We start from the raw sequence: 72,089 nt of genomic DNA, 5'->3' as shown, positions 1-72,089 counted from the left end.
ATAGTTTAAGAGGCCTTCAGGATTTTATTTTCAAAAACAGTTGTAACAACGGAAGTGGAGTGGCCAGTTCTCAGAGATCAGACTTTCTAGTTTTTGCAGCTGTAGCAGTCAGCAGCTGTTTGGGTCCCAAAAGATTCGGAGTTTCAGTGAATGACTCCGAACTGACCTTTATTGGTCAAAGTATTGAGTACAGGAGTTGGGAGGTCATGTTGCAGCTGTACGAGATATTGGTTAGGCCACTTTTGGGATATTGCGTGCAATTCTGGTCTCCTTCTTATCGGAAGGATGTTGTGAAACTTGAAAAGATTCAGAAAAGAATTACAAGGATGTTGCCGGGGTTGGAGGATTTGAGCTATAGGGAGAGGTTGAAAAGGCTGGGGCTGTTTTCCCTGGAGCATCGGAAGCTGAGGGGTTACCTTATAGAGGTTTATAAAATCATGAGGGGCATGGATAGGATAAATAGACAAGGTCTTCTCCATGGAGTGAGGGAGTCCAGAACTAGAGGGCATAGGTTTAGGGTGAGGGGGAAAGATATAAAAAGGGACCTAAGGGGCAACTTTTTCACACAGAGGGTGGTACGTGTATGGAATGAGCTGCCAGAGGAAGTGGGGGAGGTTGGTACAATTGCAACATTTAAAATGCAGCTGGATGGTATATGAATAGGAAGGTTTGGAGGGATAATGGCCGGGTGCTGGCAGGTGGGACTAGATTGGGTTGGGATATCTGGTCGGCATGGACGTGTTGGACGGAAGGGTCTGTTTCCATGCTGTACAAAACTATGACTGCTACTTTTGCTGCAATCTCTCGATGTGATTTACTCTTGAATTTGAGAACTGCATATAAAAATCTAAATTTATCTTTTTGCCAAGGGGTGTGTTTTTGGGCTGTAACTATATTGGTGCTGGAAAAGCACAGCAAGTCAGACAGCATCCAAGGAGCAGGAGAATTGACGTTTCAGGCATAAGCCCCTCATCAGGAATCTTCCTGATTAAGGGCTTATGCCTGAAATGTCGATTCTCCTGCTCCTTGGATGCTGCTAGACCTGCTGTGCTTTTCCAGCACCACACTCTTGACTCTGATCTTCAGCATTTGCAGTTCTTACATTCCAGCTGTCACTATTTTGGAACAGTTACTTAGTAACAGGTAGTATATCTATTATTCAGTTAAATTTACCAATAGTTGTTATTCTAAATTTCTCGCTCTTTTATTTGTATTTTAACTGAAGTGTTTAAATAAATTGTGTTTTGCTCAATAAGGATAGTTTAGGGTCTAGGCTACCTTCTTAAAATATTTTGAGGGGGTCTGGTCTGGTCCATAACAAGAACTTTTTCCTCTAGTGACAGTTATTGAATTTATTTCATCTCCTCCATTTGCCCCTTGAATATTTGGTAACTTAAGAATACCTTTTAGAGCTTGAAATGTTTTTAGAAAATTTGATAAAACATTATACAAAAGCAAGCAATTTTTATTAGCGACCAGCAGTTTTCAATGTAACTTTGAGAACTGGTCCATCACAGCATTGATAAAAGACATCTGAAATAACAGGTGGGTCTCTGCCCCACACCCACCATTATCCAGTAAATAGACAAAGTCTTTTCCCTGGCATGGGGGAGTCCAGAACTAGAGGGCATAGGTTTAGGGTGAGAGGGAAAGATATATAAGGGACCTAAGGGGCAACTTTTTCACACAGAGGGTGGTACGTGTATGGAATGAACTGCCAGAGGACGTGGAGGAGGCTGGTACAATTGCAACATTTAAAAGGCATTTGGATGGGTATATGAATAGGAAGGGTTTGGAGGGATATGGGCCGGGTGCTGGCAGGTGGGACTAGATTGGATTGGGATATCTGGTTGGACTGAAGGGTCTGTTTCTGTGCTGTACATCTCTATGACCTCTACCATCCTCTCTCCTCCCCTTTCCCCTTACACCCCACGGCAACCCTGTCTCTCACCACTCTGGCTCACTCTCTATCCCCACCCCCCACCATCCCTCTCTCCTTCAGTCCCCCTCGTCCCCCACCATCCCTCTCTCCTTCAGTCCCCCCCCCCCCACCATCCCTCTCTCCTTCAGTCCCTCCCCCACCATCCCTCTCTCCTTCAGTCCCCCCCCCCACCATCCCTATCTCATTCAGTCCCCCCCCCCACCATCCCTATCTCATTCAGTCCCCCCCCCCCCACCATCCCTATCTCATTCAGTCCCCCCCCCCCCACCATCCCTATCTCATTCAGTCCCCCCCCCCCCACCATCCCTATCTCATTCAGTCCCCCCCCCCACCATCCCTCTCTCCTTCAGTCCCCCCCCCCACCATCCCTCTCTCCTTCAGTCCCCCCCCCCACCATCCCTCTCTCCTTCAGTCCCCCCCCCCCACCATCCCTCTCTCCTTCAGTGCCCCCCCCACCATCCCTCTCTCCTTCAGTGCCCCCCCCACCATCCCTCTCTCCTTCAGTCCCCCCCCCCACCCCACCATCCCTCTCTCCTTCAGTCCCCCACCCCACCATCCCTCTCTCCTTCAGTCCCCCACCCCACCATCCCTCTCTCCTTCAGTCCCCCCCCCCACCATCCCTCTCTCCTTCAGTCCCCCCCCCCCCCACCCCACCATCCCTCTCTCCTTCAGTCCCCCACCCCACCATCCCTCTCTCCTTCAGTCCCCCACCCCACCATCCCTCTCTCCTTCAGTCCCCCCCCCCACCATCCCTCTCTCCTTCAGTCCCCCCCCCACCATCCCTCTCTCCTTCAGTCCCCCCCCCCACCATCCCTCTCTCCTTCAGTGCCCCCCCCACCATCCCTCTCTCCTTCAGTCCCCCCCCCCACCCCACCATCCCTCTCTCCTTCAGTCCCCCACCCCACCATCCCTCTCTCCTTCAGTCCCCCACCCCACCATCCCTCTCTCCTTCAGTCCCCCCCCCACCATCCCTCTCTCCTTCAGTCCCCCCCCCCCCACCCCACCATCCCTCTCTCCTTCAGTCCCCCACCCCACCATCCCTCTCTCCTTCAGTCCCCCACCCCACCATCCCTCTCTCCTTCAGTCCCCCCCCCACCATCCCTCTCTCCTTCAGTCCCCCCCCCACCATCCCTCTCTCCTTCAGTCACCCCCCCCCCCCCCACCCCACCATCCCTCTCTCCTTCAGTCCCCCACCCCACCATCCCTCTCTCCTTCAGTCCCCCCCCCCACCCCACCCCACCATCCCTCTCTCCTTCAGTCCCCCCCCCACCATCCCTCTCTCCTTCAGTCCCCCCCCCCACCATCCCTCTCTCCTTCAGTCCCCCACCCCACCATCCCTCTCTCCTTCAGTCCCCCCCCCACCATCCCTCTCTCCTTCAGTCCCCCCCCCCCCCCACCCCACCATCCCTCTCTCCTTCAGTCCCCCACCCCACCATCCCTCTCTCCTTCAGTCCCCCCCCCCACCATCCCTCTCTCCTTCAGTCCCCCACCCCACCATCCCTCTCTCCTTCAGTCCCCCACCCCACCATCCCTCTCTCCTTCAGTCCCCCCCCCACCATCCCTCTCTCCTTCAGTCCCCCCCCCCACCATCCCTCTCTCCTTCAGTCCCCCCCCCCACCATCCCTCTCTCCTTCAGTCCCCCCCCCCACCATCCCTCTCTCCTTCAGTCCCCCCCCCCACCATCCCTCTCTCCTTCAGTCCCCCCCCCCACCATCCCTCTCTCCTTCAGTCCCCCCCCCCACCATCCCTCTCTCCTTCAGTCCCCCCCCCCACCATCCCTCTCTCCTTCAGTCCCCCCCCCCACCATCCCTCTCTCCTTCAGTCCCCCCCCCCACCATCCCTCTCTCCTTCAGTCCCCCCCCCCACCATCCCTCTCTCCTTCAGTCCCCCCCCCCACCATCCCTCTCTCCTTCAGTCCCCCCCCCCACCATCCCTCTCTCCTTCAGTCCCCCCCCCCACCATCCCTCTCTCCTTCAGTCCCCCCCCCCACCATCCCTCTCTCCTTCAGTCCCCCCCCCCACCATCCCTCTCTCCTTCAGTCCCCCCCCCCACCATCCCTCTCTCCTTCAGTCCCCCCCCCCACCATCCCTCTCTCCTTCAGTCCCCCCCCCCACCATCCCTCTCTCCTTCAGTCCCCCCCCCCACCATCCCTCTCTCCTTCAGTCCCCCCCCCCACCATCCCTCTCTCCTTCAGTCCCCCCCCCCACCATCCCTCTCTCCTTCAGTCCCCCCCCCCACCATCCCTCTCTCCTTCAGTCCCCCCCCCCACCATCCCTCTCTCCTTCAGTCCCCCCCCCCACCATCCCTCTCTCCTTCAGTCCCCCCCCCCACCATCCCTCTCTCCTTCAGTCCCCCCCCCCACCATCCCTCTCTCCTTCAGTCCCCCCCCCCACCATCCCTCTCTCCTTCAGTCCCCCCCCCCCACCATCCCTCTCTCCTTCAGTCCCCCCCCCCACCATCCCTCTCTCCTTCAGTCCCCCCCCCCACCATCCCTCTCTCCTTCAGTCCCCCCCCCCACCATCCCTCTCTCCTTCAGTCCCCCCCCCCACCATCCCTCTCTCCTTCAGTCCCCCCCCCCACCATCCCTCTCTCCTTCAGTCCCCCCCCCCACCATCCCTCTCTCCTTCAGTCCCCCCCCCCACCATCCCTCTCTCCTTCAGTCCCCCCCCCCACCATCCCTCTCTCCTTCAGTCCCCCCCCCCCACCATCCCTCTCTCCTTCAGTCCCCCCCCCCACCATCCCTCTCTCCTTCAGTCCCCCCCCCCACCATCCCTCTCTCCTTCAGTCCCCCCCCCCACCATCCCTCTCTCCTTCAGTCCCCCCCCCCACCATCCCTCTCTCCTTCAGTCCCCCCCCCCACCATCCCTCTCTCCTTCAGTCCCCCCCCCCACCATCCCTCTCTCCTTCAGTCCCCCCCCCCACCATCCCTCTCTCCTTCAGTCCCCCCCCCCACCATCCCTCTCTCCTTCAGTCCCCCCCCCCACCATCCCTCTCTCCTTCAGTCCCCCCCCCCACCATCCCTCTCTCCTTCAGTCCCCCCCCCCACCATCCCTCTCTCCTTCAGTCCCCCCCCCCACCATCCCTCTCTCCTTCAGTCCCCCCCCCCACCATCCCTCTCTCCTTCAGTCCCCCCCCCCACCATCCCTCTCTCCTTCAGTCCCCCCCCCCACCATCCCTCTCTCCTTCAGTCCCCCCCCCCACCATCCCTCTCTCCTTCAGTCCCCCCCCCCACCATCCCTCTCTCCTTCAGTCCCCCCCCCACCATCCCTCTCTCCTTCAGTCCCCCCCCCCACCATCCCTCTCTCCTTCAGTCCCCCCCCCCACCATCCCTCTCTCCTTCAGTCCCCCCCCCCCACCATCCCTCTCTCCTTCAGTCCCCCCCCCCACCATCCCTCTCTCCTTCACCTCTCTCCTTCAGTCCCCCCCCCCACCATCCCTCTCTCCTTCAGTCCCCACCATCCCTCTCTCCTTCAGTCCCCCCCATCCCTCTCTCCTTCAGTCCCCCCCATCCCTCTCTCCTTCAGTCCCCTCCATCCCTCTCTCCTTCAGTCCCCCCCCATCCCTCTCTCCTTCAGACCCCCCCCCATCCCTCTCTCCTTCAGTCCCCCCCCATCCCTCTCTCCTTCAGTCCCCCCCCATCCCTCTCTCCTTCAGTCCCCCCCCCCATCCCTCTCTCCTTCAGTCCCCCCCCCACCATCCCTCTCTCCTTCAGTCCCATCCCCCCACCATCCCTCTCTCCTTCAGTCACCCCCCCATCCCTCTCTCCTTCAGTCCCCCCCCCCCACCATCCCTCTCTCCTTCAGTCCCCCCCATCCCTCTCTCCTTCAGTCCCCCCCCCCCCACCATCCCTCTCTCCTTCAGTTCCCCCCCCCCCACCATCCCTCTCTCCTTCAGTCCCCCCCATCCCTCTCTCCTTCAGTCCCCCCCATCCCTCTCTCCTTCAGTCCCCCCCCATCCCTCTCTCCTTCAGTCCCCCCCATCCCTCTCTCCTTCAGTCCCCCCCCATCCCTCTCTCCTTCAGACCCCCCCCCATCCCTCTCTCCTTCAGTCCCCCCCCATCCCTCTCTCCTTCAGTCCCCCCCCCCATCCCTCTCTCCTTCAGTCCCCCCCCCACCATCCCTCTCTCCTTCAGTCCCATCCCCCCACCATCCCTCTCTCCTTCAGTCACCCCCCCATCCCTCTCTCCTTCAGTCCCCCCCCCCACCATCCCTCTCTCCTTCAGTCCCCCCCATCCCTCTCTCCTTCAGTCCCCCCCCCCCCCACCATCCCTCTCTCCTTCAGTTCCCCCCCCCCCACCATCCCTCTCTCCTTCAGTCCCCCCCATCCCTCTCTCCTTCAGTCCCCCCCATCCCTCTCTCCTTCAGTCCCCCCCATCCCTCTCTCCTTCAGTCCCCCCCCCCACCACCCCTCTCTCCTTCAGTCCCCCCCATCCCTCTCTCCTTCAGTCCCCCCCCCCCCACCATCCCTCTCTCCTTCAGTTCCCCCCCCCCCCACCATCCCTCTCTCCTTCAGTCCCCCCCATCCCTCTCTCCTTCAGTCCCCCCCATCCCTCTCTCCTTCAGTCCCCCCCATCCCTCTCTCCTTCAGTCCCCCCCATCCCTCTCTCCTTCAGTCCCCCCCCATCCCTCTCTCCTTCAGACCCCCCCCCATCCCTCTCTCCTTCAGTCCCCCCCCATCCCTCTCTCCTTCAGTCCCCCCCCCCATCCCTCTCTCCTTCAGTCCCCCCCCCACCATCCCTCTCTCCTTCAGTCCCATCCCCCCACCATCCCTCTCTCCTTCAGTCACCCCCCCATCCCTCTCTCCTTCAGTCCCCCCCCCCACCATCCCTCTCTCCTTCAGTCCCCCCCATCCCTCTCTCCTTCAGTCCCCCCCATCCCTCTCTCCTTCAGTCCCCCCCCCCCCCACCATCCCTCTCTCCTTCAGTTCCCCCCCCCCCCACCATCCCTCTCTCCTTCAGTCCCCCCCATCCCTCTCTCCTTCAGTCCCCCCCATCCCTCTCTCCTTCAGTCCCCCCCCCCATCCCTCTCTCCTTCAGTCCCCCCCCCCACCATCCCTCTCTCCTTCAGTCCCCCCCCCATCCCTCTCTCCTTCAGTCCCCCCCCCCATCCCTCTCTCCTTCAGTCCCCCCCCCCATCCCTCTCTCCTTCAGTCCCCCCCCCCATCCCTCTCTCCTTCAGTCCCCCCCCCCATCCCTCTCTCCTTCAGTCCCCCCCCCCATCCCTCTCTCCTTCAGTCCCCCCCCCCATCCCTCTCTCCTTCAGTCCCCCCCCCCATCCCTCTCTCCTTCAGTCCCCCCCCCATCCCTCTCTCCTTCAGTCCCCCCCCCATCCCTCTCTCCTTCAGTCCCCCCCCATCCCTCTCTCCTTCAGTCCCCCCCCCCCACCATCCCTCTCTCCTTCAGTCCCCCCCCCCACCATCCCTCTCTCCTTCAGTCCCCCCCATCCCTCTCTCCTTCAGTTCCCCCCCCCCACCATCCCTCTCTCCTTCAGTTCCCCCCCCCCCCACCATCCCTCTCTCCTTCAGTCCCCCCCATCCCTCTCTCCTTCAGTCCCCCCCATCCCTCTCTCCTTCAGTCCCCCCCCCATCCCTCTCTCCTTCAGTCCCCCCCCCCACCATCCCTCTCTCCTTCAGTCCCCCCCCATCCCTCTCTCCTTCAGTCCCCCCCCCCCCCATCCCTCTCTCCTTCAGTCCCCCCCCCATCCCTCTCTCCTTCAGTCCCCCCCCCCATCCCTCTCTCCTTCAGTCCCCCCCCCCCATCCCTCTCTCCTTCAGTCCCCCCCCCCCATCCCTCTCTCCTTCAGTCCCCCCCCCCCATCCCTCTCTCCTTCAGTCCCCCCCCCCATCCCTCTCTCCTTCAGTCCCCCCCATCCCTCTCTCCTTCAGTCCCCCCCCCATCCCTCTCTCCTTCAGTCCCCCCCCCATCCCTCTCTCCTTCAGTCCCCCCCCCATCCCTCTCTCCTTCAGTCCCCCCCCCATCCCTCTCTCCTTCAGTCCCCCCCCATCCCTCTCTCCTTCAGTCCCCCCCCCCACCATCCCTCTCTCCTTCAGTCCCCCCCCCCACCATCCCTCTCTCCTTCAGTCCCCCCCCCCACCATCCCTCTCTCCTTCAGTCCCCCCCCACCATCCCTCTCTCCTTCAGTCCCCCCCCATCCCTCTCTCCTTCAGTCCCCCCCCATCCCTCTCTCCTTCAGTTCCCCCCCCATCCCTCTCTCCTTCAGTTCCCCCCCCCCCCACCATCCCTCTCTCCTTCAGTCCCCCCCATCCCTCTCTCCTTCAGTCCCCCCCCCCATCCCTCTCTCCTTCAGTCCCCCCCCCCCCCCATCCCTCTCTCCTTCAGTCCCCCCCCCCCCCCACATCCCTCTCTCCTTCAGTCCCCCCCCCCCCCCCATCCCTCTCTCCTTCAGTCCCCCCCCCCCCCCCATCCCTCTCTCCTTCAGTCCCCCCCCCCCCCCCATCCCTCTCTCCTTCAGTCCCCCCCCCCCCCCCATCCCTCTCTCCTTCAGTCCCCCCCCCCCCCCATCCCTCTCTCCTTCAGTCCCCCCCATCCCTCTCTCCTTCAGTCCCCCCCCATCCCTCTCTCCTTCAGTCCCCCCCCATCCCTCTCTCCTTCAGTTCCCCCCCCCCCCCACCATCCCTCTCTCCTTCAGTCCCCCCCATCCCTCTCTCCTTCAGTCCCCCCCCCCATCCCTCTCTCCTTCAGTCCCCCCCCCATCCCTCTCTCCTTCAGTCCCCCCCCCCATCCCTCTCTCCTTCAGTCCCCCCCCCCCCATCCCTCTCTCCTTCAGTCCCCCCCCCCCCATCCCTCTCTCCTTCAGTCCCCCCCCCATCCCTCTCTCCTTCAGTCCCCCACCCCATATTTCCTCTCCACATTCCCTTCCTCTCTCCCCCCTCCTCCCCCCATATCCCCTCTCCCCTTCCCCACCCCCACCGTGTGTGTCTCCCCAGGCTGGGGGGGGGGGGGGGGGGGGGAGGGGGGTCTCTCTGACCTGACGCTCCTGATGATCCCGGACGCCATGAGCAGACTCTGCGGATCCTGTGACCTTTCACCCTCCCGCCCCCCCGTACGTCACTCCAACCGCCGCCGGGTCCGGCTTTAAGTTCATTCCCCGCCCCCACCCTCCGTGTCTCTCTCCCACTCTCCCTCTCTCCCTCTCTCCCTCTCTCCCTCTTCCCGGTCCCACCGCTGCCCCCAGGGTCGGGGAGGCGCCTTTGACCTTCAGCAGTCCCTGGGCGCCGCCATCTTTGATACTGGCGGCCCCTCGGTGCCAGTCTCTGCCTGGCCGAGAGGGAGGCGCTACAACAATGCAGGCCTCCCTTCCATTCTCAACCTTCACCTAAGTTATTTATTAATCTGCAGCACACTTCAACCCAAACCCTCTTACACCCCCGGGACCCCAGATACAGAATTTTGCGAATGTTGCACATTTTTTGTCCACTGTCTTCAAAAGGCAAGGGGTATTAGTGCCCCAGACACCAGGCAAATTCCATCCAGAGAAATGTCAAGTGCTTTAATTTGTGGAGAGGACCATGAGGGGAGGTGTAAAGTTACGTTGTACGGTACAATTAGGGGTACGAAAACAGAAAGGGGTGAAAAAATGCACCAAATAATGTCAGAGAGTGTGGTGAAGGGATTTGCAAACTTTTTCTCCACTTTAGTCCCAACTTTATAGAACATAGAACATTACAGCACGGTACAGGCCCTTTGGCCCTCGATGTTGCGCCGGCCTGTCATACCAATCTGAAACCCATCTCACCTACACTATTCCATGTACGTCCAATGCTTGTTCCATGCTTGTCCAATGATGACTTAAATGTACTTAAAGTTGGCAAATCTACTACTGTTGTAGGCAAAGCATTCCATACCCTTACTACTCTCTGAATAAAGAAACTACCTCTAACATCTATCCTATATCTATCACCTCTCAATTTAAAGCTACGCCCCCTCATGCTTGCTGTCACCATTCTTGGAAAAAGGCTTTCCCTGTCCACCCTATCTAACCCTCTGATTATACGTCTCTATTAAAGTCACCTCTCAACCTTCTTCTCTCCAACAAAAACAGCCTCAAGTCCCTCAGCCTTTCCTCTTAAGACCTTCCCTCCATACCAGGCAACATTCTAGTAAATCTCCTTTGCACCCTTTCCAAAGCTTCCACATCCTTCTTATAATGCGGTGACCAGAACTGTACACAATACTCCAAGTGTGGCCGCACTAGCGTTTTGTACAGCTGTAGAATAACCTCATGGTTCCGGAACTCGATCCCTCTATTAATAAAAGCTAAAACACTGTATGCCTTCTTAACAACCCTGTCAACCTGGGTGGCAACTTTCAAGGATCTGTGTACCTGGACACCGAGATCTCTCTGCTCATCTACACTACCAAGAATCTTACCATTAGCCCAGTACTTTGCATTCCAGTTACTCCGACCAAAGTGAATCACCTCACACTTGTCCGCATTAAACTCCTTTGCCACCTCTCAGTCCAGCTCTGCAGCTTATCTATGTCTCTGTAACCTCCAACATCCTTCGTTACTATCCACAACTCCACTGACCTTAGTGTCATCTGTAAATTTATTAACCCACCCTTCTACGCCCTCATCCAGGTCGTTTATAAAAATGATGAACAGCAGTGGACCCAACACTGACTCTTGCGGTACACCACTGGTAACTGGACTCCAGGATGAACATTTCCCATCAACCACCACCCTCTGTCTTCTTTCAGCAAGCCAATTACTGATCCAAACTGCTATATCTCCCACAATCCCATTCCTCCGCATTTTTTACAATAGCCTACGGTGGGGAACCTTACCGAACGCCTTGCTGAAATCCATATACACCACATCAACCGGTTTACTCTCGTCAACCTGTTTGGTCACCTTCTCAAAGAATCAATAAGGTTTGTGAGGCAAGACTTACCCTTCACAAAACCGTGCTGACTATCCCTAATCAAGTTATTATTTTCTAGATGATTATAAATCCTATCTCTTATAACCTTTTTTTTCAGCTTAAAAATACGGGGTATACCATTTAGGACAGAGATAAGGAGAAACTTCTTCACCCAGAGAGTGGTGGCTGTGTGGAATGCTCTGCCCCACAGGGCAGTGGAGGCCCAGTCTCTGGATTCATTTAAGAAAGAATTGGATAGAGCTCTCAAAGATAGTGGAATCAAGGGTTATGGAGATAAGGCAGGAACAGGATACTGATGAGGAATGATCAGCCATGATCATATTGAATGGCAGTGCAGGCTCGAAGGGCTGAATGGCCTACTCCTGCACCTATTGTCTATTGTCTAACCTTTTCTAACACTTTACTAACAACTAAAGTACTTGAAAATGGTCGTGACTCCCAAAGTAACATGAGAAATGGGTGGGGGTGATTGGTGGGGGGATGGGAGTAGTTGGACAGTGCAAAACGAGAGGGCATTGGGTTTATGGGGAGAGGGGGAAGATTTATAAAGGACTTAAGGGGCAACTTTTTCATGAACAGAGTGGTGTGCGTGATGCCAGAGGAAGTTGTGGAGGCTGGCACAATTACAGCATTTAAAAGACATCATGGATGGTTATATGTACTGGAAGAGTTATGGGCATATGGGCCAAATGCTGAAAATTGGGATGAGATTAATTTAGGATATTTGGTTGGCATGGACAAGTTCGACTAAAGGGTCTGCATGCTGTACAACTCTATGATTTTATGAGGTGGGACAGGTTTTAAATCTTGGAGCATAGCCACACTGCTCGGAGAGTCATGACAATCACCGTATAGACATATCGACCTCTGGTTGTGGAAGTCAATGCCACCCATGGTCCTCAAAGGTCCTGCCACACAGCATGAGGAAAAATTAAAGGAAATGTGGCCTGAGGGGGAAGAGGCAGAGGTATACACTGGCCACTGCTGCCTGTGATCTTGCAACCCTAAACTTTGAGAAGACCTCTTGCAATGACCTTCGCTGTGGTGGGCATCAGGCATACCCTTCTGCAGTTATTGCAATTAGTCTTCTCTCCTTTCTTTTTAGAATTATATCATCTCGGAGATCTGCTGGCATGCTCTCATCCTATCAGGTGAGGCAGATCAGGGCATGTAATGTGTCATGAGGGAGATGAGGTCATGAATCATGAGAATATAGGAAGTAATGTTAGGAAGTTAGTGAAAGACGCCGAAATTGGTGACATAGTAGACTGTGAAGAAGATTATCTAAGAATACCTTGTGATTCTTGATCAGATGGGCCAATAACCCAAGAAGTATCAGCCGGAGTTTAATTGAGATAAATAAGGTATTGCATTTTAGTAAGGCAAAGCAGGACAGGACTTACACAGTTAATGGTAGGATCCTGAAGGGTGTTGTTGAACAGAGTGATCTTGGGGTGCAAGTTCATAGTTCCTTGAAAATGGTGTAACAGGTAGAAAGTAGTCTCATCAATGATGGCTGGTGGTATTATTGAATTTGAATTCAATAAACTTTGGAATTAGAAACTAGAAGTTAAGGGCTGGGATATTAAATAATACGTGGCTATACACCTTGATTCCAGTTTCCCTTTATCAACATTGGATGATGTTTTTCATCTTGCAATGCTGCAATTCTTCCTAAAGTGGGCAGTAAAACTTTATGCACTTCTAAGGGATGTCCAATAAATACTGGTCTTGCCAACAACACCCACAATAACTAATGTTGATAAAACCTCTCATTCACCAGGCTTTTCCAGTGCAATTTCGATACTCGGGAATGGCAAGCTGTAAAAGTTTTTCTGTTCTTATTTTAACTGTTTCTGCTGGATTTTTGGCAATATTGTGGAGAGACACTTTTGATCTTGGTAAGGACTTTTATGACTTTTGATGCAATTCATTCTGCAATCTAGAGGGTCACTTTGAGCTTTCCCAACTTTAATTGAGAATCAAAAAGCGTGGCACTGGAAAAGCACAGCCAGTCGACGTTTCAAGCATAAGCTCTTCATCAGAAACCACACCTGGTGAAGGAGCCGCACTCCGAAAGCCAGTGCTTTCAAATAAACCTGTTGGACTATAACCTGGTGTCATGTGATTTTTAACTTTCCCCCTAAGGACATTCCTTAAAATGTAGCTTCTTGACTGAGCTTCAGATCATCTGACTTAACATATTCTTATATTCTCAGTATCAAACCTTGTTTTATTACACTCCGGTGAAGATGTTTATTACCGTAAAAGTGTTGTGTACAAGTTGTTGTTGCCTCACTAGATATTTCTGTGTTCTGTATTTGAGTGTGAGTCTGGCTCAGTTGGTACGGTGTATTGAATTCAACTTTTTACTATATTCCTTGAAGAACACAAAAAAGCCACATCCAGCGGGTGCTTGTAAAATCCAGAATCCCTGATTGAGAGAGTGTGTGAGAGTGAGATTCTGAGAATGAGAGGGACACAAAGTCTGTGAGTTGGTGAGAGAGTGACACACACACAGAGTCTGTGAGTGAGGTAAGAGAAAGATACCATCTCGGATTGAGAAGTGAAAGCCTGAATGTAAGAATATGAGAAGGAGAGGCACAGTCTATTGGTGAGACTGAGGCAGTGTGTGTGAGAGGGAGAGAGGGAGGCATTGTTGTATAAAGGTAGGTGTCTGAAAGGGTTAATACTGAGCTGTGCCTTAAGCATAACCCTCAAGTGAGAGAGTAGATGTGCCTGAGAGAGTGAGGCAGAGAGGGGAGTGTTTGTAAGTAAGAGAAGAGTTGGAAGAGTGTGAGAGTATGATAGAGAAGGGATTATGTGCAAACATAAGAGACAGGATGTGTGTGCAGGAGGGACTGAGAAAATGGTGAGTGTGTGAGAGAGAGGAAGGGACTAAATAAGATTCTGGGACTGGGTGTGAGCAGTGAACTCAACCTCTCCTCCAAAATCTAACATGGCACTAGGCTGGACAAGGAGGAAAACCCAGTCTGTAAGGCAACCCCTTCTCTCTGTCACTCTTGCATGAGTTTTGCGGAGGTCAGTTTGAAGGATATATCGCCAGATGTAAATGCACAGTGATGTTTTCTAAACATAAAACCCAAACATAGCTTCTCTCGTCTTCTTTTCCCTGATGATGAGGGCTTGCAGCCAAGTCTATCTCTGTCTATGATTTGGACTGGGTGTGCAAAGTTAAAAATCACACAACACCAGATTATAGTCCAACAGGTTTATTTGAAAGTATTAGCTTTCGGAGCACTGCCCCTTCATCAGGTAGCTGGGGAGCAGGATCATAAGACAGAATTTATAGCAAAAGATCACAGTGTCATGCAACTGATACAATATATTGAACAAACCTAGATTGCGTTAAGCCTTTCATCTTTTAGAATGGATTGCAGCTTTCAGTTTATTAATGAATTGAATTGAATTTATTGTCATGTGTACTGAGGCACAGTGAAAAGCTTTGTCTTGTGAGCAATACAGTCAGATCACAGAGTTAAGCAGCATAGATAACTTAATAATAGGTAAACAGCGGCAAAAACAAAAACACAGGTACAGGCAAATATTAAGAGCTTGTGAGTTCATTCAGTATTCTAACAACAGTAGGGTAGAAACTGTTACGAAACCGACTGGTGCGTGTGTTCAGGCTTCTGTACCTTCTCCCCAATGGTAGAGGTTGGAGAAAAGCATTACCAGGGTGGGATGGATCTTTGAAGATGCTGGCGGCCTTTCCTTGACAGCGGGCCTGGTAGAGGGATTCTATAGATGGGAGGTTGGCCTTTGAGTTTGTCCAGGCAGAATTCACCACTCTTTGTAACCATCTCTGATCTTGAATGGTGAAGTTGGCATACAGGTAGTGATACATCCAGACAGAATGTTCTCGATGGTGCACCTGTAAAAGTTAACTAGGCAGAAGTGAGGACTGCAGATGCTGGAGATTAGAGTAAAGATTAGAGTGGTGCTGGAAAAACACAGCAGGTCAGGCAGCATCCGAGGAGCAGGAAAATCAACGTTTCGGGCAGAAGCCCTTCATCAGGAATGAGGCTAGAAGCCTTGGGGGTGGAGAGATAAATGGGAGGGGATGGGGCTGGGGAGAAGGTAGTTGAGAGTGCAACAGGTGGATGGAGGAAGGGGTAAAGGTGATAGGTCGGAGAGGAGGGTGGAGCGGATAGGTGGGAAGGAAGATTGACAGGTGGGACAGGTCATGAGGGTGGTGCTGAGCTGCAAGTTTGGAACTGGGGTAAGGTGGGGGGAGGGGAAATAAAGACTTAACCTACACCACGCGTTTCATCACTTCCGCCCCCTACATCATCACTGACGTCACGCGTTCCGTGACTTCTGTCCCCCTAACTGCTGTCATCACCACTCACCTGCACACTGCCAGCACTCCCCTCACAGATCCCACTGTCACCATCCCCGTTCCCCAGGACCCCGAAGGGAACATCACCTCTGCAAATGATTCCACCCCCATTCCTCCTACCACCATGCCCACTCCATTTACAGCATCCGCCCCCAATCCCAGCTCCACACCTAAACGAGGTCCTAGCTCCCAGTCTTGCCGAGTTTTCACCATCCCTCCAGACCTCCCACATGTTGCAACTCTACAAGACATTGGTTAGGTCACTTTTGGAATACTGCGTTCAGTTCTGGTCTCCCTACTACAGGAAGGATATTGTGAAACTTGAAACGGTTCAGAAAGATATACAAGATGTTGCTGGGGTTGGAGGGTTTGAGATTTAGGGAAAAGCTGAATAGTCTGGGGCTATTTTCCCTGGGACATCAGAGATTGAGGGGAGACCTTATAGAGGTTTATAAAATTGTGCAAGGTATGGATAGGATAAATACACATGGTTTTTTCCCCTGAGGTTGGTGAGTTCAAAACCAAAGATCATAGGTTTAAGGTGAGAGGAGAAATACTTAAAAGGGACCTAAGGGCCAACATCTTCATGCAGAGGGTGGTGCACGTATGGAATGAACTGCCAGAGGAAGTAGTGGAGGCTGGTACACTTACAACTTTTTAAAGGCATCTGGATAGATATATGAATAGGAAGTGTTTAGAGTGATATGGGCCAAATGCTGACAAATGGGATTCGAAGCATTTAGGATATCTGGTTGGCATGGACAAGTTTGACATATGGGTCTGTTTCCATGCTGTACAGCTGTATGACTCTATGGCAGTACGGTGTCTCACTGGTTAGCACTGCTGCCTCAGAGTGTCAGGGATAAAGATTCAACTCCAGCCTTGGGTGACTGTCTATGTGGAGTTTGCACATCCTCTCTGTGTCTTTGTGTGTTTCTGCTGTGTGCTTCAATCTCCTCCCACAGTCCAAAGATCTGTAGATAAGGTGGACTGGCCATGCTAAATTGCCCTGTTGTGTTCAAGGATGCACAGGCACTATAAATATGCGAGGTAAAATTTCATTTTAATTAGAGTGATAATAAAGGAATAAATGCTGTTAATGAATTCTTGTTAATAAATTCCTGATAAAAATATGACTTGACATCCAGAACTTTGTTGTAAAATATGACTGTTTCTCCCAACACCAAGAAAGGACTCCTTTGACTTCTCACATAAATCCTCTGAATTTTTTCAGATAAATGCTATCATTCATGTAAAATTTCACATATATCAGCCACAGGGCCATCATTATCGAATATGTGCTCCATAACTAAATAAACTACCCACCAAAGTCACAGTGAAGTGCTTGTTTGTCTCCAGTTTAATTGAGATTTCCAAGTGGTCATGCAATCTTTGATGTGGGGCTCTGAATAGAGATGCTTGATTTTTAGTAAAGATAAAGTCCTTGGATGGATGTTTATTTTTATAAAGGATCAGTAGTTGAAATAATTTAAATAATTGAATGGGTTTTTAATCAATTAATCTTTATGAGATTTGTTAAGTAATCAATGGACACTTGGAATTTTACGTTATTTCACCTCAGCATGACTCCTGAGGTGTGTCCCTGTTGGAGGTAATGACAGTTAGCACGGAGTGTGAAAGGACAAAAGGTAACGGTTTGGACTGTGGGTTGACAAGAGTTGACATTAAGTTGGTATGGGGTTTATAAGAGCTGAAAATGTGTTGCTGGAAAAGCGCAGCAGGTCAGGCAGCATCCAGGGAACAGGAGAATCGACGTTTTGGGCATAAGCCCTTCTTCAGGAATGAGGAAAGTTTGTCCAGCAGGCTAAGATAAAAGGTAGGGAGGAGGGACTTGGGGGAGGGGCGTCGGAAATGTGATAGGTGGAAAGAGGTCAAGGTGAGGGTGATAGGTCAGACTGGGGTGGGGGAGGAGAGGTCAGGAAGAAGATTGCAGGTTAGGAAGGTGGTGCTGAATTCGATGGATTTGACTGAGACAAGGTGGGGGGAGGGGAAATGAGGAAACTGGTGAAATCCGAGTTCATCCCTTGTGGTTGGAGGGTTCCTAGGCGGAAGATGAGGCGTCCCTTTGCCGATCTCCGACTGCATGCCTAACCCCGCCCCCACGCCTATTTCCGTCACCACGTCTAACCCCGCCCCTTCGCCTATCGCCATCACCACGCCCAACCCCGCCCCCACGCCGATCTCCGTCCCCGCCCCCAGGCCTAACCCCGCCCCCACACCCAGCTCCAGCCCCACACCAGGTCCTAGCTCCCAGCCCTGCCGAGTTTTCACCATCCCTCCAGACCTACCCCTCTCTGAGGACGAAAGATCAGTCCTCAGCAGAGGCCTCACCTTCATTCCCCTACGCTCTCAGATTAATGAGTTCAACACGCGGCATGACATCGAACAATTCTTCCGCCGCCTTCGCCTCCGTGCCTACTTCTTTAACCAAGACTCTCGCCCACCCTCTGACGACCCCTTCTCCCGCCTCCAACACACCCTATCCATCTGGACACCCCGTGCTGGCCTCCTACCTGCCCTTGACCTCTTCATAGCCAACTGCCGCCGCGATATTAACCACCACCTGAACTCCCCCACCCCTCTCACCCACTCCAACCTCTCACCCTCGGAACGCGCAGCCCTCCACTCCCTCCGTTGCAACTCCAACCTCACTATCAAACCAGCAGACAAGGGAGGTGCGGTAGTAGTTTGGCGCACCGACCTCTACACCGCTGAGGCCAAACGCCAGCTCGCGGACACCTCCTCCTACTGCCCCCTTGACCATGACCCCACCTCCCACCACCAAACCATCATCTCCCAGACCGCCCATAACCTCATCACCTCAGGGGATCTCCCATCCACCGCCTCCAACCTCATAGTCCCACAACCCCACACCGCCCGCTTCTACCTTCTGCCCAAAATCCACAAACCTGACTGCCCCGGCCGACCCATTGTCTCCACCTGCTCCTGCCCCACCGAACTCATCTCCGCATACCTTGACACCGTCCTGTCCCCCTTAGTCCAAGAACTCCCCACCTACGTTCGGGACACCACCCACGCCCTCCACCTGCTCCATGATTTTCGCTTCCCCGGTCCCCAACGCCTTATTTTCACTATGGACATCCAGTCCCTGTACACCTCCATCCCCCATCACGAAGGACTCAAAGCCCTCCGCTTCTTCCTTTCCCGCCGTACCGACCAGTACCCTTCCACTGACACCCTCCTTCGACTGACTGAACTGGTCCTCACCCTGAACAACTTCTCTTTCCAATCCTCCCACTTCCTCCAAGCGAAAGGAGTAGCCATGGGCACCCGCATGGGCCCCAGCTATGCCTGCCTCTCCGTAGGATATGTGGAACAGTCCATCTTCCGCAACTACACTGGCCCCACCCCACACCTTTTCCTCCGCTACATCGATGACTGTATCGGCGCCGCCTCGTGCTCCCACGAGGAGGTTGAACAGTTCATCGACTTCACCAACACCTTCCACCCCGACCTCAAATTCACCTGGACAGTCTCAGATTCCTCCCTCCCCTTCCACGACCTTTCTATTTCTATCTCAGGCAACCGAATCAACACGGACATCTACTACAAACCGACCGACTCCCACAGCTACCTGGACTACACCTCCTCCCACTCTGCCCCCTGTAAAAACGCCATCCCATTCTCCCAATTCCTTCAACTCCGCCGCATCAGCTCCCAGGAGGACCAGTTCCAAAAACGTACAACCCAGATGGCCTCCTTCTTCAAGGACCGCAATTTCCCCCCCGACGTGGTCGACGATGCCCTCCACTGCATCTCTTCCACTTCCCACTCCTCCGCCCGTGAGCCCCGCCCCTCCAACCACCACCAGGACAGAACCCCACTGGTCCTCACCTATCACCCCACCAATCTCCATGTACAGCGCATCATCCGCCGTCATTTCCGCCACCTCCAAACGGACCCCACCACCAAGGATATATTTCCCTCCCCTCCCCTATCAGCATTCCGTAAAGACCACTCCCTCCGTGACTCCCTCGTCAGATCCACACCCCCCACCAACCCAACCTCCACTCTTGGCACCTTCCCCTGCAACCGCAGGAGGTGCAAGACTTGCGCCCACACCTCCCCCCTCACCTCCCTCCAAGGCCCCAAAGGAAACTTCCATATCCGCCACAAATTTACCTGCACCTCCACACACATCATCTATTGCATCCTCTGCACCCAATGTGGCCTTCTCTATATTGGGGAGACAGGCCAGCTACTTGCGGAGCGTTTCAGAGAACACCTCTGGGACACCCGGACCAACCAACCCAACCACCCTGTGGCTCAATACTTCAACTCCCCCTCCCACTCCACCAAGGATATGCAGGTCTTTGGACTCCTCCATCGCCAGACCACAACAAAACAACGGTTGGAGGAAGAGCGCCTCATCTTCCGCCTAGGAACCCTCCAACCACAAGGGATGAATTCGGATTTCACCAGTTTCCTCATTTCCCCTCCCCCCACCTTGTCTCAGTCAAATCCATCTAATTCAGCACCGCCTTCCTAACCTGCAATCTTCTTCCTGACCTCTCCGCCCCCACCCCAGTCTGACCTATCACCCTCACCTTGACCTCTTTCCACCTATCACATTTCCGACACCCCTCCCCCAAGTCCCTCCTCCCTACCTTTTATCTTAGCCTGCTGGACAAACTTTCCTCATTCCTGAAGAAGGGCTTATGCCCGAAACGTCGATTCTCCTGTTCCCTGGATGCTGCCTGACCTGCTGCACTTTTCCAGCAACACATTTTCAGCTCTGATCTGTAGTATCTGCAGACCTTACTTTCTCCTGGGGTTTATAAGAGACCAGGAGGGTATGTTGGTAGCCATAAGTTGACCTGGGAGGTATGAGGGAACATGGGAGGGTTTAAGGTGGCATGCAATGACATGGATGGAGAATCGGGAGTGATTAGTGAGGAGTGAGAGTTGGAGAGCAGTTCTTTGCTTTCTTGGTTTCTCTTGGGATGAAGCTCTGGAGCCAACCTTTGAGACAATGTGCCTCGGCATCTGGTAGCCTTTCTATCTATCTCCAAACTCTCCGGGAATGTCAAGCCCAGCTCCCATTAGTGACTCCCACCCCACACCCTGAACTAAAGCCTCACCATCCAGGGCTCTCCCTCCCACTCTGGGTTTACAGAGCTGAGGGTTATCCTGACTCTCCATACGTAACTTATGGAGCGAGAAGTGTAAACGTCAAGTCGGAGGGTCAGATGTGCGTGGCCTTGGGGGTGGGGTGGGGTGGGGTGGGATGGAGGGGTGAAGGGGTTTTTGGAAGTAGTGGCAGGATGATGTTAGTCCATTTCAGCCATGCAGAACAGCTCAGTAATGAATTGGAAACTGACTTGTCACTGTACATTTGGTTCTCCATAACGTATGTCACTTCAAGGCGAATTGGCTATAATACAATTGAAGAATTTAGACCATTATTTGTAGAATGCAAACTTTCCTTCCCTGTATTGGCTATAATGCGATTCTAGTCCCCTTGGTTTAAATGGCGCAGATGTTATGCAATTTTCTTATAACGCGGGATCGCAAGGGAACAGAACTATCACGTTATATCAGAACCAACTGTAATGGTTTTTAATTTCTATTCATTTGGAAATATTGCCTAGATTTTTGATTTCGCAACCAGTGGATCAGGTCTGGTGAAAAATTGGCTGCGATTTGCTACAAGACTGTTTCGTATTGGTGATGCGAACTCATTTCAGCTCTCTGTCTGTTTATTCAATTGGAAACAGAAAAAAAGGCCCTGTGTCAACTCCCTTTTTTACTCACCTCAATCCTGTAATCCTTAATACTCTGGGCCAACAAAAATTATTTAACTTTGTTTTAAATGTTTTCAATTAATGTTCACCCTCAGTAATATGTTGAATGAGGTTTTATTTCCACCAGTGTTTCTGTTGAAAAGGTTCCCCCATGAAACGACTCACTCTAATTTTCAAGTTCTCTCCCTGATTCTAGCTTCCCCGCTGACTAAGAGGAAACAGTTCCTTTCCATCTCTCCTATCAAGTACTTTGAGTTCTAAATGTAGGTTTGCTCGCTGAACTGGAAGGCTTGATTTCAGACGTTTTGTCACCATACTAGATAACATCATCAGTGAGCCTCTGGATGAAGCACTGGTAGCATGGCCTGCTTTCTATTTATGTGTTTAGGTTTCTTTTCTCTTCAAGGTGATGAAATGTCTGAAAATGAGCCTTCCAACTCATTGAGCAAACCTTAATCCAGAACCTCAACCTGAGCTACAAATCTATGCAAAACTCACTAGTCCTTTGAGTGTCTTTAGCATCTTTAATATTCTAATGTCAAATGAATATGAATTGTATCCAGACATTCTGTCCTCAATTTATCAAAAAAGCTGGACTTTATATTACATTGCTGGAAAAGCGCAGCAGGTCAGGCAGCATCCAAGGAGCAGGAGAATCGACGGGCTTATGCCCGAAACGTCGATTCTCCTGCTCCTTGGATGCTGCTTGACCTGCTGCGCTTTTCCACCAACACATTTTTAAGCTCTGATCTCCAGCATCTGCAGTCCTCACTTTCTCCTAGTCTATATTACATTGTACTAATAAATTGAAAACAACTTTGTAAAAACAGCTAATGATATTGTCTGTTTATTAACTCTATTCCAAAGCTTTACAAAGAGCTGCTTTTTCATTCAGTCCATGCAATGAATGTATTTCTTTATTTTCACAATGACCTTTCCTTTCTGTCCGGTACGATTTGCATTCCATCTTGTGAATCCAACAACCACAAGCTTTATTTTGAATCTGGTTTCTTCAAATGGCAACCTCATGATTGACCCATATAAAACAGATAATCTCCTCTGCTGAATTCAGCATTGCACTTCAATATTTCTACTATTTATCAAAATTAAGGGCAAGGACAGAAATCACAGACCCTGGAGCTGCTTCAGGCCACATAAATCTCCCAAACCCCCCCAACCCTAGTACAGTGTGACCCTGTGAAACCCGGGCCCAGTTATTGGGCCCTGATGTTTCCTCCACAATGTTCTGCCCACGCGTTCTGCTCCAAATAACTAATTCAGGAAAGACTTCCATTTATATAATGCCATACATACTACAGGACTCAAAGCCCTGTATAGTCAGTGAAGCAAGTCCTATTTTCCTGGTCAAGCTTTTGGTCATGTGCCCTATTAGCTCAGTGTCAGATTTTCATTCATTACGTTCTTGTGCAGTGATTGAGGATGTTTGCTCTACAAATGCAACTTATTTGGTGCAATTGAGGAAACATGGCAGTCAATTGGTGCACAGCATGATCCCACAACCAGCAACTAATTGGACTGGTAAGAATGTGAAATTGCTAGCACATGGAGTGGTAGATCTTTTTTAAACATCCTGTTCAAATGTGTTATGATACATGCATGGCTCAGGTGGGAAATGAACCTCAACCTTCTGATCAAGAAGTAGGGACACTACCACTACACCATAAGAGACCTTTCACAGGGAGTGGTAAGTTGAGATAAATTGTATAGATGGATTTAGCAGAGAAGAACACAAGAGAGAAGGGAGTATGCTCATAGAGTTGCAGGAGGAGAAATCAGAGAGGTTTGAGTGAAACTCAAATCGAAGCATGAACCTATTGGGGTATTTGGGCAGCACAGTTGTTCAGTGGTTAACACTGCTACCTCACAGCACCTGGGTTCGATTCCACCCTCAGGCAGCTGTCAGTGTGGAGTATGCACATTCTTCCCATGTCTGCATGGGTTTCCTCTGGGTGCTCCTGCTTCCTCCCATAGTCCAAAGATGTGTAGGTCAGGTGCATTGGCCATAGTAAATTGCCCCATACTGTCCAGGAATGTGCAGGCTGGATATGGATTAGCCATGGGAATACAGGGCTACAGGGAGAGGGTAAAGGTTGGATCTCGGTGGGATGCTATTCAGAGGGCCAGTATGGACTCGATGGACTGAATGGCCTCCTTCCACACTGTATTTTAAGTGAGTCTATGTAAATCAGTGGAGTGAGGGAGCAGTTTGCAAGATGGCAGGAAACAGTCCCTTATCAGTGGACTTATCATTTACAGAACATCCAAAGTACATTTGGAACTACTTACACTGACCCTTGAAACCCTCACTTTGTAATTACTGCAATTGTAATACAGATACCTATATCACTGACTTTATACTCTAATCCAAAGTTATGACAGCAAAACATGCAACCTTGTCATTTCCTCAAATAAAATCCTTAGCGAAAATAATCATACGTGTTTTGTGACATTTCAATAATTGTGTTTCTTTTTAACAGAGTTATTGCTTGGTTCCCGTGTCCTACTGACTGGTGCAAGTAAAGGAATAGGGGAACAGATGGCATATCATTATGCCAGATTTGGTGCTGAACTTGTAATAACTGCACGAAATGAAACTCGACTAAGACAAGTAAGGAACAGTGCAGGGTTGAAGTCAAAGAAAATAGAATTGTAGAGATGTCATGCTAGCTTCCATTTAATTGTAGGAGCAGGCTGTTGAGTCCATCTTAGATCATGGCTAATCATCTATTTCAAAACCACTTTTCTATATCTGTACCTCTTGATGTCATTAGTATAAAAAAAATGTTGATTTGGACTTGAATGTGCTTATTAAGTGAATTTCCCTAGCTCTCTGAGATACTGAGATTAAAATATGTGTGATTGTCCCTCTTCTGTATTGAAGCTTGCTCATTAGTTCCAGTATAGGATTTGATTTGATTTGAATTGATTTAATGTAATCACATGTACCAAAGTATAGTGAAAAGCTTTGTTTTCTCAGCAATACAGGCGGATCATAGCTAACAAGGACATACAGATCATAGGATGCTTAGACCCAGCCAGGCATTCAAGGTTACAGCTCGCAGCAGATGCACAAAGCAAGGTCAACATTATTTGAAGTTAGAGAGGTCCATTCAGCAGCCGGGATGGTGCTGTTCTTAAACCTGTTGGTGTGTGTGTGTGTGTTCAAGCTTCTGTATCTTCTGTCTGATGGAATAAATCTCACATCTTTTACTGTCAATGCCATGTTGTCAGTGGCATTTCAGCAACATATCTATTAACTTTTGCTGATAAACAACCTCTTGCTATTTAAGAAATACTGTCTTTCTATTTTCTCTTCTGGATAACTTCTCATTTATTTATATTACATTTCATCTGCCATGATCTTGCTGATTACTTAGCCTGTCAAAGTTCCCTTGAAGCCCCAGTGCACCCCCCTCAATTTACATTCCCACCAGATTTTGTAACATTAGCAAATTTGGAAACGTTCCATTTGGTCTCCACATCCAGATAAAGTTTGTACATAGGGATTACAGTTGTGGTCTCAGCACTGACCCTTGTTGTATCTCACCAGTAATAACTTGCCACTCTGAGAATGACCATTTATTCCCGCTCTATAATCTATTAACCCAATCTCAATCCATAACAGTGTATTACCCCAACCCTACATGCTTGAATTTTGTTTACAAGCCTCTTATATGGAACCTTCACAAAATACTTCCGAAAATCCACTGGTTTTCCCTTATTTGTGCTATAAGAAACACCCTCAAAAAGCCCAAACATATGTTTTAAACATGATTTCCCTTTTTTTAAAATCTGTATTGACTCTCCCTAACCACCTCACTACTTTCCAAGAATTTAGTTTTTGGATCCTTCATAATAGATTATAATATTTTCTCTGCTGTTAACATCAAGCTAACAGATGTTTAATGCTCCATTTTCAGTCTCCTTTCCCTTCTCTGATAGTGGGGTTATGTTTTCTATTTTCTTGCATACAATACTTTCCAGAATCTGTAGTGTTTTCAAAGATTGCCACCAACGCATTCACTACCTCTATAGCCACTTCCTTCAACTCTCTGGATGTAACTCATCTGTTTCAGTTAACCTTTTCATTTATGCTGTTCCTTTTAATAATCAGTGTCTCGATCATACTTTATTGAATTCTAAATTGCTCCTGTTCCTTAGGCTTTTTGACAACCTTAAGCTACTTCCTTTGATCTAATACTATTTTAACTAAGTTTGTTAACCAAGGAAGATTCACCTTTTCTTTTGGGTTTTTATTGTCTTAGGGGAACATATATTTGTTGTCGACCATGTAGTACTTCTGTAATTACTAGCCATTGTCTGTCTACTGTCAATCTTTTAGTGTATTTGCCCAATCCAGCACAACCAACTTGCCCTTCACACCTTCCTAGTTTTATTTATTCAGATCCAAGACTCTAGTTTCAGAATGAAATATGATTTTGAAACTTACTGTAAAATTCTGCCATGTTATGATCACTATTTCTCAAAGGCTCATTTACAATAAGGTCGTTAGCCCTTTCTCATTACACAATACTAAATGTAAAAAGTCTGATTCTGTGTTGATTCTTCAAACACACTGCAACAGTAAACCCACCTCATGAACATTCCAACAATTTATTCTCCTCAGCATTAGTGCTTATTAAGTTTATCCAATCTCTATGTAAATTAAAATCACCCACAATATGATGTTATAAATGTAACATGCACCTGATAATTCTTACTTTTTTGGATGATAAACAACACCCACTAATATTTGCTATCCTGAGTACAATGCTATCAAAGTGACCTCCCCCTTTTTATTTCTCAGTTCTACCCATATAGACTCAGTGGACGAACCCTCAATAATGTCTTCTCTCAGTACTGCTGTGATATTCTCCCTAATCAAAAATACAAATCCCCTCCCTCCCTTGCCTCCCCTTCTGTCCTTTCTATATCATCTATACCTGGAACATTGAGCTATTACTCCTGTTCCTCCCTCAGTCATGTTTCTGTAATACCTAAAATATCGCAGTCCCATGTATCCATCCATGCCTCGAGTTCATTTGCCTTATCTGTTGGGCCTCTTGCATTGAAATAAATGCAGTTTAACCCAGACTTCCCTTGCTTTCTGTCGTGCTCTTGCCTGCCCTGTCTAATACTAGGATTTCTTACCAGTTATCAGTTCAGTACATAACGAAGAGTACATGGGCTGAAGTTGTTGACTCAGTGGTAAGCTCTGAATGCCATGAAGCGGCTGAGCAGGAAACAGGAGAGCTGTTCTTCCAGCTTGCCGTGGACTTAGCTGGAGCATTGCATTAGGCCCAGGATGGAAATGTTAGTAATGGACCTGAGACTTTCCAAAACTTGTTTATGGCTCACTTTCCAGTACATGTTGAGGTTATACAGGATGTTTTTAGATTAGATTAGATTAGATTAGATTACTTACAGTGTGGAAACAGGCCCTTCGGCCCAACAAGTCCACACCGACCCGCCGAAGCGTAACCCACCCAGACCCATTCCCCTATATTTACCCCTTCATCTAACACTACGGGCAATTTAGCATGGCCAATTTGCCTAACCTGCACATTTTTTGGATTGTGGGAGGAAACCGGAGCACCCGGAGGAAACCCACGCAGACACAGGGAGAACGTGCAAACTCCACACAGTCAGTCGCCTGAGGCGGGAATTGAACCCGGGTCTCTGGCGCTGTGAGGCAACAGTGCTAACCACTGTGCCACCGTGCCGCCCACCGTGCCGCCCATGTTGGTGAGGCCTCTTCTGGAATACTGTGTGCAGTTCCGGTCATCCTGTTAAGGGAAGGATATTATTAAAGTGGAGGGGATAGAAGATTTACCAGGATGCTGCTAGGAATGGAGTGTTTGAGACATAAAAATAGACTGGAAAGGCTGGGATGTTTTTCACTGCATCATAGGAGGTTGAGGGGTGACCTTATTGAGGTTTATAAAATCACATGAAGCATAGATAAGGTGAAAGACAAGGGTCTTTTCCCTAGAATGGGGAAGTTCAAAACTAGGGGGCATATTTTTCAGGTGTGGGGAGAAAGATTTAAAAAGGACATGAGGGGCAACTCTTTTACACACTGAGTGGTTTGTGTGTGGAATGAACTACCAGAAAAAGTGGTGGATGCAGGTACAGTTACAAAGTTTGGATATGTTCATGAGTAGGAAAGGTTTGGAGGGATATGGAGGAGAAAGTGAGGACTGCAGATGCTGGAGAACAGAGTCGAGAGTGTGGTGCTGGAAAGGAGCATGAGAATCAATGTTTTGGGCATAAGCCCTTCATCAGGAAGCCCTGATGAAGGGCTTATGCCTGAAACATTGATTCTCCCGCTCCTTGGATGCTGCCTGACCAGCTGTGCTTTTCTAGCGCCACACTCTCGACTTGGAGGGATATAGGCCAAGCGCAGGCAGATGGGACTTGTTTAGTTTGGGAACATGGTCGGCATGGATTAGTGAGACTGAACATTTTGTTCCTGTGTTGTTTGACTATATGGATCTGTGATTTGGCTATTAACTAATCAATTCTTACTTTTTTTTAAATGTCAAACCATGTTATGCTCTTATTTTGAAAGGTTGAGGAGAAATGTTTGGAACTGGGTGCAAAGAAAGTCTATTCCTATCCTGCGGATATGTCATTTCCAACGAGTCCACAGCGGGTGGTGCAATTTGCTTTGGAGAAGCTGGGTAAATATTTTGCTTTTCAAATCAGAGGGAGGCTGTGGGATTGGGGAAGTTATAGGTGAGGGGAGACAACAGTGGGGGTCAGAGGGGCAGACGAGGAGACTTTCTTTTAATTGGGAAGTTGCTGCAGTTTGGAATCTACTGCCAATGGAAGCAGATTCAATGCTGACTTTCCAAAGGGAAATATTTGGGGAGGAGGGTATGGTGGGTGGAAAACATTGCAAAATGGTGGGGAAAGAACAGTTGGAGTGGAAGCATGGGTACTAATTGTATATCTCTTCCAGAAAACCAGGATGATGGGCTAATGGCATCTTCCTGTGCTATATCAACAACTCTGTGTCTCACCTCTTTACACTGGCAATGAAACACTCAATTAATAGCAATCAATATTTTAAAACAAATGCCTATGTATTGTCACTAAGATTTCAAGTAAAGTTTAGTTGGTGTGCATTTGCACTGGGATCTATCATTAATGTTTGAGGGTAGAATTTATAATCAGTTTGATTTATGGTGGAAGACGTTATTATGACCTTTGAATTCATCAAGGGATAAGGAAACATGTGGACATGTGCTTGGAACTTTAGAAGTCAGTTCAATGGGACAACAGCAGAAGGTTATTTTCTTTGCTCCATATTTCTCCCAGGTTCTTTGGATTACTTAGTCTTGAATCACATTGGAAATGATCGCTTCCAAATGTGGGATGGAAATGCTGAGGACGTCAGTTGGCTGATGCAAGTGAGCTTTTGGTTCAGTTGGAAATAACTGTTCTTTAAAATTTCTGTGAATGCGCTTTGGCTGAAATGTGAAAAACAACTCGGTGCTGGTTTGGGTCTCTGTTTTAAATTGGCGTTGCTTGGTTTTTTTCAAGCAGTGATCCCTAGTTCTGGATTCTTCCTTAAGAGGAAATATCCTCTCCACATCTACCCTGTTTCAATCAAGTCACATCTTCGTCTTCTAAACGTTAGCCTAGACTGACCAACCATTCCTCATTAATCAACCCACCCATTCCAGTAAACCTTCTCTGAACTGCTTCCAACACATTTGCATCCATCTTTAAAGAAGGGTGCCCTGCACTGTGCACAGTACTTCAGATGCAGTTTCACCAGTGCTCTGTATAAATGAATAACCTCCCTAATTTTGTATTCAATCCCACGTGTGATAAATGATAACATTCTATTAGCTTTTTGAATTGTTTGCTCTCGCTGCACACTGACCTTTTGCAATTAATGAGGAAGGATACCCAGATACCTCTGCAGCTCAGAGTTCTGTAATTTTGCACTTTTTTCAATAATATTCTTTTTTATTCCTCCTGCCACAATGGACCATCTCACATTTTCTCACATTATACTCCATTTGCCACATCTTTGGCCATTCACTTATCAATATCCTTTTGTACTCTCCTTATGTCCTTTTCACAACTTACTATCCTGTCTTTGTGTCATATGCAAATTTGGCAACGACACCTTCTTACCTTCATCTAAGTCATTTAAATAAGTCATAAATGTTAAGGTTCCAGCACCGATCCATATGACGCACCATTTGTTATATCTTGTCAGTCTGAAAAAGACCCATTTACACCTACTCTCTGCTTCCTGTCAGCTAGCCAATCTTCAATGTCAATATTCTACAGCTCACACCATGAGCTTTTATTTTCTGTAATAACCTTTGATGTGGCACCTTATCAAATACCTTCTGGAATCCAGGTACAGAAAATCCCACCATAGAGTCATAGAGACATACTACACGGACAGACCCTTCAGTCCAATGCATCAATGCTGACCAAATATCCTAAACTAATCTAGTCCCATTTGCCAGCACTTAGGCCAAGTCCCTTTCAACCCTTCCATTTGACGTATCCATCCAGACGCCTTTTAAATATTGTAATTGTACCAGTCTCCACCACCTCTTCTGGCAGTTCATTCCATACATGCACCACCACCCTTTGCATGACAAGGTTGCCTCTTAAGTCCCTTTAATATCATTCCCTTCTGACCCTAAACCTATGTCATCTAGTTTTGGACTCCCCCCCCCCCCCCCCCCACACACACACCAAGGAAAATACCTTTTCTATTTACCCTATCCATGCCCCTCATGATTTTACAAACCTCAGTAAGGTCACCCCTCAGTTTTACATTTTATCACAACACATATTACCTCCTCAAAGAACTAATTCAAATAACTGACTTCCTTTTCACAAAGCCATGGTGACACTGCCTGATTACCTTGAACTTATCCATGTGCCTCATTATAAATTTTTTAGTAATTACTTTGAACATTTTCCCTGGGACAAATTTCAAGCTAATTGACCTGTAGTTTCCTGCTTTCTGTTTGAATAAAGGAGTGGTATTTGTTTTCTTTCTCGCCTATGAGACTGTCCTTAAATCAAGGAAGTTTTGAAAATTGTAACCAATTATTGTGTATTGTTTGGCATGTTCTTTTTGTGTACCAGAATAAGACACTTTCACATGTCTTCAGATTTTTATACACATCAAGTTTTGCATTGAATACCTTAGGAGAAAGTGAGGACTGCAGATGCTGGAGATCAGAGTCGAAAAGTGTGGTGCTGGAAAAGCACAGCAGGTCAGGCAGCATCAGAGGAGCAGGAGAATCAACGTTTCAAACATAAGCTCTTCATCAGGAATACCTTGTCCAGAGTCAGTTTTCACCAAATATTGCTAAGTAGTCCTCTTTTCCCACAGTCTACCCAGGCATTGTCTGTATTTTTCACCCGAGGCCTGCTGATTGTGTGATCCTTCTCTCTAGGGAAAATTGAGAGCTGCAGACGCTGGACATCAGAGAGGAGAGAGTGGTGCTGGAAAAGCACAGTAGATCAGGCAGCGTCCGAGGAGCAGGAGAGTCGACGTTTTGGACTTAAGCCCTTCATCAGCCCTCCTAATGAAGGGCTTATGCCTGAAATGTCGATTCTCATGCTTCTCGGATGCTGCCTGAGCTGCTGTGCTTTTCCAGCACCACCCTCTCCTCTCTAATTCTTCTCTCTATCTATCACGGCCTTGCCCATCTGTATATTTCCCTACTTTATCCTGCCTCTGTACATTTGTAGTTTCCAAGTACGTTTAACATTGCAACTCAAACTGACTCAAATGGGTATCTGGACAAAATGAAGCTCCTCGGATGCTGCCTGAATTGCTGTGCTCTTCCAGCACCACTGATCCAGAATCTGGTTTCCAGCATCTGCAGTCATTGTTTTTACCACCTGGACAAAATAGTTTGATTATTTTCTCACATGTAGGTGCTTAAAAATATTTTTCTCCTTTGTACATAGGGCATTTGAACTTTGATATTTCTAGGAAGCTTTCATGTTACATTGTCACTGAGTTGGTGTATTTGCCTTATTCCAGGCATTAGTTTAGATCAGAGTGGATGCTGGAAAAGCGCAGCAGGTCAGGCAGCATCCGGGGAGCAGGAAAATTGACGTTTTGGGCAAAAGCCCTTCATTAGGAGGGCTGATGAAGGGCTTTTTGCCCGAAATGCCGACTCTCCTGTTTTTGCCTGATCTACTGTGCTTTTCCAGCACCACTCTGATCTAAACTCTGGTTTCCACCATCTGCAGTCCTCACTTTTGCCTTATTCCAGGGCATGCTGGGAAACAGAATTTGTGGTGTACAAAGTTAAAAATCATACAACACCAGGTTATAGTCCAACAGGTTTAAGTGGGAACACTAGTTATCGGAGCGTCGCTCCTTCATCAGGTCATTGAAGGAGTGACGCTCCGAAAGCTAGCGTGCTTCCAATTAAACCTGTTGGACTATAACCTGGTGTTGTGAGATTTTTAACTTTGTACACCCCAGTCCAACACCGGCATCTCCAGAATTTGTGCTGTTTGCGTAGACAGTTGATTTTTTTTTCAATGCTCAAAGTTATGAATAATTAGTGTACTGTGGCGATACGAATCTGAACTCAAACTGATTCAATCAGTGTGACCCACCCACCATGAGAGAAGGCATTTTCAAAAAGTTGATGGTGTTTTGGCAATAAAACATCCTTCAAAAATTTCAAGGCACCTTATTTTTCTTTATGAAGAAACCCATAGGACTGGAGAATGATATAAGGATTGATCCAACTAAATGCTGGTTTTACACCTGCCATTACTGAATTTTAGTCTCTCAAATTCATATTCTGGTTGGATTTGAACTCATCCCCAAGAGCATTAGCCTGGGCCACTGGATTATTCATCCAATGGTATTGCCATCTCCCTGATTAATGGTTAATGATACACTTTTTTTTTTACAAAGTCATTTTTGACCCTGCACAGCCTTGTGTTTCCAGCAATGTACTACATGAACCTTTCTTTGGTCACATAATCTTTTTTCTTAAATGTTTCAGGTGAACTTCCTGAGTTATGTCCAGCTGACAGCTGCTGCGCTCCCCGCTTTAATCAAAAACAATGGGTCCATCGTGGTCGTCTCCTCTCTTTGTGGTAAGAGTTTCGCTGGGATTCTCTTCCAATTGCTGCCTGCGATACTTGTAGCAACAAGAGTAGGCCATTCAGTTCCTTGACACTCCTTCAACAATCACCAAGATCATGGCTGATCTGTGGCCTAATTCTATATGCCTGCTTTGGGCCTATATCCCTTGATACACTTGCTTACAGGACGTTGGTGAGGACACGTTTGTAGTTCTGTGCATAATTCAGGTTGCCCTGCTATAGGAAGGATTATATTAAATTTTGAGACGGTTTACAAAGATGTTACCAGGATTGGAGGGTTTGAGCATAGGAGGTTGACAGATGACCTTATAGAGGTTTATAAAATCACTAGAGGCATAGATAACGTGAATGGTGAATGCCTTTTCCCTAGCATTGCGGATTTCAAATCTAGAGGGCATATTTTTAAGGTGAGAGAGGAAAGATTTAAAAGGGACCTGAGGGGCAACGTTTTCATACAGAGGGTGGTTCATATGTGGAGTGAACTGCCAGAGGAAGTGGTCGATGCAGGGACAGTTACAACATTTAAAAGACATTTGGACAGGTATATGAATAGAAAAGCATTAGAGAGATATGGGCCAAACTCAGGCAAATTGGATTAGTTTACATAGAACATAGAACATAGAAAAGCACACAACAGGCCCTTATACCCATGAAGTTGTGCCGAGGATTACTCCTAATCTAAAATAAAATAACCTAACCTACGCACCCCTCCATTCACTGCTGTCCATATGCGTGTCCAGCAGTCGCTTAAATGTCCCTAATGATTCTGCTTCCACCACCACTGCTGGCAACGCATTCCACGCATTCACAACTCTCTGCGTAAAGAACCTACCTCTGCTGTCTCCTCGCTACCTTCTTCCTAATATCTTAAAACTATGACCCCTCGTACCAGTCAATCCTGTCCTGGGGAAAAGTCTCTGGCTATTGACTTTATCCATGCCTCTCATCACCTTTTATACCTTGATCAGGTCACCTCTCTTCCTCCTTCTCTCCAGAGAGAAAAGTCCGAGCTTAGTCAACTTCTCTTCATAAGGCAAGCCTTCCAGTCCAGGCAGCATCCTGGTAAACCTTCTTTGTACCCTCTTCAAAGCCTCTGTATCTTTGCTATAATAGGGTGACCAGAACTGGACGCAATATTCCAAGTGTGGTCTCACCAGGGTCTTGTAGAGCTGTAGCAAAACCTCGCGGCTATTAAATTCAATCCCCCTGTTAATGAAAGCCAAAACACCATATATTTTCTTAACAACCCTATCCACTTGGGTGGCAACTTTGCAGGATCTTTGCACTTGAACACCAAGATCCCTCTGTTCCTCCATGCTGCCAAGAATCCTGTCTTTAATCCTATATTCAGCGTTCAAGGTCGACCTTCCAAAATGCATCTTCACACTTATCCAGGTTGAACTCCTACTGCCATTTCTCAGCCCAGCTCTGCATCCTGTCTATGTCACACTGTAGCCGGCAATAGCCCTCGATACTTTCAATGGCTCCTCCAACCTTTCCGTCATCGGCAAATTTACTAACCCACCCCTCAACCTCCTCATCCAAGTCATTTATAAAAACTACAAACAGCAGAGACCCAAAAACAGAGCCCTGCGGGACACCACTCACCACTGACCTCCAGGCAGAATACTTTCCATCTACAACCACTCTCTGCCTTCTGTCAGCCAACCATTCTGAAGCCAGATAGCCAAATCTCCCTGTATGCCATACCTCCTGACTTAATGAATGAGCCTACTATGGGCAACCGTATCAAATGCCTTATCAAACCTTATCAAAACTTAGTTTGGGAAACTTGATCAGCATGGATGAATTGGACCAAAGGATCTGTATGACTCTACAGTAAAAGTTTGTCTCAGATTCAAATTTAATGATTGAGTTAGCATAGACCACCATTTGAGGAAGGGAATTCCAAATCTCCACTGCTATCTGCTTTCTAATATCTCTCCTGAATAGCCTGGCCCTATGCCCCCAGTTCTAGAATCCGCAACCAGTGCAAATAGTTTATCTACCCTATCTTTCCTTGTTAATATCCTGAAGCCCTTGATGAGATCACCCTTAACCTTCTAAATTCTACAGAATTAACACCTAATTTGTCCTAAATTCTCCTCATAACCTAAATCCTGAAGTCCAGGTATCATCCTTGTAAAACTGTGTTGAATTTCCGCCAGGGTCAAAACATCCCTCCTCACGTGTGGTGCCCAGATCTGCTCACAGTGAGGTCTAACTTTTGCCTCACAGGACCGGTTCCCTCTTCACCTGTAATGCTTTCCTTCTTACAATGGTCTCCACCATTGGACTCTAGTCATTCAAATTGGCAGCCAATAGCCAACATCTCAAAGACCATGAGGATGGGCAACAAATTCTCATCTAGCCTAAGTAAGAAAAAAAATTCCTCACCAGGGGTTGGATAAGGTCAGAAAGCTAATTGTTTTATTTGTTCCTGGAATGTGGGCATCATTGTTTAGGCCAACATTTATTGCCCACCCTAATACCCACTGGGGAGTCAATCACATTACTGTGGGTCTGGAGTCACACAGAAGCCAGACTAGGTATTTCCTTCTTAAATTGCACCAATGAACCAGATAGATTTTTGCAACCATTGACATGCTCACCATGAGACTAGTCTTTTTAAAAATTGAATTAAAGTTTTACCATCTGCCATGGTGGGATATAAACCAGTGACCCCAGAACTTTAGCCTGGCGTTCTGTATTAGCAATCCAGTGACATTACCATGATGTTACTGCCTTCCCACAGGGTGCATTAGTTAACCTGAGGAAAGGTGAAAGGTTACAATCAAACCTTCTGCCTTGTAACAGGGAGGAAGCCAATGACAAAGGGATTCCATTCTTGACAAATATTGGAAAATATCTGGAAGTGGGCATATAGAAAGAATCAAGCTCACTTTGACATCCATCTCTGTCCCACTGTAATCCACTGGCCAAATAATGAGTCTATGCACCATCTGATAGAATAGAATTATCTAATCTGAAAATGTGTTGCTGGAAAAGCACAGCAGGTCAGGCAGCTTGGATGCTGCCTGACCTGCTGCACTTTTCCAGCAACACATTTTCAGCTCTGATTTCCAGCATCTGCAGTCCTCACTTTCTCCTAGAATTATCTAATACAGAGTCAGTTTTCTTGTTTCCTTTAAAATTATGATAGGTGTTGCTTGGAGTAGAGACAGAGAGAACTTTTCCTCTTCTCATATTGAACATCACTCAATGCCATAAATATGATACAGTTTCCAAAAAAAATCCAATAGGATTTTCAGGCAAAACCCTTTCACCTACAAGGTAGTGAAGAATGCAGAACTTACCACCACAGGAGTGGTCAAAGCTTGGACAACAGGCATCTGAAAGGGAAGTTAAATGAGGGAGAAGTGAATCAATGGGTACAATGATAGATTTACTTAAGGAAAGATTGGAGGGGGCTCAGGTAGAGCATAAACACTAGTATGGATGGGTTTGACTGAATTGGGTCTATTTAATAGAATCTCTGCACGATGGGAGCAAGCCATTTAGCCCATCGAGTCCACGTCAACCATCGAAAGAGCATCCCTCCCAAACCCAGCCCATCCCTGCAACCCACATTTCCCATGGCTAACCCACATAACCTGGGTACTGTGGGCAATTTAGCATGGCCAATTCACCTAACATGCACATCAAGAGGAAATCACACATCAAGAGGAAACCAATGTAGACATGGGGAGAATGTGCAAGCTCCACACAGACGGTCACCAAAGGCTACAATCGAACCCAGGTCCGTGGTGCAGTAGGCAGCATTGCTAATCACTGAGCCACATGCCGCCCTCTCTCTGCTACCTATCCTAAGTAATCTTATACAATTTAGATTACCATGTAGACGTTGCAACAGACAACTTTGCTAGAGAACAGAGGGCAGCTAGAACCATGATGGTATGGGGACATTGAAAATCAGGAGATACAAGCAGCTTACTGTTTTATTTCTCTCCAACAGGAAAATTGGCCATCCCCTTTGCAACAGCATATTCAGCTTCTAAATTTGCTCTGGATGGTTTCTTCACCGCCCTGCGTCATGAGCTCGCGATGCAGGGGAAGAACGTGTCAGTCACGCTGTGCATCCTTGCAATGATTGACACCGATTCAGCCATGGAGAAAGTCAAGTAGGTGTGAGCAGGCTCATGGAGCAAGCTTACTCAAGGCAGCATGGAATACATGACAAATGATGGAGTATTGACAGTACAGGAACAGGCCATTCAGGCCCAACCTGTCCACGCTGGTGTTTATGCTCCACATCAGCTTCATTCCAACCCCACGAGCACACTGGGGAGAGGAGTGGTGGTTTTGGGGTAACATTGTCAGGCTAGTCATCCAAGACCCAGGCTACGGTGCTGGGGATGTGGCTTCATATCTCACCATGGCACCTGGAATTTAAATCTGGAATTGGAAGCTGGTCTCAGTGATGGGGAACATCTAACCATCATTGTAAAATCCATCCAGTTCACTGAGGTTCCACCGGAAATGAAATCTGCCATCCCAGTCTGACCTACCAAAGTGATTAGCTCTGAACTGCCTGGACAAGCTACTCTGTTCAAAGGCAACTTAGGACTGGGTAACAAATACTGCCTTTACCATAATAGATTGAAGAGAAGCTCTTTTATATCCTGTTGTATTTATCAAATTCCCTTTAATAAGATCATAGAATCATAGAATCCCTACAGTGTGGAAGCAGGCCACTCAGCCCATCAAGGCCACACCAACCCTCCAAAGAGCATCCCACCCATACCAAAGCCTCACCCTCTAAGCCCGAAACCCCCCTGCATTTCCCATGGCTAATTCACCTGACCTTTTAGATTAGATTCCTTACAGTGTGGAAACAGGCCCTTCGGTCCAACAAGTCCACACCGACCCTCCGAAGGATAACCCACCCAGACCCATTTCCCTCTGACTAATGCACCTAAACCATGGGCAATTTAGCATGGCCGATCCACACATCATTGGAACTTGGGAGGAAACCGGAGCACCCAGAGGAAACCCACACAGACACGGGGAGAATGTGCAAACTGCACACAGACAGTCGCCCGAGGCGGGAATCGAACCTGGGACCCTGGTGCTGTGAGGCAGCAGTGCTAACCACTGAGCCACCATGCCACCCCAACCTGCATATCTCAGTAAGAGGAAACTGGACCACCCAGAGGAAAACCAAGCAGACCCGGGGGAATGTGCAAACTCTACACAGACATAAACATGGGAGCAGAAATAGGCCATCCAGCCCATCATGTCTGCTCTGTCATTGAATGAGATCGTGGCTGATTTGATAATCCTCAAATCCACTTTGCTTCCTTTTCCCCATCACCCTTGATTCCCTTACTGGTTAAAAACCTGTCTGTCTCAGCCTTCAATATCCATTGTTCCCTTTGAGATTTGGTATTCTTGCAATTCTGTCCTGATTTCTGCAAAAGCAAAAATCTTTTGTTCATTTTCCTAACAAAGCTGTTGATTTTGCCGTGATCATTTCCTTCCACTGTAGATCTGTGAACATTAGAATGATGACAGTTTCTCCAGCCTCTGAATCTGCGCTGGCTATTATCAAAGGAGGAGCTGCGAGGGCTCAGGAAATCTATTACCCGTGGTGGACCACTCTGACTGTCAGCATCCGAGACTGGTTTCCCGAAATGAGGGACAAGCTAATCCGCAGTTCCTTCCAAGAAAAAAGCAAAGAAGACGGAAGCTAACCTGGTGCTGTCACCGTGAGGGTTCAGTGAGGATTAGACATGATGTGGAGGTGCCGGTGTTGGATTGGGGTGTACAAAGTTAAAAATCACACAACACCAGGTTATAGTCCAGCAGGTTTATTTGGAAGCACTAGCTTTCAGAACGCTGCTTCTTCCTCAACCACCTGATGAAGGAGCGGCGCTCCAAAAGCTAGTGTGCTTACAAATAAACCTGTTGGACTATAACCTGCTGTTGTGTGATTTTTAATTAAGAATTAAACAGAAGCTACAATGCAGAGACAGACCACTTCACCCAACTAGTTTACGGTGGTATTTACTCTCTATGTTAATAAGTAGTCTTAGCCAAGTGTTCAACAGTTTGAACAACTCTCACATTGTTTGAATCACAAACAATGTGAATCACAAACCATAGGATGTTTTGTTTAAGATGCCAGGTTGTCTTTAGGGCCTGGAATGTCCCAACAGAGACTGAAACAGGATCCAAATTAATCAGTAAAGGCACAGGAGAACATATCTGTAAAATAAGCTGTACTTTAAAAGAGTGCGGAGACACATCTAGGAGAATGGGACTAATTATTCCTCTCAAAAGCTGATACATGTGTGTGAGGCTATTGCTCTGTATTTAAATATTCTACCAAGTTAACTTTATAATTGAACGCTTATGCCTATAGTCTATAGTAGCCATTGGTCTCAATGGGGGAATGAGGTGACCTAAAAGTTACTTCACCACACTTGCACCTAGTCTCCTGTCGCATCATTGTGTGCTTTGGTGTTCTTGCTGTCTGATTGCTGAATCACTGCAGGATGCGGCAAAAGGCAAGAGGACTCCTGAAAGTGACTTGGTTGAAGTAATGATGGATTAATGCAAAGCAAGCAAATGGAGCCAAAGTTAGTCATTATTATTCAGACAGACCCTTCAGCAAGATTAAAAATGATCTCAGTATGAAATATCACTGACTTCCTCATGTCTTGCCTTTCCTGGTTTTGTCTAATTTTCAGAGGTTTTTGGAAACTTTGAGACCTTTTATAGAATAGAATATAGAATCCCTACAGCATGGATACAGGCCCTTCAGCCCAACAAATCCACACCAACCCTCCGAAGAGTATCCCACCCAGACCTATTCCCCTACCCAATTACTCTACATTTCCCTGACTACTGCACCTAACCTACACATTCCTGACACTAAGGGCAATTTAGCCTGGCCAATTCACCTAAGCTGCACATCTTTAGACTGTGGGAGGAAACTAACACAGACAGGGGGAGAATGTGCAAACTCCACACAGGCAGTCACCTGAGGCTAGAATCAAACCCAAGTCCCTGGCACTGTGAGGCAGCAGTGCTAACCACTGAGCCTTCTTAGAAGATAGAATCTCTACATTGTGGAAGCAGGTCTTTCAGTTCATGCAGACCCTCCAAAGAGCATCCCACAAGACCCACTCCCTTACATTTCCCCCGTGGCTAATCCACTTAGCCTACACGTCCATGGACACTGTGGGCAATTTAGCCTGGCCAATCCACCTAACTGGCACATCTTTGTGACTGTGGGAGGAAACCCACGCAGACACGGGGAGAATGTGCAAACTCCACACAAACAGTCACCTGAGGCTGGAATTGAACCCAGGACCCTTATACTGTGAGGCAGCAGTGCTGACCACTGAGCCACCATGCCACTCCTGCTTCCTTTGTCCAAAGAAGATGAAATTATTGCCTCTTTTAGGTAACATTTAGTGGTTCTATTCTATAGCAAATCAACTTTGATCTTCACTGAGGAAATATTCACAAAGAAGTAAAATATACCCTGATATTCCAACTGATGAAGATAATGAGTCATACAAATATATCAATTTGGCTAAGTATTGTACAATGCACAAAGGACCTCACCCTGCTTTTCTTTAACATAGTACAGTATAGGATATTTTACATCCATCAGACTGGCACACAGGGCCTTAGTTTAAAGTCTCAGTTAAAAGATTACAGCTTTGTCAGTGGAGCCTTCCTTCAGTACTGACCTATCAGCAAGGAGGCTCTTGAAGTAGCGTCCCTACCCTATGACCCTGGAGCTCTGGGTTCAAGTCCCTTCCATTGACCAACATCTCTGAAGAAGTTGATTGGAAAGCCTAACTTCTGGTGAAGGGTCACTGGGTTTGAAACCATTAACCCTGCCTTTTCCTCAAAGGTGCCACCAGGCCTACTGATTTTCACTCACCAGCAATTTCTATTTCGTTTCAGATCTCTAGCACCCGTAGTTGTTTGTTTTATTTATTTGATTCGGTAATATCCTGAGCCCCAACAGTACAACACTACCTTAATACTTCCCTCTTGCTGTCGGCTTCCTGTTGAGATGGATGTCATGAATGTTATAAACGACACTAACTATTTACATTGCTAGCATATCATTGACTTACACATGGTGAGGGTGCACTGATTAGTGTTATTGCACGTTACATTCACGATTGACTGTACACTGACTCCATTGCACTGAGAGTATTTCTAAAGGTGAAGTGGTACCTTTAAACTCCAATGTGACATATTGTGATGTCATGTAGTTGTCTTAAGAGAACATTACCTGCCTGACCTGGAATGTGTGCAATGAATGTAATACTATCCTCTGACAGTGCAGTTCTCTCAATATAACACTGTTGTAGCATTGTTTCTATACTGTATCTTCAACTTTATAGAACTTCCTTAATACTGCTCCTCTGCAAGTGCAGCCCTCCCTCACGATTGTCCCCGACAGCTCAATGCTCCCTCAGGTCTGCCTCTCTGCAAATATCACTCCCTCAGTACTGCTGTATACATGCATTGCCTTTAACAGAATTCAATGTAGGACTTTATGCATTCCATGTTGTGACTCTGCCTGCCAGTTCATCTGTTGTGAGTTTATAAGCTGATCAAACACATCAGTTAGTTTGCAGTAATGTCTGTTTCATAACTTATGATGTGTTTTACTGTTTTAAATAAACTAACCTACAGAGTTAATCAATCTCTGATGAACAATTGATTATTTAACCATTAATAGGCCATACTGCAATGCCAATCTGGATAATGTGGTCATGTATTGTGAGTGGGGCTTAAACCCAGAAGCAGAAAAGCTATTCCCTGAGGAACAGCTGAAACTAGTCAGTGAATGCAGAGCCAAAGAAGAGATAGTAAGAGTGGTCATCAAATGTTCAGCCACAGAGACACACTGGAAGGATGAAGACTGCACATTCATCACCTTCAGGATATGAGGGGAGTAAATTGGAAACAGAATCGGAAAAAGGATCATCTTGTGTTGAGAACTTGTCTCTAGGCTGAGTAAAAGAGTTTCTTTGTTGCAGATAATGTTTGTAGAGTTTTCACATTCCATGTGTGCAACAGATGTGGAAATATTTTTCTCTGCGCCATGTTAGTGTAGTTACATTTGTCTGCCAACAAGGGGGCGATGCTGTTCCATGTACTTGGAAACCATTGATCTGCCCGTGCAAAGATAATCCTGCAGAGCCACCCAGTGATTGGTGGAAGTACTGCATTACAAGGGTCCTCAAAATCACAACTTCTTCCCCAGAGTTTGAAAAAAAGAGCTTATCTGCCCAAATACCAACAAATGCAAGACCCCTCCTAAATCATGAGCAAAAGCAATGCCCAGGGCAATTCTGATGAGGAGTCATACCAAAACGTTAACTCTACTTTCTCCCCACAGATGCTGCCAGACCTGCTGATTTCCATTAGCAACTTCTGTTTTTGGCTCAGGGCAGTTGTTCCCTGTCCTAGTAACCTATTTCCTTCAAGCGGCACCTACGATCATTGAAATGGTTACTGAAAGTGCTGGAGAAACTCAGAAGGTATGGCAGCATCGACAGAGAGAAAAACAGAGAGTTTTGAGTCCAGTGTGACTCTTCTTCAGCAGCTAAGACAATTGACCCAGGCACTTAATTTGCTGATGGCTTGTGAGGAGCTTGCAGTAGAGAGTATGACTACTGCAAAGCCTATAGCACCACAGCAATTAAACTTCAAAAGAACTTTTTTATCGCTAGTCTCAAATGGGCTAACTATTATTTTGTCTGTTGTAGAATAGTGAAATGTTCCAAGCAGGAGAACGCCACTTCACCCATCAATTCCATACTTTCCCCAGGAGTTGCTTAATCTAACCACGCTGCACTGTTTGCCTGAAACTCACACCCTTAAAGTGAACCGAGCAGTTGCCCACATATGCCTCCTGCACTCATGGAGTCCTCATTGCAAGCCGAGGCTGTGGGTGTCAGCTAGCTTTTTGACTGTGGGGTTAAACCATCTGCTTTTTCCCTGATGGCCATGTGCAGTTCCAGCAGCGGAAGCCTCCTCTGATTCCTCCCCACGTCACCCTCAATTCTGCAGCAGCACAAGTTACAATGTTCAACAGTTCCTGGTCCATGGGATTGGATTGCACAGGCTGCATTTTCTCACCACTCAACTAGGGGAACTCACATTACTCGGGGAACACAGGAGCTGGAAGAAATGAAAGTCTGACCAAAGCAATTAGATATTTTGGAGAGGTATCCAGGAGGGTAGTGCGTTTGATGCAATCTGTATGGATGTTTGCTAGACTTTTAACAAGTTGTGAGATGGTAGATGATCAATAACATGACTGCTGATGTAGGGGGGTTCGAAATGAAAGTGACAACTTGGATCCAAACTTGGCTCAGGAAACCAAAGGATTGGAGTCACGTTAAAAACGGAAAGTGCTGGAGAAACTTGGCAGATCTTAAAATCATTTGCAAAAGAAATAAGGGGAATATTAGAAATAAAGATGCTTCACTGAGCGAGTAGTTAGAACATAGAACATTCCAGTGCAGTACAGGCCCTTCGGTCCTCAATGTTGTGGAACCAATCTAATCTACACTATTCCACGGTATCATCCATATGTTTATCCAATGACCATTTAAATGCCCTTAAAGTTGCTGAGTCTACTACTGTTGCAGGCAGGCTGTTCCACACCCTTACTACTCTCTGAGTAAAGAAACTACCTCTGACGTCTGTCCTATATCTATCACCTCTCAGTTCAAAGCTATGTCCCCTCATGCTAGCCATCACCATCTGAGGAGAAAGGCTCTCACTGTCCACCTTATCTAATCTGCCTATCATCTTGCATGACTCCATTAAGTCACCTCTCAACCTTCTCTCTAATGAAAACAGCCTCAAGTCCCTCAGCCTTTCCTCACAAATATTGAACTACAGAAGCAATCACCCCAACATCCACAAATGAAGCTGCATCAGAACATTATTCCAACAAACCACTATACACAGCAACATAGAGGAACTACACAGAGCAGAGGAATATCATGTATACAGTGTATTCAAAAAGAACAGGTACCCAATGAACACAGTCCACAAATTTCTTAACAACAAGCCCAAACAAGCAGACAAAACATGTCCAGAAACCCTAACCACTCTCCACGACATCAAAGATATCTCGGAAATGACTGCCAGACTACTCAGATCCCTTGGCATCATAGTAGCCCACAAACCCACCAACACACTAAAACAGAAGCTAATGAACTTGAAAGGCCCTATATAGACAACAAGCAAAACTAATGTCATTTACAAAGTACCATGCAAGAACTGTAACGAACATTACATTGGACAAACAGGCAGAAAACTAGCCCCAGGATACATGAACACCAACTAACCAAAAAAAGACATGACCCGCTCTCACTAGTATCCTTACATACAGATGAGGAAGGACACCTCTTCGACTGGAACAACACATCCATCCTAGGACAAGCCAAACAGAGACATGCATGAGAATTCCTAGAAGCATGGCTTTCCAATCGGAACTCTATCAACAAACACATTGACTTGGATCCCATTTACCATCCCCTGAGAAAAAGAACAGGAAATGACATTGACATAGGAAATGATATCACCACAGGAAATTACATCACCAACCCAAGGATATCCAAACACATAAATAGAAAGTGGGCTTCATTCAGAGGCTCACTGAAGATGTCACCTAGTATGGTGACGAAACATCTGAACATGAACCTTCCAACTCAGCGAGCAAACCTACATCCAGGACTTAGTTATTTTAACATTTTCCAGAATTGCTAACACCTCCTCCTCATGAATCTCAATCCCATCTAGTCTAGTAGCCTGTATCTCTGTATGCTCCTTGACAATATTGTCATTTTCCAGTGTGAATACTAACTAAGTTAGTTTATGGAATGCACTGCCTGCAAATGATATGCTTAAATGTGCCTAGGCATGGTAGTTTTGTAGTGCCTATAGTAAAAGCAGGTTAATTGAAACATTCAAGAGGGCAACGGATGGTTGTTTGGATTATAAAAAGTGTGCAAGACTGTGGGAAAAGAGCAGGAGATTGGCACTGAGTAGTGATGCTAGTATGAAGTGCTAGTGAAGGCAGGATGGCCTCCATCTGTACTATACCATATCTGTAATTTTGTGTCTTATTCCAAGATTTGATGGCCATGGAAAGTGCCTTCATAACATTGTCAAAAAGGTCAAGTATCCACCTGCAAAATCCTTCCTAAACAATGGAAGGTGGAATAGGAGAGATTCCTGATCATCACTGTGATATAATCTTAAAGGCTCGATCATCACCATCCAAAGGCTCCAGACTATAACCTGCATGTAAATGTACCCAATGCCATGGCAAATGCAGCCTCCCTGTGTGAATGTAAAAAGCCAACAAATACTAATTACATAAAATCTATGAGATGTGGATCTGTAAGCTTTCAGGTATCTCTCTCAACGACTGGTGCAGTTTCCTAAACACTACTTGCTAAGCTGTGGAGAAATAGAGTTATAGAGATGTACAGCACGGAAACAGACCCTTCAGTCCAACTCGTCCAGGCCGACCAGTTATCTCAAATAAATTCAGTCCTATTTACCAGCACTTGGCCCGTATGCCTCGAAGATACATATCCCCACCCCATTCATATACCCATCCAGATGCCTTCTAAATGTCGCAACTGTACCATCTCCCACCACTTCCTCTGGCAGATCATTCCATACACGTACCACCCTCTGCAAGAAAAGGTTTCCCCTTGGGACCTGTTTAAATCGTCCCCCTCTCACTCTAAGTTCTGGACTCTAGTTCATGATCTCTAGTACTGGACTCCCCCACCCCAAAGAAAAGGCCTTGTCTATTTATCCTATCCATGCTCCTCATGATTTTATATACCTATATAAGGTCACCCCTAAATCTCCGATACTCCAGGGAAAACAGCTTTAGCCTATTCAGCCTCTCCCTATAGCTCAAAGCCTCCAAATCTGGCAAATCCTTGTAAATCTTTTCTGAACCATTTCAAGTTTCACAACATCGTTCACAATGGTTTCCAAGATTTTACCCACGACCAAGGTTAGGCTGATCGGTCCAGCATCTGCAGTCATTGTTTTTACCTGATCGGTCAGTAATTTTCTGTCTTTTGCTTTAGTCCATTTTAACCAAGTGTGTAACATAATCAGTTTTCCAGTCCTCTGGGATGCTCTCTGATTCCTGAAAGATCACCATTAACGCCTCCATTATCTTTTCATCTTTCTCCCTTAGAACTCTGGGGTGTAGTCTATCTGGTCCAGGTGATTTATCCACCTTCAGACCATTCAGTATTTCTGGCACCTTCTCCTTGGTGATGGCCACCATATTCAGCTCTGCCCCTCACTCTCTTGAATTTTTGTGATATTACTCACGTCTTCCACCGTGACAGGAAGTAATTATTCAGTTCTTCAGCAATTTCCTTGTTCCTCACTGCTATCTCTCCAATGTCATTTTCTAGCAGCCCAATGTCCACTTTTGCCTGTCCTATGTCCTTTATATATCTGAAGAAACTCTTACTGTCTTCCTTTATATTACTGGCTAACTTACCATCATATTTAATATTCTCCTTTATTATTTCCTTTTTTGTTGCCCTCTCTTGGTCTTTGTAAGCTTCCCAATCCCTGGTTTCACACTGCCCTTCGCCACATTATATGCTTTATCTTTTGCTTTTATGCTATCCGTGACTTCCCGAATCAGCCATAGTTGCCTCATCCTCCCTGTAGTATGCTTATTTTTCCTCGGGATGCATCTCCGTTGTATCTCCTGAATTACTCCCAGAAACTCCTGCCATTGCTGTTCCACTGTCTTTCCTGCTCGGCTCCTCCCTCCCAGTCAATTCTACCCAATTCCCCCTTCGTGTAATTGCCTTTATTCAGCTGTAATACCATTGTTTCAATCTTCTCCCTCACAAATTGCAGAGTAAATTCAAACATCTTATGATCACTGCCTCCTCAGTGTTCCTTCACCTTAAGCTCCCTTATCAAATCTACCTCATTGCGCAACACTAAACCCAGTATTGTCTGCTCGCTTATGGTGACAAGTGGTGTTCCGCAAGGCTTAGTGTTGACACCCCAACTTTTCACTTTATACATTAATGATCTAGATGAAGGAACTGAGGGCATTCTGGCTAAGTTTGCTGACGACACAAAGATAGGTAGAGGGACAGGTAGCATTGAGGAGGCAGGGAGACTGCAGAAGGATTTGGGTAGGTTAGGAGAGTCAGCAAAGTGGTTGCAGATGGAGTACAACATGGAAATGTGTGAGGTCATGTGCTTTGGTAGGAAGAATAGAGGCATGGACTATTTTCTAAATGGGGAGAAAATTCAGAAGGCTAAGTGCAGAAAGACTTGGGAGTTCTAATCCAGGTTTCTCTCAAAGTAAACTTGCAGGTTGAATCAGTAGTTAGGAGGACAAATGCAGCGATGGCATTTATTTTGAGGGAACTTGAATATAAAAGCATGGATGTACTTCTGAGGCTGTATAAGGCTCTGGTCAGACCACATTTGGAGTATTGTGTGCAGTTTTGGGCCCCATATCTCAGGAAGGATATACTGACATTGAGCATGTTCGGCCGAGGTTCACGAGAATGATCCCAGGAATGAAAACCTTAACATATGAGGAACATTTGAGGACTCTGGGTCTATACTCGATGGAGTTTAGAAGGATGAGGGGGGATCTAATTGAAACTTTCAGAATATTGAATGGCCTGGACAGAGTAGATGTTGGGAAGATGTTTCCATTAGCAGGAGAGACTAGGACCTGAGGGCACATCCCTAAAGTAAAGGGATGACCTTTTAGAAAAGAGATAAGGAGAATCTTATTCAGTCAGAGATTAGTGAATCTATGGAATATATAGCCACAGAGGGCTGTGGAGGCCAGGTCATTGAGTATATCTAAGACTGTGAAAGCTAGGTTCTTGAGTATCACGGGGATCAAGAGGTACAGGGAGAACATGGGAGAATGGGGTTGAGAAATGTATCAGCCATGTTTGAATGACAGAGCAGACTTGCTGGGCTGAATGGCCTAATTTCTTTTATGGTCTTATGGTCTTAACATCCTTCCAATAGGCAAGAAACCAGAATTGCACACAATATTCTGAAAGTTTTTGGGTTTTCCTCATTGTCATTGGTCTCCCTAGTTCCTGAATTATGAAAAGCTGCCTGGGCTGGTTATAATTACTGCAGCCTTTCACCAAATTCTGAGCTGATGTTGCTGAACAGAAGCACCATGGAGCTTTGAGGCAGCAGTGCTAACCACTGAGCCACCGTGCCATCTGGGCACACAGAGAAAAGCCAAAATGATTATCTTAGGGGTTCCTTGCTAATAATTCCATTAGTCAGTCTGAGAGTTACTGAGAAGTGCTGTAAGTAGCAGCTTGTACCTGTAAGGATTAACTGATATCACATGATGTGCTCTATCATCAGGATAGAAAAATCTGTCAAGGGATCTTGTGTTTGAGTTCAAGACCCACGTGCTCCGGTGTGTGTCAGATACCTCTGTCTGAGCAGGCTAATATATATCCACAAACAGATGCGGAACTTTTTAGGGGGAATCTGGTTGTGTGGAACTAGTGTCCCTATCTCTGATCCAAGAGGCCCTGATTCAAGTCTCACTTGCTCCAGAGTGTGTTTGTAACAGAGTCATAGAGTCATTTAGCACAGAAACAGACCCTTCAGTTCAACAAGTCAGTGCCGAACATCATCCCAAACTTATCCCACCTGCCTGCCCCTGGCCTTCCAAACCTTTCCAATTGACGCACTTATCCAAATATCTTTTCAATGTTGTAATTGTACTCACATCCACCACTCCCTCAGGAAGTTCATTCTACACACGAACCACTCTTTGTGTAAAATATTTGCCCTTCGTGTAATTTATAAACCTCTCACATTAAAAAATGTGCCCCCTCACCTTGAAATCACCTCTCCTAGGGAAAAGACAACTACCATTAACTCTATCTATATCCCTCATTATTTTATAAACATCTATAAGGTCGCCTCCTACGCCCCAGTGGAAAAAGTCCCAGCCTATCTAGCCATTTTTTATAACTCAAACCTTCCATACAGATTGATTTAAACATATCTGTAAAACATTGTGAAGCTCTTGTGCTGTGGTAATAGTGTCCCAAAATCTGGCTTCAATACCCACCTGCTCCAGAGTGTATCAGAATATGTTTGAATAGCAATTATTAAAAATATCAGAGACTGTACCTGGGCAGAGCTAACCAGTGTGCTGTCTTGTTGTCTGTATGAAATGTTTCTTAAGCCGAGACTGACGTCTCAGGAGAGACTATCTCAGGGAATGAATGTAACTATTGAGTAATATGTAATGAGCTGTTACTGTTTGTCAAGATTGAACTTCTCCTTCTGCCAAAGACCTTGTAGGCACCTCTCCCACATGCTATCGGTAATTCAGACCAGCACTAAATTGGGGCAGTGAATCTACCCAAGACACCTCAGACAGTTTAGACAGACAAGTGTGATGTTACAAGGTAGTGTCCAGAGTGGTTGCCTGAAGATGGCCCTGAGCCACACAGTACTGTGAGAGCACGCCGTGGGAACTGCCTACAGCTGCCTTGACTAAAGTGCCTCAGCTTTTATGAGCCATGTATAAACATAGGCCGACTGGATTTAGCCCCTTGATTGCAGACTGTAATAAGTAATTGATAGTAAATGTAGCACTTTACAGATCTGTGGAAATGTACTGAAAATGTGTTGCTGGAAAAGCGCAGCAGGTCAGGCAGCATCCAAGGAGCAGGAGAATCGACGTTTCGGGCATGAGCCCTTCTTCAGGAAGGACTTCAGATTCCTGAAGAAGGGCTCATGCCCGAAACGTCGATTCTCCTGCTCCTTGGATGCTGCCTGACCTGCTGTGCTTTTCCAGAACACATTTTCAGCTCTGATCTCCAGCATCTGCAGTCCTCACTTTCTCCTTGTAGAAATGTACACAAACCACCATCTCACTGGGCTGTTGACACTTGGATTTATACCATGGGGCATTTTATTTTAGAAGCAGTTCTGTGCTGTTATCCCTTGTGACGTACACATACCCGCATGAACACACACATGGACATAAAAACACAAACACAAACATATGAACACATACACACAAACACACACACAAATGCATATAGACACAGGAACACCCACAGACACATGAACACGTACATGTACACAGACACATATATGCATGCCACACAGACATACACATGAACACACCTACACACATGAACACACATCAGCAAATGCACATGAACATATAAACACACACAGGCACACCAACACACATGAACACACACACATAAATGCACATAAACATATAATAACACACATGAACACAAATACAGACACACACATATGTTCTGGTAAAAGCTTTTCTGTGATAATCAGTAGCCGGGCCTCTGGCTGATCACTCACTCCGCACTCGTGTGGAGTTTCTGGACCCAATTCGATCTTGTAAAGATCCTGTTGCACAACCTCATCATGAACTGAATAGTGAAACCTCTCTCTGTTGGTACAAAGTACAGCATACCCTCAGCTGGCCTTTCACTATATTACACCTTAAACTTAACAAAAGGAAATTGACTTGATTCTGCCTGAGCCTACTGCCCCGAAATTCAGATTGCCTAGCGTAGTCTAGGACCAAGATTACAATAAAGAGGAACTGGAGTACAGTGTATAGTCTGCATATTCTGCTCTTCAGCATGTTCAGAAGTGATCTTGGGTTTTGGCATCATTTTCCACCCCCTCTCCATGTCCCTAATTCCCTGAGTGGCCAAACATCTGTCTATCCCAGTCGTAAATGTATTCAGTAATGGAACAATCTATTGAAACAGAGATTTCCAAACCCAATGAGTGAAATTAAAACTCACACAACACCAGGTTATAGTCCAACAGGTTTATTTGGAAGCACTAGCTTTCGGAGACCGCTCTTTCATCAGGTGGTTGTGATGAAGGAGCAGCGCTCCAAAAGCTAGTGCTTCCAATAAACCTGTTGGACTATAACCTGGTGTTGTGTGATTTTTAACTTTGTCTACCCCAGCCCAACACCAGCTCCTACAACATTCTCCTCATCTCAGTCTGAAATGATCAGCTCCTTATGCAGACGCTGTGTCCACTATGTTGTAAATTCCCTGACCAGCCGAAACAATCCCTCAGTGTCTCCCCTGTGAAGCCCCATCAGATTTGTGAAAGTTTCAATAAGACCACCTCTTATTGTTCTAAACCCTAGAGAAAAACCTTAGGTTTCTGTGCGGCAGATGTGGGGGAATGCGTGCCAAAGATGAAAAGCATTGTTATTAAAAAGCAGAGATGCGGCATTTAATTGTAATTTGAAGGCTGATAATTTGACATCAATTACAGTAATTGAATTAAGGGCTTCTCCCTTCATTTAAAGGGCATTGTTTACAGCCAAAATGTTCTGCTTCTCTCTCACCGAATCCTGAGCGATACTTGCAGGCTGTTTTGAAACTGGAGCAGGCTTTGAAGTCCATCTTTCCTGATTAATGGCACATTCATCTGTGTGATTTGCACAGGTATGTGGGAGAGAGGATCGCCTCTCTAACTGTAGGACACGCAGCCTCAGTGAGATAATATTGAACAAAAGCCCATACCTAACTGTGACAGCAATTAAAAAGTGCAAAGAGCATCTTAAAACCATGCACAGCAGCCTGAATGTTGTTACTATTCAATGAACAAAAAGCTCAATTACCCCATTGGAACTTGAGTTAAGAGCTTGGGTTAGTGGGAAATCTATACTGATGAGAAAGAAAGAAAGGTTTGCATTTATATAGTGTCTTTTCAAAATACAGAACATTCCCCAAGCTAATCAAGTACTTTTGCAGTATAGTCTAGTTACTGTTATAATGCAGGGAATGCAGCAGTCAATTTCTGGCCAGCTATCTCCCATAAACAGCAACTGGATAATGTGCAGGTAATCATTTTTCTGGTGATGTTAGTTGAGCATAAATCTCGGGCACTGGGAGAACACCCTCACTTTTCTCCACATGATATCACACAAACGTTTAAGTGCACCTGAAAGGGCAGTCAGGCCCACAGTTTAATGCCTCATCTTGCAGGACTTCTCAGCCAGCCTTGGTTGTGCCTGGCTAGATATCACACTCAAGTCTTTGGAACAAGACAATTTTCACATGTAGAAGGAAAACAGTAAGCTAGTCTTTTCCCACTCCCTTGTTTATAACTCATGGGGTATATGGGTAGACTGGAGTAGCTGTGGGCCCAGCAGACTTAGCTGTATTCCATTTGACTAGGCACAGTAGGAAGGAAGATCAGTTTAAACCAGTTTAGTCCACTATTCAACAGGCGGTGAGATGATGTACTTTTAAGGGGGCATATCTAAAACCACTGTCCATTGCTCTCCACCAAGTGACAGGAGATTGTATAGTTCCACATATTCCGTAGACAATGTATGAATAGCAACATAGTTCAGACAATGGCATCCCAGTTACCATTGTATGAATATTGTCTTATCTTCATGTTGTTTTACCAGTCTTTGTTTAATGTTTGGCGATGGCATCTGGGAGACAACAGATTGCAACTCGGCTGGTTTGAACATTGGCTGCTGTGGTTCTGCAGGCCAGTTTGTGTGTGGTAATCTATGCTGGCACAGATCAATAGCATTGGCATGAGGTCGACTGGTGGCTTTTCCTCCAATGAGCTCTCTTTTCCACCATTTAGTTGTTTCTTTTGTGCTCTGCTTTGTCCTCATCCAGACTGAATGCTTGCCCCTGGGGCATTCAGTCAAAACATAGCCTTCTGATTGATCCTGGTCAACTTGAAGTCTTGCCTGCAGCCATCCTTGTTCCCCAGACCTGGGCAACCTGTCAGTCCCCTGCCAATAATAAGTTCAATGTAGAACATGCCTTCGGGAATGTGGCTGTCACCCATTTGGCTCATATGACCCAAACCATAGTATAAGGTACCACCTCTGAATATTGAGATGGTATACATCTTCATTGGAAATCAAGTAATTCCATACGATCTTGCTCTATCTCACAGCCTGGTGGCAAGATGAAGCTACAGCAAGATGTTTCTTAAATAAAGTGAATGTTTTCATTACATGGATGAATCTGGTAAAATTCTCTCTTTAGCAGAACAAGACCAAGCATACTATAAAACTGATAGAGCGACTGCTAATTGAAGAGGACAAACACACTGGTGTTCCCTGAATGTCAGTGTTTGTTCATATTCGCCACTGTCTTCCCATGATGTGGCCAACATTCATCTGAGGCAGTGGAGGTGAAAGCCACTTTTTTGGGTGGTATAAGTTATCCTTGCCTCATTCCTGCAAAAGAATGTGATGAAAACGAAGCCAGAGATTTATATTTTCGAATAGTTTGCTGTTGGTCCACATTCGACTTACAAACAGTTGAATTGGGAACAGAAGCAATCTGATTTTCCATTCTCTAAGATCGTGGTGGCTCAGATTATTCCATAATCCTGCCCAGGCCTGATAACCTCACACTCCCTTTGCTTGAGTTCAGGAGCAGTGAAATCTTGCTTCCATTGTACAGGAGGTTGGTTAGATGTAGTTTTGGTCTCCCTGTCTCAGGGAAGATATCATTGCTATAGAGAGGGTGCAGTGAAGGTTCACTCACCTCGTTTCTGAGATGGCAACATCGTGCGATGAAGAAAGATTGGGCAAACTGGGTCTGTGTTCTTTAGATTTTCTAAGAGAAACACAATCTCATTGAAGCTTACAAAATACAGGAAAAATCTTTCCCCTTGACTGAGAAATCCAGAACCAAGGGACAAAATTTAAAAATAAAAGAGATGCTACTTGGTTCTGAGATGAGAGAAATATTTTTATCCACAGGACTGTGAATCTGAGGAATTCTTCTACCACAGATGGAAGTTCAGCTTTTGCGTGTCTTTAAGGGTGTTACCAGGCCCTGGAGAATTTAAGCTATGTGGAGAGACTGGATAGGCTGGGAAGTCTTTCACTGGAGAACAGAAGGTTGAAGGTTGGGCTTATAGAGGTTTATAAAATCATGAGGGGCATAGATAAGGTGAATAGCAAAGATCTTTTCCCCGGGCGAGGGGTGTTCAAAATGAGAGGTCATAATTTTAAGGTGACAGGGGAAAGGTTGAAAAGGGACTGGAGGGGCAACTTTTTCTTGTGGTGGGTGGTTTGTGTGTGGAATGAACTGCCAGAGGAAGTGGTAGATGTGGGTACCGTTACAACATTTTAAGGACATTTTGGTGGATACACATCCTGAAACAATCCAGGTACATGAACAGGGAAAGTTTAGGCGGATATAGACCAAATGCAGGCAAATGAGACTAGTTCAGTTTAGTTTGGAAACTTTGTCAGCATTGACCAGATGGACGAAAGGGTCTGTTTTCATGCTGGATGATTCTATGACTCGAAAGACTGATAGATTTCTGATTACCGGTGGTGTACGGTTAATGCAGATGTAGTGAGTAAAAGGCATTGAAGTGCTTGATCAGCCATAACTGAACAGCAGGGAAGGCTTGGCAGGCCGAATGGCCTACTGCTGTTCTTATGTTCCTGTCTATCTAACTCTGCCTTAAAAAGACTCAACTTGAGCCACCTTTCGAGGGAGAATGTTCCAAAGACACACAGGACTCTGTGATGGTGTGAATTCACTCCTGTGTACACTGAGGGGAATCTCTGCACTAGGACAGGACTGGGTTGGTGTAAGATTCTGCTGGGAATCTGGTGCCGCCTGCTTGTCTTTGTCAGCACAGGGATTGGCAGGAGTGACCTTTGCTGGGTGTAAGCCTTTGTTTTCGTATCGAGGGTCTGTGATGTGTGCAGCGCAAAGGCTCCTTTTCTTCCCAGCTCCCCTCCCCTGTAGATCAAAAAGAAAAGAGCCTTTCTTCGCTGGGAATCAGGGTTTAAACACCTGCAATAGATTAGTGGTGCTAATGTGGGTCTAATAAAAGGGCCTCTCCACAAACCTCCCGTCGCACGCTCCCCTCCCCCCTTCCCCTCCTTTGGTGAATTTTCATCCTCCCTTGAACTGGTGGCCCTTGGTCTTCCCCCCTCCACTCTCTGCTGAAGAGATTTGGTCCCTGCCGTTGAGATGGAAAAAGGCTGCAGGAACTCTGTGAAACAAGGGGCCAGCGTACTTCAAAGCTTTGATAATGTGGCAGACAAAGGTTGCTGAGGAGTGCGTTGTAGCATGCACAAGGGGAAAGCTTTACGACAGCATCCATACCAAACACCATCCTCCACGGACACTTACATTCTGTTCTTTTCCCTCAGTTTCTTAGGATGTTCCTTTTCTCTAACATGTGCAATGTTTGACCCCCCACTCCACTCCAGAAAACTCTCTTGCAACGGTTTGGCCAAAAAAAATTAAGTATTGTCAATGATTTGTTTATTTTTCAATACATTCACCCTTTCAGCTACCTACAGACTCTATAAACTCCTGATCTCCCTCCCTAAATGTTAACAACTGTTGAATTTTTAACTTTATTTAATTTTTCCACTTACACCAAGAACAACAGTAATACTCTACTTTTAACTTTGTCTTTCTGTGTTGCTATTTCTACCTAAGTTTTGGTCCTTTGTGCCGAAGAAGGTGCCATGTGTATGGTGACATTGTACACTCTTCACTTTACTCCTGTACTTCTGTATTTGAGTACACGTGATAATAAAGCTTAAACCAAATCAAATCAAATCTACTTCTTTCCACCTCTCTTAAGATACTTCTCAAAACTCACCATTTTGATGGAACTTCTGCTCATCTGCACAAATATCTCCTCAATCATGCGATTCTATGCCAATTCTGTTTGAACATTAGAAGCTTGTGGAGGCCATTCAGCCCCTTTGAGCATGCACCATCATTCCATGAGATAATGACTGTTTTAATTGTAGCCTACTCAACCTGCTATAGCCCCACCCCCAGTACTCTTGACTTCCTTGTTAGTCAAAAATCTAGCTACCTCTGCCTTTAAAATATTCAGTCCCTGTGTTTTAGGGTGTGCTATTCTATTTAATGACACTATCCAGATATGAGTTGTTTTCTTATTTGGATCTTGGGAGGATATGATGGCAGATGTTTCATTGTATTTGGGGTGAACTAGAGAAACAAGCCCTGTCTCTGTTTCCAGCCCCGAACTCACCTCCTAGAGGTTGGGTGGGGGGAGCTGGAGGGGAAGGGTGCGTGAGTGGAAACAGTTACTAGTTGGAGTTTTCACGGCATACCCCATTAATTGGTCTGGAGATGGGTTCCTCCTTCAATTCAGAATGAACAGCAGACTTTTGCTCCTTTATCATGTGGTTAGATGCTACGCTCAGAGTTTGTGTTCCTTATAGACTGGTTCAGAAGAAGGTAAAATAAAGAACAATCTTCAGACCTAGACTTACTTTGATTGTTCACAAAACTTATCTTTTTTTACCAAACTTGGCAGGAGAGTTTGTATGGAGTGGGGTGGTTGTCAAACTTTTACATGTGAAAGTAAATTTTTTTATTATCCATTAACACTGAATTGCATTGAATTGATTGTCACGTGTACCGAGACATAGTGAAAAGCTTTGTATTGCGAGCAATACAGGCAGATCAAGAGTTAAATAGCATAGATAAGTAAATAATAGGTACAGGTGAATGTTAAGAGTTTGTGAGTCTATTCAGTATTCTAACAACAATAGGGTAGAAACTGTTTCGAAACCGGCTGGTGTGTATGTTTAGGCTTCTGTACCTTCTCCCCGATGGTAGAGGTTGTAGGTAAATGTTGCCAGGGTGGGATGGATCTTTAAGAATGCTGGCGGCCTTTCCTTGACTAAATTCTGTGATACATGGTGATTATAGATATAGCAGGTTCTGACTTAAAGGTTATTAGGAAAGGAATAATCTACAGTCTATGTGTTCTCGTCCACAGAGTCTCACTCTGCAGTATCTACAGTGATCCTTCTTGTCTGTTCTAACCCAGCCCATACTGTGGTATTTGTGTAACATTGAGAGGTGACCTTATTGAGGCTTATAAAATCGTCGGGACATAGATAAGATTGCCAAGGATCTTTTCCACGGTGAGGGGAGGGTGGGGGGGGGGGGGAGTTCAAAATTAAGGGAACATATTTTTAAGGTGAGAGAAGAAAGATTTAAAAAGGACATGAAGGGCAACTTTTTTACACAGAGTGGTTAGTGTGTGGAGTGAACTGCTAGAAAAAGTGTTGGATGCAGGTACAGATACAATGTTTAAAAGGCATTTGGATAAGTACATGAATAGGAAAGGTTTGGAGGGATATGGCCAGTGCTGGAAGATGGGATGAGTTAATTTTGGAACACGGTTGGCATGGACTGGTTGGTCCAAAGAGTCTGTTTCCATACTGTATGATTCTGAGAGCCTCCGTGTCCCTTGTGCTATTCCATGCTGGTGAACATTTGTCTCTATTTGAATGGCACCAACATTGAACCTGCCCTCGGACTGTCAGCAGTCTGGTAATAGCAAACGATGATGCATAGTTGATGTATATCACCTAACCCATGCCACAATCCTCTTCCTGCTTTTTTAACTGTGGTATTAAATGAGCTCACAATGGGTAATGCTGTCACCTCGGACTCCAATGTTTTTGTGGTTTGTGTCCCAAATCACAGGGGAAATCTAGGTTGATACTCCAGTGGAATACTGAGGGAGTGCTGCACTGTCAGAGGAGCCATCTCTCATATGTGAGATATACCAAGGTTTCCCTCTCATAGTTGAATATCCCACGGCAATATTTTGAAAGACAGCACTGGCGTTCCCCCTGATGACCTACCCAACATACATCCCTCAGTGATCATCACCAAACAAATGAAGCAAAGAGCCGCAGATGCTGAAAATCTGAAACAAAAACAAGTTGCTGGAGAAACTCAGCAGGTCTGGCACACTTGAGAAGAGAAACATTTCAGTGACCCATAGACAAGACTGTTTTGAAGAAGGACAGGACTTATAGAGTTAATGGTAAGGCCCTGAGGAGTGTTGCCAAACGAAGAGGCCTAGGGGGAGCAGGTGCATAGTTCCTCGAAAGTAGAGGCACAGGTAGACAGGGCAGTAAAGAAAGCATTTGGCATGCTTGCCCTTATTGGTCAGAGCATTGAGAAAAGGCTTTGAGAAGTCACATTGCGGCTGTACAGGACATTGGTTAGGCCACTTTTGGAATATTGTGTGTAATTCTGGTCTCCTTCCTATCGGAAAGATGTTGTGAAACTTGAAAGGGTTCAGAAAAGATTTACAAGAATGTTGCCAGGGTTGGAAGATTTGAGCTATAAGGAGAGCTGAACAGGTTAGGGCTATTTTCCATGGAGCGTCGGAGGCTGAGGGGGTGACCTTCTGTAGGAAAGATGTAATTGAACTTGAGAAGATGCAGAAAAGATTTTCAAGGGCGTTGCCGGATCTGTAGGATTTGAGTTAAAGGGAAAGGCTGAATAGACTGGGTCATTTTTCCCTGGAGCACCAGAGGCTGAGGGGTGACTTTATAGGGGTTTATAAAATCATGAGGGGCATGGATAAAATAAGTAGACAAGGTCTTTTCCCTGAGGTGGGGAAGTCCAAAACTAGAGGGGATAGATTTAAAAAGGACCTGAAGGGCAACTTTTTCACACAGAGGGTGATGTGAGTATGGAATGAGCGGCCAGAAGGATGTGGTGGAGGCTGGTACAATTACAACATTTAAAAGGCATCTGGATGACTACATGTATAGGAAAGGTTTAGAGGGATTTGGGCCAAATGCTGACAAATGGGACTAGGTTAGATTGGGATGTTTGGACAGTGTGGATGAGTTGGACTGAAAGGTCTGTTTCCGTGCTGTATGAATCTTGAAGTATAAGAGTCATACTGGAATCAAAACGTTAACTCTATTTTTCTCTCTCCACAGATGCCACCGTCACTCCTTAGCCTTGTAGTTTATGGCACGTTGTGGCTAATGAAGGTAATTTATGAGGCAGATTTAACATTTCAATGTCGAGAACTAATTCAAGCAGTTGCTTTCCCATTTATTGAGTCTGTCAATATTGATTATTGAATTCACAAAGGCTATCAACACTCAGGGGCTGATTTTGAAGTTTCGCTGATCCATTTAACAGGACTCCCTGTGAGAATTTACCCTAGAATCTGTCAGCTCCATGGACCACAGGAGACTGGTGACTTAGCTTTGCTCTTACACACGAGACATTGGCTGCTACAAGCAGTCCTGCTCAATCCCAGCTCAGAAGCAGATGATCAGGCTGCTAAGGAGGAGGTAGTGAGACTTTCTCCTTTGATTTGGCAATAGCCTCATACCCACCTCTTAGCACCACCCCTGTTGCTTCCCCTCTGATTGACTTTGACACAGTGAGGATTCTCAAATGACCTGGCTATCAATGTTGTCACTCCATCTCAACATTCAGCAGGTGGCTGTGAGTCTGGAGGACAGCATCTTGCCAAATGTCAACACGTTGTTGAATCCACTTCTGTGTGGAAGACTCTTAGAAAAGTCTTCGTTACAGTTCATCGTGCCATTTTATTTTGTTTCACTTTCATGCCTCTGTCCCCTTTCTTGATCCCTCACTCAAAGTTGTTGATTCTGATCGAGAATTATAGAACCAAGGGCAACAAGAACTTACATATACTTGGCACCTTTAACCTCATGGAATGCCCCAAAGCACTTCACAGGAATACGACAAAATAAACATTGTCACTCAGCATCTTAACGGGATATTAGGACAATCTGGGCCATGGGAATTTCTAGTAACTTGCGCCTACAAGAAGGTCACCAATAGTGCCATGATGAAAATCCAGGATGCTCAAGAGGCAGGATTGGAGGACATCAAGGTGGGAAAGTGATAGGGCTTGAGGAGGTCACAGAGACTGCAGAGGACGAGGGATGGGACAGTGCACTACATCAGGGCGCAGTATCTAGGCCTCATTAGGGGCCCCTCTGCTGGAGTAGTGGATGTGGATCCCTTGTGCTTGGGTCAGGGGTAGAGTTACCATGCTCGGGTTACAGAGATGGAGATGCTGTGTTTGGGTCAGGGAAGCCACACATTTGTTGGATTCATTGGGCCAGTTGTTTATATTAGATTGGATTTTCTTGCTCTTAACATCCCACTGAACCCAGTGAGTATAACAGATGTATTAATGATTGATTGACACAGTAATTATTTATTGTTCTCCATATTGTTCATGGCTTAATCTGGCTTCTTGTTTAGAATTAACTCAGATATTCAGTCCAGAAATGGGCCAATCAAACCAACATTGTGTGCTGGTGATTAGACTTCATAGGAACCTCCTCATAAGTATTACCTTCTACCTCTTTCTCCCTCATGTGTCTACCCACCTTAACCCTGATCAATATTTATCTCTCAATCAACATCACAAAAACAATTTCTTACCGCCTTTTTGTTAGAGCTTACTGTGTCCAAATTGGCTGCCAAATTAGACTATATTGCAACACCACCAACACATCATAAACGTACTTCACTGGCTGTAAAAATCTCCAGAATGTCAATGTCAGGTGGCCCTGGAAGGCACTATATAAATGCAAGTTCTTCTTCCCATTTAATGCACCTTTGGAAACTTGCTCATTATAGATTTGTCGTATTTAACACGATAATCACAGTTTAAGTCAGTATCTATCGTTCAGGGCACAAGTAAATCCCCATTGAAAGCTGATTTAAACGAAGGATGTCGGGTTGGGAGGTATACACTTGTATCAAGTAACTGTGTAAATAAATGCTTATAAAAGTAAATACAATTATTTCCAGTTGTCTCTTTCACGAAATGGCCTTCTGGAATAGAACAGTGGTTACCTCAGTGTGATTGCATGTTCCCCATTCTAAACACTTTTGTAGTAGAATTCCTGAAATCCTTACTGGATTTATAGGTGACTAGCTTTTATTTAAGGCACACTAGTTTGGGCTATTTTTCTGTGCTGTAGACGGCTGTATCAAAACTGAAGGATGATGTTCGTCAGAGGATTTAAAAAAAAATTAAAGTGGATGTGGTATAAAAATAATGAAATGTTTCTTAAAAGTTAGCTATTGGAAGATTTAGACTAGATTCCAAACACCTCTTTGGGGAAGGCCATTCCTGAAAGGGCAATTATTCCTGCACATGAAAACAGAAGCAAACAAAACCGCTGTTGTCTTTTTTTTTAATGGGGGAGGGGAGGTGAGGGGCCAGAGTGCAGTGGTGGGGGTGGGGGGGGAGGGGGGAGGTGGCCCTTCACAGCTTTGTACAATACACTGGGACTTTTACTTTGCGTGGACTCTCTCCCTGGGGTGGTTGTGACAGGTTCGAGTGAGTCTGAGGGGGGTGGGGGACGGAGAGAGAGAATTAGGCCACAAAGGAAGCCCCAATTAACAAAAAAAAACTCAGTGACCCATGAAGGCTCTCCCAGCAAGTCCTAACAAACTCTCAGAACTGCAGCCAGTTCCTTCGACAACCAAACAGCGAGCACAAAGCAAAAGGCACAGATCGCTGTGCGCCAATTAACACCACCGTTCTCTCTGCCACCTCTCAGCCTCTTCCTTCCAAAGCCGATGACAGCGATGCTGTTTGGGTTAATACCAGATGGCTGTGAAGAATTATTATTCACACCCTGCTCTCCCCCTTTTCTTCCTCGCCAGGCTTTACAGTTCAATGAACGTTCAAAAGCTAATCTGGGAGATGACTGTAACAGGCTCAGCTTACACAGAGCTGAATGTTCAGTGAACAAAATATGAATTGTGGCAGATTTTGGCGGTTTGTCTTCAGTGATCAAAGGCTCGTCAAATCATTTAATGCATTTTATTTGTCAACACATTGTTATAAATCAGAACGGTGTGTTTTTCTCCCCCGACCAGTCCCCTTCCCAGCGCTTCACACACCAGGCCATTCTATTCCACATCGCTGATCGTGGCATTAGCTGGCTGTCCAGCTATGGGGGCCATCACGTTCGAGCTTGTTTGAGGCATGAGTTAACCCATGCAGCGCTGCGGCTGTGCAGCACTGTAGGTATCACCCACATCCCATTTATCAGGAAGGACGTTAGTGATGTTTTCCCCACAGCCAGAACCTTCAACTCTACCAGTATCTGATCCTCGGTAAGGGTTGTTTCAAATCTTTCACTGTCACCATTCCTCCTTGGGCCTATCTATTGATTAGAGTTAGAGGGTACACCACAGTGCAGTAATTTCTGAGTTCATCCATGGAATGAGGGCAATGCCTGCATTTATTGCCCAGTCCTAATTGCTTGGTGGGCATTAAGAGTCAACCACACTGCTGCAGTGCTAGAATTGCATTGAATTGAATTGAATTTATTGTCATGTGTACCAAGGCACAGTGAAAAGCTTTGTCTTATGAGCAATACAGGCAGATCACATCATTAAGTAGCATAGATAAATAAATAATAGGTAAACAGTGGCAAAAACAAAAACACAGGTACAGGCAAATGCCAAGATTTTGTGAGTCCATTCAGTATTCTAATAACACTGGGGTAGAAAGTGTTTCCAAACCAGCTGGTGTGTGTGTTCAGGCTTCTGTACCTTCTCCCCGATGGTAGAGGTTGTAGAAAAGCATTGCCAGGGTGGGATGGATCTTTGAGAATGCTGGCGGCCTTTCCTTGACAGCGGGCCTGGTAGAGGGATTCTATAGATGGGAGGTTGGCCGTTGTGATTGTCTGGGCCGAGTTCACAATCACATAGGAATGACAGATTTCCTTCCCTAGAAGACATTGTGAACTAAATTGGTTATTCTGACAATCATTTCATGGTCAATATGAGGCTCGTAATTCCAGATTTGTATTGAATTCAAATTTCACCTTCCGTGAGATTAAACCCGGGTTCCCAGGACATGACCTGGGTCAATGGATTAACTGTTATTAATAGATAATAACTCAAAGGTTTTGTACTTGGTTGCCTTTGTATCCAAGATGGCGCCAGGAATGGTGACTGTGGACACTTTTCACTGCACTCCTGTATCCCTGTACTTGAGCACATGTGACAATAAAACCTAATTCTTATTCTAATACCACAAGGTTGTCAGCTCCCTGGATACCCACAGACCATAAAACCATAAGGTATAGGAGCAAAATCAGGCCATTTGGCCCATCATGTCTGCTCTGACCATGGTTGGTATGTTCCCAATCCCATTCTCCTGCATTCTTCCTGTAACCCTTGACCCCCTCACTAATCAAGAACCTAACTATCTCTGCCGGTCAATGACCTCCACAGCCCTCTGTGGCAGTAAGTTCCACTGATTCACCACCTTCTGGCTGAAGAAATTCTTCCTCATCTCAGTCCTAAAGGGTCACACCTTCACTCTGAGCTTGTGCCCTTGAGGTCTCGTCTCTCCTACAGTGGAAACATATTCAGTATGTCCACTCTATCCAGGCCTCTCAGCATTCTGTAAGTTTCAATCAGATCCCCCTCATCCTTCTAAACTCCACAGAGTACAGACCCAAAGTCCTCAACTGCTCCTTCTATGACGAGTCCTTCATCTCCAGGATCATTCTTGAAAACCTCCTTTGGGTCACCTGCAATGTCAGCAGATCCTTCATTAGAGACCAAACTGCTTGCAATGTTCCAAATGTGCTCTGACCAGAGCCTTATACGGCCTCAGCAGTACATCTCTGCTCTTTTATTCAAGCCCTCTTGAAATGAATGCTAACATGGCATTTCCCTTCCCTAACTGCCAACTAACCTGCATGTTAACTGTAAGAGAATCCTGAACTAGGACTCCCAAATCCCTTTGTGCTTGAGATTTCTGAAGCTTTTCCCCATTTCAAAAACAGTCCACGCCTCTATTCTTCCTACCAAAGTGTATAACCTCACACTTTCCCACATTGTATTCCATCTGCCATTTCTTTGCTCAATCACCTCACCTGACCAAGTCTTTCTGCAACCTCTCTACCTCCTTAACACTACCTGTCCCTCCACCTATCTCTGTGTCATCTGCAAACTTAGTAAGAATTCACTTAGTCCCATCATCCAGATCGTTAATGTATAATGTAAATAGTTGTGGCCCCAACATTGACCCCTGCAGAACTCTACTAGTCACCAGCTGCCATCCTGAAAAAGACCCTATTATCCATACTTTCTGCCTTCTGTCAGTCAGCCAATCCGGTATCCATACCAGTACCTTGCCCCTAACACCATGCGGTGCCCTATCAAAGACCTTCTGGAAATCCAAATAGGCTGCATCCACTTACTCTCTTTTATCTGACATCCTCATTACTTCCTTAAAGAATTCTAACAGATTTGTCAGGTATGTCCTCCCTTTGATGGAGCTATGCTGACTCGGCACTAATTTATCGTGCACTTTCAAGTACTCAGTAATCTCTTTCTCAATAATGGACTCTAAAATCTTGGCAATAATCGAGGTCAAGCTAAACGGTCTATAGTGCTTCATTTTCTGCCTCCCTCCTCCTTAAACAGGGCTGTTACCTTAACCATTTTCCAGTCCTCTGGGACCCAACCTGATTCCAGTGACTCCGGAAAGATCACCACCAATGCCTCCACAATCTCCTCAGCTATCTCCTTCAGGACTCTGAGATGCAGTCATAGAGTCAAAAAGATGTACAGCACAGAAACAGATCCTTCGGTCTAACTCATTCATGCTGACCAGATATCCTAACCTAATCTGGTTCCATTTGCCAAAACTTGGTCCATATCCCTCCAAACCTTTCCTATCCATGTACCCATCCAAATGCCTTTTAAATGTTGCAATTGTACCAGCCTCCACCACTTCCTCTGGCAGCACTACCCTCTGTGTGAAAAAGTTGCCCTTTAGGTCCCTTTTATATCTTTCCCCTCTCACCCTAAACCTATGCCCTCTAGTTCTGGACTCCCCCATCCCAGGGAAAAGATTTTGTCCATTTATCCTATCCATGCCCCTCATGATTTTATAAACCTCTATAAGGTCACCCCTCAGCCTCCGACACTCCAAGGAAAACAGCCCCAGCCTATTCAACCTCTCCCTGTAGCTTAAATCCTCCAATCCTGGCAACATCCTTGTAAATCTTTTTTGAACCCTTTCAAGTTTCACAACATCTTTCCGATAGGAAGGAGACCAGAATTGCACACAATATTCCAACAGTGGCCTAACCAATGTCCTGTAAACCGCAACATGACCTCCCAACTCCCGTACTCAGTACTCTGACCAATAAAGGAAAGCATACCAAATGCCTTCTTCACTATCCTATCTACCTGCGACTCCACTTTCAAGGACCTATGAACTTGCACTCCAAGGTCTCTTTCTTCAACAATACTCCCTAGGACCTTACCATTAAGTGTATAAATCCTGCTAAGATTTGCTTTCCCAAAATGCAGTAGTCCATCCGGTTTGAGTGATTTATCTGCCATCAGGACTCACAGCTTCCCCAGCACCCACTCCTAAATGAAGGCCACTACACTCACCTCTGCCACTTGACTCTCTTGAAGTTCTAGTGTGCTGCTGGTGTCTCCCACTGTGCAAACACAGCCAAAGTACCACGTCAGTTCCTCTACAATTTCTTACTACTGTTACTACTTCTCCATCCCCATCTTCCAGTGGTCCAAAGCCCACCGTTGCCTCTCTTATATTCTTTATACATCTAAAAAGGTTCTTGCAATCTTCTTTTATACTATTAGTTAGCCTATCCTCGTATTTCAGCTTCTCCCTCCTTCTTGCTTTTTGTTTTGTTATCCTCTGCTGTTTTTTAAAGGCTTCCCAATCCTCTGGCTTCTCACTAATCTTCACCACGTTGTATGGTTTTTCTTCTTCTGTGCTGTCCCTGACATCCCCTGTCAGCCATGGCCCCCTTGTCCTCCCCTTATTATGTTTCTTCTTCCTTGGGATGAATTTCTGCAGTGCCTTCCAAGTTACCTCCTATCATAGCCTGGGAAGCAAAGCTACCAACCATGTACATAGCAAGATGCCACAACCTACCAAGGTGACCATGACGAGATTTATTTTTTTAAATAATGCTGGTCTGTGAGGTAAGTAATGGTCAGTGTTGGGTGAAGGTCCTACCCCTTCCAACACCACCCTTTCAAACTAGTGGGTAAGGAGCTTTTACATCCGTACGATAGGGCCAGTGGAACCTTGGTTTAACATTTCATCTGTAAGGGCAGCCCTCAGGTAGTACATGAGTCCCTCAGTGTTGCAAAGGACTGTCCGCTTAATCTTTTCCCTTAGATCTCTGGACAGGGCCTTGAGTTTGTGAGCCTTTGATTCAGAGGGCTATTCACTGGAGCCATACCTAGATCATCTCCACCGCTGTCTGATTCAATCTTTGAGTACACAATGTGGATGGCCCCACCAGTGCAGCAATGAAGATCTGAAGCTATTCCTTTCAAGAAGAACAGGGTTATTTTGTTTACGTCAACCAGATTTTGCTTTCAACTTTCCAGTATGTAAAATGGCAGTCCCTATAACAGAATTGCATTTTAAAAATTAAGTACGTAGTTGTGAAGTTTACTTATGGGGTATATCAGCTCACTGTATGAGCCTGTTCTTAAGGTGAAGTTTGATGCTATTCTCCCTTTTACATGAATGAATCTATAGAGTCCTCTGTGGCAAAGGAAAATTGCATTCTGGTCTAACGAGAAGAGACTCTTGTAGTTAACAAGATTGAGTCTATTGCATCGTAACAGCCAGTTGCAACTTACAGTGATACGACAGACATTGTTACAGGACGGTTGTGAGGAAGGTCCGGTGTTAGGTCTCAGCTTGGAAGGGTGCTGAAAAAAGTTGCAAAGCTCTGGGAAAAGAGTAAAGGGGCCTAGAGTCTCATCATCATTGGTGGTTCCTCGCAACCAAGGATGACTCTTTTCCACTCTCAGGATGAGTCCATAGTTGGTTGGACAGCTCTGATATATGGACTTCCATTTGACATATTGGAAAATTGAAAACAAAATCTGTTTCACTTGGGGCAGGTGGTGGTCACGGGAAAGGGTGAGTGGAACATTGGTGTGGCTCTAGAGTCTGGAGGCGAGGACATACAGTCTGGAGCGTAAAGTCTAGATTCTAAAGCATATATTGTAGAGTCTTGAGTTCTGAGCATAGAGTGTAGAGTTTAGAATAGGGAGCACTGAGTCTAGAGCATAGTGTTGAGAATACTTTACAGAATATTAAATTCAGAATGTGTGTAAAATTGATTAGTTAGCTCTTCCAAAAGAGTTAGCATAGATACCGTGAACCAAATGGCCTTTTCCTGGGCTGTGCAATTCTATATGAACCTGATAGAGAGACATACCAAGCTGCTGGCAGAGCGGATTCTATTGCTGTGCTGCTTGGCTCCACTGGCAACACAACAGTGTGGTCCTCGCATAGTAACCAGATTTGAGCCAAATAGAGACCGCGTGTACCAAGGATTGCATATATTGAAATGCAATGGCCAGAATTAAAGCCATGTCATCTGAATCAGCCCTTGTTAACCATCGTTTTCAATCCAATGCTCGGGTTGCCTAAATCTTGACAGAAAGAGTCTGAAGAAAGTAACAATTTATGGCATAAGATTGGCTCATGTATGAGGGAGGTTGGGATGTCTTGGGGTATAAGTGATGGTGAGGGGTTGATTTCTCGCAGACTTTAATGAGCTGAAGTGAACAGCCCGGCAGAAGGAATGTCGCAGAGGCGAAAAGAGAAGAATACCTGATGTGTTACAAATCATTTACAGACTTGTTGGAGTTCCAGCAAGCCTGTTTTCATGGTTATAACTCATTATGTTAGGAGACAATAACACTGGGGTGAAGCGGGGGTCACTTGTTCTCCCTCATTGTTAAGGAGCACTTGGTCCTTAGTGACAGATTTTACCATTTCATTCCAAAATACAACTAATTCAACCTCAGCAAGCAGCCTTGCCTTTTGGATACTCGTTTTGAGTTGGTTAATCAGAAATATTCTCTGAAGTGATTACACAGAAAGTTTTGAGCATAGGAACAGGCTATTTGGCACAACTCCGTCAGGGTCTGTGTGTCACACAAGCCTTTTCCTACTTTTATTCAGTGTCAATGCTTTGTATTTATGAGTGTTTTGCACGTTATTAAACTTCCCAAGGCACATCACAGGCATATTAGAAAGGAAGATTTGACACCAGGAAGGACACACCAATCAGGTAAATGGCCAAACGCTTGGTAGAAGAGGCCAGATTTAAGAAAGATGCTGATAGTCGGAGAGGTTTAGAAAGAGAATTCCAGGACCTGAAGGTGAGGCTGCTGAAGGTACAGCCGCCAACTTAAAACAATAAACACCAGGGATGCTCAAGAGGCCTTGAGCTGGATTAACCCTGTCAGCAGAATCTTTTATTCCCTTTTCTCTCATGTATTTTACCAATGCTCCCTTTCGTGCAGCCTTGCTGTTTGCCTCCCTGCGCTAATTTCCACATTCTAAGCACTCTCTGTGTAAACGAGTTTCTCATGAATTCGTTATTCGATCTATCACTGATTTTACATTTTGGACTTAACCCACAAGCGGGATCATCTTCTCAACTCTTATTATTTCGGGGGAAAGTTCTATCTCCTCTCATCTTCCTGTTACAGAGAGAAGAGTCCAGCCTTTGCTGTCAGCACAACAATAAGCATATTCTTGCTGATTTCCCCCTCATTTTCTTGCCACATGTCAGTAAGTATTGAAAACTTCTTTGACCAGGCAAACCTTTACAGTGAGAGCAGGGTCCATCCCTCACTTCATATCCATGATTCTAGGTAATCTTCCGAGGATGGGATGGGAGGGTTTAAGGGTTTGAGGTTAGGATGGTTTCTCCCTCAGGATTGTAGGGAAATTATCACATTCAGGCCGAGAGTCGCAGAATTAAAACTCCCACTATACAGTCCAACAGATTTCTTTGAAAGTACAAGCTTTCGGAGTGCTGTTCCTTCATCAGGTAACTAGTTCAAATGCTTTCAAATAAACCTGTTCAACTATAACTTGGTGTTGTGTGATTTTTAACTTTGTCAACCCAAGTCCAACACCAGCACCTCCAAGCAGGAGAGTCACAGAGTCATAGAGATATACAGCATGAAAATAGACCCTTCAGTCCAACTCGTCCATGCTGATCAGAAATCCTAAATTAATTTAGTCCCATTTGTCAGCATTTGGCCCATCTCCCTCTAATCCCTTCCTATTCATGTACCCACCCAGAATCCAGCCGCCACCACTTCTTCTGGCATGAAAAAGTTGCCCCTTAGGTTTCTTTTAAATCTTTCCCCTCTCACCTTAAACCTATGCCCCCTAGTTTTTGACTCCCTTATCTGGAAAAAAGATCTTGTCTATTTACCTTATCTACCCCCCCTCATGATTTTTAAAATCTCTATAAGGTCACCCCTCAGCACCTAATTAATCACGAAATGGGGGTGTAACCCCGGACTGACCTGGTAGTAGGCTCCCATGTCACACTGGTTAGCGTGTTTAATAACTGAACCATCACTCTCTAGGGAAGATGGTGGCACTGGGATAGGCAGAGTTTGGCTCCTGAGCTTGGGGACTGACTGATCCTAGGCACCAAGGAGACAGCTGCATCCACACATTCTTTCATCTTTTCCAATCTCTTTCTTGTTACCATTTACTATCTGATAGGTTCTGGAGGCGATGCCTGGATCCAAGACCCTGCCATGCCCAGAGCAGGATTCAGCACTGGGTCATGGCTCACTCAGCAGTGGCACAGATCAAGGCCTCAGTGGCAGCAATGGAGGTTCAAGGGTTGAGTTGATTTCCAGTGTTGGGAGAGAGAGAGAGCCAGAGAGACCGTGGCCGAGTAGCTGAGAGAGACCTAAGGTCTTAGACAGGCGTCATCAGCTGGACAGAACTGGATGGATTCCAAACCTTTGCTTTAATTTCTTGCTTTTTATTTAGAAATCTAAGATGGTGCAGGAGAGTGGTGACTCACTTCATTGGTACATGTGACAATAAATCTAAACTCATTTAAACTCCTGCGTTATCATAGAGCCATGTTGAGAGAGTGATGGGATAATGGGAACACCTCTGAGCTAGTTGTCCTAAAATACAGGCTTATGCTCCAAGGAGGTTGCTTTGAATTCTGCCAGGGCAGATAATGAAATTTAAATTCCGTAAAAAGTTGGATCTAAAGTCAATCATTGTTTAAAATCCCCATCAGATTCACTGATATCCTTTGAGAAGGAAATCTGCCACCCTTACCTGGTGTGACCTACATGTGATTCCAGACCCATAGCAATGTGGTTGACTCTGAACTGCTGTCTGGGCAATTAGAGATGGGGAGTAAACTTTGATCTTGCTGGAAATACCCACACCCCATGAATAAGTAAAAAGCAATGGCATGGCGTCTCAGCAGTTAGCAACCTCCCTCACAGCACCAGGGACCTGGGTTTGATTCCACCCTCGGACGACTGTCTGTGTGGAGTTTGCACATTCTCCCCATGTCTGCATGGGTTTCCTCCGGGTGCTCTGGTTTCCTCCCACAGTCCAGGATGTGCAGGTCAGGTGGACTGGCTGTGGGAAAGGCAGGGTCACAGAGATGGGGTAGGGGCTGGGGCTGGTGGGATACTCTTTGGAGGATCGATGTAGAATTGATGGGCTGAATGACCTGCTTCACACTGTAGGGATTCTATGATTCTGATTCAATTTGTGCCCTTTTGTACTCCACTAAGATGCCATGTGCATCTTTACTCTGACTTGCGTGGCTGGGCGTTCAGCTGGCTGGGCTATGTGCTCCCCAGACCTCTCTCCCTTGAAGATGTTCCTTAAAATCTACCCCATTGACCAAACATTCGGGCAGCTGTCTGAAAGCCCTATTTTTTCCAATCTTTGTGTGATTATGCAGCAGTGAAATGTGAGGGAATTGGAACCACATTAAAGGTGGTTTATAAATGCAGGATGTTGTTGTTTGGTTGTTAGGTCCAGCCAATGAAGAGAAAGGTCTGCTTTGATGTCTGCGGTCAGTTGATGGTCAAATGGTCACTCCATTCTCACTGAGTCTCCTCTGACAAAAACAGGTCAACTTGAGAAAGTGACGGTACATCAGACACCCAACAGAACCAAATCCCCAAATCCCTCCAGTCCTCCTCGGGAGAGTGGCGGTGGGGGCTGTGCAGGCTCTTTCTCCTCATCCAAAAATAAACAGAAGGAATTAACCGTGAGCAAATATCTTCAAGCACAAAAAATGCATCGCTACTTAATCGAGCCCAGGGCTAGCATGACTGAAAGAAAGTGGGTCACTGGATGACCTACACAGGGTGCACTTAATGCTAACTTGGATCAAATGAAAAATGGAAATGCTGTATTTTGCATTTAATCAGACTTCAAAGCACAGGATGGAAGCACAAGGTCCAGTTCATTTCCTTCTTCATACATTGTCTGTTTTTCCCATTAAAGTACCGCATTTGCAGAGTGGCTAGTTTGAGCTGATATACATATTGCAATTCTGCCGAGGGAGTTGAACGGAATGATTTAACTCTTTCTCTCCCCTGAGATTGGCTTGCAAGATGTGATGAGGTATAATGAAGCAGGAGAGTTAGGGTATGGTGGAGAGCTCATTGTTTTGCGAAAGAGTTACCCAGAGAGGGCAACACCGAGCCTGTATAGAGCAGAGATGTACAAATAACTGACCAACAACAACTTGTATTTATATAGCATCTGATGTGTACTCACACCATCCCATTATACAACAGAGGAGTGTTAACTGGATTGTTGGGTACAGTTCTGGGTGCCGCTCTATAGAAAGGAGATGAAAGCAGTGGGGAGAGCCCAGAAGAGGTTCACAAGAAGATGTGATTGGTTTCCTCAGAGACGAGAAGACTAAGAAGAGATTTGATTGAAGTTTCCAAAATCATGAGGAGTCTGATGAGGGAATGTCTGTTCCCCACTTACAAATGGATCAAGAGCCAGAGAGCACAGTTTTAAAGCATTTCGTGAAAGAAGTAAATGAGGAAAAAGACCGAGTATTTAGTGTACTTTCTGGAAGTGTGGCCGAGGCAGGTTAGATCGAGGCGTTCCAGAGGAAATTGGGTGATTATTTACAGAGAATCAATGCGCAGGGTAATGGGGAAAAGGGAGGAGATTGGCTCTGTTGAAATGCTCAGAGAATTGGTGAAGACACAATGGGCCGAATGGCCTCCTCCTGCACTGTAACGGCACTGTGAGTTAGGTTGGTACTGAGGCACACAAGGCAATACCAAGGCAGATGGGTAAAAGTGAAGAGATCGGAACTAAGCAGCATTCGAATGGAGGAAGGACTGGTGAGCAATTGGAGAGATTTAGGTTAGGAAATGTCAAGCTTACCCTGTGGGGAGAATGTTCATCAGAGGTTTTCAACCAAGTTAATCCATTCTCTTGAAATGAAGTCTTGGTTAAGTGGATGGAAGGCAGAAGTAGCTAGATTCTTGTTATTCAAAGAGATCAAAGGTTATTGGGATAGATGGGAGTAAGTGTGGAATTTGAACCATAATTAGCCACAAACATATTGAATGATGGAGCAGACCTGAAGGCTCAATAGCCTATTCTGCTCTTATTTCATATGCTCACATGTTTGAAAGAGAAGTAAAAGCCGTACGAACACCCCCCACGCCCCATCACTACCTCAGCTGTGGCTCAGTAGGAAGGACTCTGGACTCCAAGTCAGAAAGTTTGAGGTTTGAGCCCTACCCTGTCAATTAGGCCTGTATTCTCAGAGATGCTGTGGGGGAACGGTGAGGCATCAAAACTAGATTCCGTTTGTCCCTTCAGGTGGCAAATGAAATACTTAAAATGAAATTAATTGGAACATTCGCAGCACAATGTCGAAAAGGTGGAGGGGTGTTTTCCGCAGTATCCTAAGGAACAAGAAGGAAAAGGCCTAAGATACTAAAGTGACCTGTAAACAAAGCAAGTGTGGCGTGGTTTTCACACAGCGAGTAAGTAGGGTCTGGAATGCCCTGCTTGGAAATGTGGTGAAAGTAGATTCAGCTGAGGATTTGAGAGGAACATTGGATGTTGTTTTTTGCAGGGATATGGGGAAAAGACAGAACCAAACTAGATCATGGAGCTGGTGTGGATATGATAGGCCAAATAGCCTCCT

At 46.1% G+C, this 72,089-nt stretch overlaps 2 protein-coding genes across 2 annotated transcripts in view; one reads left to right on the top strand and one right to left on the bottom strand.

The window, feature by feature from the left end:
• The window catches only part of LOC122565411 (MICOS complex subunit MIC13), a 17,901-nt gene extending 8,920 nt beyond the window's left edge, over window positions 1-8,981 (bottom strand). Inside the window, exon 1 of the mRNA XM_043721361.2 lies at window positions 8,929-8,981. Coding sequence (XP_043577296.1) covers window positions 8,929-8,957 — 29 coding nt within the window. The 5' untranslated portion in view covers window positions 8,958-8,981. The remainder of the gene's footprint in view (window positions 1-8,928) is intronic.
• Window positions 8,982-12,272: 3,291 nt separating this feature from the next.
• On the top strand, window positions 12,273-40,842 carry LOC122565412 (hydroxysteroid 11-beta-dehydrogenase 1-like protein). The gene is made up of 7 exons (XM_043721362.2): window positions 12,273-12,747; window positions 23,494-23,624; window positions 27,588-27,699; window positions 28,340-28,431; window positions 32,041-32,134; window positions 36,120-36,285; window positions 37,653-40,842. Exons 1-7 carry the CDS (start codon window positions 12,603-12,605, stop codon window positions 37,855-37,857), a joined length of 945 nt encoding a protein of 314 aa, XP_043577297.2. The 5' UTR covers window positions 12,273-12,602; the 3' UTR covers window positions 37,858-40,842.
• Window positions 40,843-72,089: the final 31,247 nt, after the last annotated feature.

Source organism: Chiloscyllium plagiosum, unplaced genomic scaffold, assembly GCF_037043375.1.
Source record: "Chiloscyllium plagiosum isolate Xiang-an unplaced genomic scaffold, Cpla_swu_hap1 HiC_scaffold_28, whole genome shotgun sequence".
Lineage (NCBI taxonomy): Eukaryota > Metazoa > Chordata > Chondrichthyes > Orectolobiformes > Hemiscylliidae > Chiloscyllium > Chiloscyllium plagiosum.
Note: the sequence above shows the minus strand (reverse complement) of the source record. Positions and strands in the feature narration are given on the sequence as shown.

What these genes read in the sequence shown, in the direction of transcription:
- LOC122565412 (XM_043721362.2), top strand. Translation starts at nt 12,603, where the DNA reads ATGTTGATAAAACCTCTCATTCACCAGGCTTTTCCAGTGCAATTTCGA. An exon ending in ACGTCAGTTGGCTGATGCAA is followed by an intron (nt 28,432 to 32,040) that starts GTGAGCTTTTGG and finishes TAAATGTTTCAG; the next exon opens with GTGAACTTCCTGAGTTATGT. An exon ending in GGTCGTCTCCTCTCTTTGTG is followed by an intron (nt 32,135 to 36,119) that starts GTAAGAGTTTCG and finishes TCTCTCCAACAG; the next exon opens with GAAAATTGGCCATCCCCTTT.